This window comes from Schistocerca nitens, chromosome 7 (genome assembly GCF_023898315.1).
Source record: "Schistocerca nitens isolate TAMUIC-IGC-003100 chromosome 7, iqSchNite1.1, whole genome shotgun sequence".
NCBI lineage: Eukaryota > Metazoa > Arthropoda > Insecta > Orthoptera > Acrididae > Schistocerca > Schistocerca nitens.
Genome location: NC_064620.1, coordinates 495,518,215 through 495,590,303, shown reverse-complemented (window position 1 = coordinate 495,590,303; position 72,089 = coordinate 495,518,215). Strand labels below are relative to the sequence as shown.

Sequence of the window (72,089 nt, the reverse complement as noted above, 5' to 3'; positions counted from 1 at the left end):
GCACTCCATTATCTTTGTTTAGCTTTTGTTGATACTCATTTTATATCCTCCTTTGAAAACACTGTTCTTCCAGGTACTTTGCCAGTCTCTCACAAAATTACAGTGCATCAACAAATGTCAAAGTTTTAATTCCTTCTCCATGGATCTTAATTCCTGATTTTTCTTCAGTTTCTTTTATTACTTGCTCAATATGCAGATTGAATAATATGGGGGATAAGCTACACCCCTGATTAACACTTCCTTCTCAACCAATGCTTCCCTTTCATGACCTTCGACTCTTATAACTGCCATCTGGTTTCTGTACAAATTGTAAAGAGCCTTTCGCTCACTGTTGGTTGGTTGGTTTGTGGGATTAAAGGGACCAGACTGCTATGGTCATCGGTCCCTCGCTCACTGTATTTTAACCCTGCCACCCTCGGAATTTGATAGAAAGTATTCCAATCAACATTGTCAAAAGCTTTCTCTAAGTCCACAAACTTTTCTTCTTAGATACGTCGTACGGCCAGTATTGCCTCACGTGTTCCAACATTGCTACGGAATCCAAACTGATCATCCCCAAGGTAGGATTCTATCAGTGTTTCCATTCGTCTGTAAAGAATCAAAGTTAATATTTTGCAGCCGTGATTTATTAAACTGATAGTTCGGTAATTTTCACTCCTGCCACCACCTTCCTTCTTTGGGATTGAAATTATTATATTCTTCTTGAAGTCTGAGGGTATTTCGCCGGTCTCATACATCTCGCTCACCAGACGGAAGGGTTTTGACAGTGCTGGCTCTCCCAAGGCTATCAGTAGTACAAATGGAATGTTGTCTACTCCCGGGCTCTTGTTTTGACTTACCTCTTCCAGTGCTACATCAAATTCTTCATGCAGTATTATATGCCCATTTCATCTTCATATACGTCCTCAAGTACATCGCCCTTGCATATACCATCTACATATCCCTTCCACCTTTCTGGTTTCCTTTCTTTACTTAGATCTGCTTTCCCATCTGAACTCTTGGTTTTCATGCAGGTGGGTCTCTATTCTCCAAATGTCTCGTTAATTTTCCTGTAGGCAGTATCTGTGTTACCCTTAGTAATATATGCCTCTACAACCTTACATTTGACCGCTAGCTTGCCTTGATTAGTCATATTGCACTTTCTGGCGAGGTAATTTTTCTGTCATTTGTATTCGCTTGCACCTGCTTCATTTACTGCACTTTAATTTTCTCCTTTCATCAACGAAATTCAATATCTCTTCTGTTACTAAAGGATGTCTACTGACCTTCCTCTTTTTACTGCTTGATCCTCTACTAGCCAACCGCAGTGGCCACTTGCAGGTTAGAAACCTGCTTCGGACATGGAGGTGTGTGATGTCCTTAGAGTAGTTAGGTTTCAGTAGTTCTACGTTCTAGGGGACTGATGACCTCATATGTTAGGTCCCATAGTGCTCAGAGCCGTTTGAACAATGTTTGATCCTCTACTACCTTCACTATTTCATTTCTCAAAGCTACCCATTCATCTCCGAAAATGTTTCGTTTCCTGTACCTGTCAATCGTTCCCTAATGCTCCCTCTGAAAGTCCCCACAACCTCTGGTTATCCAGGTCTCAAATCCACAAATTCCTACCTTTTTCCAGTTTTTCGGTTTCAATGTCCAATTCATAACCATAAATTGTAGTCAGCGTCCACATCTGCCCCTGGAAATATCTTAAAATTTAAAACGTTGTTCGTATATGAATGTCTTAAATTATACGATCTATCTGAAAGACTCCAGTGTCTCCATATCCCTCCCATGTATACAAACTTCTGTCATGATTCTTAAACCAAGTGTTAGCTATGTCTGAGATACGCTCTGTGCAAAATTCTGCCAGGCGGCCTCCTCTTTCATTCCCCAGCCTAACTCCACATTCACGTACTACTTTCCATCTCTTCCTCGTTCTAATATCGAATTCCAAGAACAGCCAACTTTGTGCATCATGATTTATGATCGTAAGTTTATTTGATTAATTTGGCACTCCAACAGCTGCAATACGTTTAATGAAAGATGTAGATAGCTTTATCATCAGCAGCTGTCAGAAGTTTTTCTAAATTACCTTGTTTTCGGCGAAAAAGTGAACATAGTCCTGGCACTGCATTTATAGCATTTCTTTCTCTGCCATTATGTCTCATATATACAAACCCTTAAGTCTTGTTATTATACATATCACTAATACACATTTCCTGTCTGGAGACATAACTTAGAAGGACTCTGACAGTAATTGATGGTGAAGCTGTATCAATATGTATCTCTGAAACCTAATGGGTACTACATGCATTACTAACATAATATATGGGCTGTGTCCTTATTCATGAACGTCTCCAAAAACTGGAAATGCTGATGCATATAACTATCTTAACCAGATATTATTTATTTTCCTGTTTTGGGCTTGCTTTTGGTTGTTTTTGCTTGATTTTGTTTGTTTTTGATTGTTGTTGCTTGTTTTGGCACGTTTGTTTGGCACGTTTGTTTGGCACGTTTGTTCGGCACGTTTGTTTGGCACGTTTGTTTGGCATGTTTGTTTGGCACGTTTGTTTGGTACATTTGTTTGACACATTTGTTTGGCACATTTGTTTGGCTTGTTTCTATGGCTAGTTTGTCTAGGTCGTTTGTCTGGCTCGTTTTTGTCTGGCTCGACTTTGTCTGGCTCGATTTTGTCTGGCTCGTTTTTGTCTGGCTCGTTTAGGTCTGCCTCGTTTACGTCTGGCTCGTTTAGGTCTGGCTCGTTTAGGTCTGGCTCGTTTAGGTCTGGCTCGTTTAGCTCTGGCTCGTTTAGCTCTGGCTCCTTTAGCTCTGGCTCGATTTTGTCTGGCTCGATTTTGCCTGGCTCGATTTTGTCTGGCTCGATTTTGTCTGGCTCGATTTTCGTCCGGCTCGTTTTTCGTCTGACTCGTTTTTCGTCTGGCTCGTTTTTCGTCTGGCTCGTTTTTCTTGTCTGGCTCGTTTTTCTTGTCTGGCTCGTTTTTCTTGTCTGGCTCGTTTTTCTTGTGTGGCTCGTTTTTCTTGTCTGGCTCGTTTTTCTTGTCTGGCATGTTTTTCTTGTCTGGCTCGTTTTTTTGTCTGGCTCGTTTTTTTGTCTGGCTCGTTTTTTTGACTGGCTCGTTTTTTTGACTGGCTCGTTTTTTTGTCTGGCTCGTTTTTTTGTCTGGCTTTTTTGTCTGGCTCGTTCTTTTTGTCTGGCTCGTTTTTTTTGTCTGGCTCGTTTTTTTTGTCTGGCTCGTTTTTTGTCTGGCTCGTTTTTTGTCTGGCTCGTTTTTTTTGTCTGGCTCGTTTTTTAGTCTGGCGCGTTTTTTGTCTGGCTCGTTTTTTTGTCTGGCTCGTTTTTTTGTCTGGCTCGTTTTTTGTCTGGCTCGTTTTTTTGTCTGGCTCGTTTTTTTGTCTGGCTCGTTTTTTTTGTCTGGCTCGTTTTTTTGTCTGGCTCGTTTTTTTGTCTGGCTTTTTTGTCTGGCTCGTTTTTTTTGTCTGGCTCGTTTTTTTTGTCTGGCTCGTTTTTTTTGTCTGGCTCGTTTTTTGTCTGGCTCGTTTTTTGTCTGGCTCGTTTTTTTTGTCTGGCTCGTTTTTTAGTCTGGCGCGTTTTTTGTCTGGCTCGTTTTTTTGTCTGGCTCGTTTTTTAGTCTGGCGCGTTTTTTGTCTGGCTGGTTTTTTTGTCTGGCTCGTTTTTTGTCTGACTCGTTTTTTTGTGTGGCTCGTTTTTTGTCTGGCTCGTTTTTTTGTCTGGCTTGTTATTTTGTCTGGCTCCTTTTTTTGGTCTGGCTCGTTTTTTTGTCTGGGTAGTTTTTTTGCCTGGGTAGTTTTTTTTTGTCTGGGTAGTCTTTTTTTGTCTGGGTAGTTTTTTGGGTAGTTTTTTTGTCTGTGTAGTTTTTTTGTCTCGGTAGCTTTTTGTCTGGGTAGTTTTTTTGTCTGGGTAGTTTTTTTGTCTGGGTAGTTCTTTTGTCTGGGTAGTTTTTTTGTGTGTGGGTAGGTTTTTTTGTCTGGGTAGGTTTTTTTTTGTCTGGGTAGTTTTTTTGGCTGGCTGGTTTTTTTTGGCTGGCTGGTTTTTTTTTTTTTGGCTGGTTTTTTTTTGGTTGGCTGGTTTTTGTGGCTGGCTCGTTTTTTTGGCTCGTTTTTTTTGTTTTGCTTGTATGTCACCATTTTCGGTAGAATCCACGAATAATATGAGGACAATTCGTGCAGTGTAGTAGTAGTGTAACTGACTTTTGAGTAAATACTTCCTTAAATGTGAATACCATTAACTGAAAATGAGAATTAAGTTTAACACATTCTCCTATAGGGTTTGCAAACTACTGCTATTTTCTACAATAAAATATTCCTCAGAATGTACTTAAAATTTGGTTTATTGCCAAAAACTTTATTATAAACTTTTTAGTTTGTTCACTTGTACTTTAGTAAACTGGGCCCAACAGAACAGGCTGTGATGTGGCGTTATCTCGGAAATGTGACTGCTGAGAATTTCTCTCGATGTGTGCCAATATGAAGTTCAGGACAGCTACACCTCACTTCATGTCGCCAAATAATTCAAACATCTTGAAACTGCCGACCCGCCACCGATCTCACCCTGGTTTCTGCGTCCTTCAAGAATTTCGAGATCAATGGGATGAAGCTTGATTTCAAGCTTCGAGTGTTCACCGATTTGTGAACCTACGAAAGAAGACAAACAGTATTGTAATAATGATATAATTTGATAAACGTGTTATTTAGTACTAACAATTTAAATTGTTGGAATATAATATTAAAAATGTTTTGTTGCATGAGCTACATTGTCATTTTGTTACTTAATGCAGAAACTACGCCAGCGCCGCAGCTATTCCCACTCGCAATCGGAATTCTTAGTTGTCATCTACATTCAGAGATCGGTACTACGTAACATTAACAGTACAGATTTGTAACAGTGAGAAGTTTTTTGGTCTCTCAAAAAACAGACTGATTTGTAAGAGTGTTTCCTTACTCCTCTCATTCCCCTTAGTCAGCCTGTATAATATGTTGGATAAGGTGGCACTTCTAATGTAAGTGCTGCATCCTACAGCAAAAAATTTAACTCAATAATTTATTTTGATAAATGTAATGTCGAAATACTGTCTCCGGGCACCCGAAAATGATTTGCATCAGAATATCGAAACACAGTACTTCCATTCGAACGTCACAACATTTCCATGAAGGCCTTCCTGAGCCGAATTTGAATGTTTGTAATGTTACAATGTGGTAATGAGCGTGTTAGTGATACAAAACAAGTATTGTATAGGTTATAGGTACGTATCCAACGCTAATAAAAACAAATGTTTGACATACTTACATCATTAATGCTGCTGGCAATCAAGAACCGAACTTGCCAATACGGATCCACCGCATATTTATAGAACACTGGAAGAAGGTGCCAGTATATATCATCGGATAGTTTCTTAGATTTAAACAAGGCGATTAAAAGCTTTGTCGCCTCCAAGCGAAGCCCAATCTGTAACAATTCACGTAGCTTGTAGAAATTGATTTACTGTATGTGTTAGTTAAAAAAAGTATGTGGATAAAAAATATCGTTATGTACCTTATCTTCCAGAAACGTCCCCAAAATAGGCACAAGGTGGGAAGCATAGAATGTGACATCAGCTTCTTCAGCTATACCAGTGAACATAGACAGTGCCATTCTTCTCACCAGCAAATCCTCATCAAGACACAGGCGATGATATATTTCACCTAGGTGTTCTGGAAAAGAAACAAACATGAAAACAATTTGATTTTAATATATAATATTTGGCTACAGAGGTGTAATTTTCGATTAGATTCAAAAATTCTGTTCGTCAAATTTGGTTAATTACCTCTTACTGTGGGAGTAACACGTCCATAAATGGTGCACAGATCCCTGCATGCCAATAGCCGGGACGTACTCCTTTCTTCTGCCACTAACTTCTCTATATTCGTGACAGCGTCCTCATAGATCTGCGCTGTCACGTCACTGCCTTTACTGATCGTTGATTTGTGCTCATATACTTCTCCAAGAGTACACTCATACCAAGTGGGTGCCTGAAAAAAAAAATGGTCATTAAGAAAAACTAACACTGAAAAAGAGATAATTTATCAACATCTATTTACAAGTGTGATAACCCAGATAAATTCTATATCCCCGAAAAATTGCTGACTGCTATTGACAACACAAACCGGCTTGGCCATTAGAACACAAAAACTCAGTTCCGAGTTTTGTCACAAGTAAGCGTGTGCCCAGATTGCAGAGAATTTTTGCTAATGTTTCTTCTGCTAAGCAGTAACGTGTAATACAACCTGTCATAATGTGTCCCAAAAGGTCCGAAAGTTAATCTATTAATCTTTATTGCTGCATAATTTTACAAATTTTTAAACAGACGATTCAGATGCCGCTGATATTCCTATGGATTGTCTGTTAAAATGACGGAGCAGTGTCAGATATTTCAAATGAAGCGTAGTGAAGACCTTTATCATCGCTTATGCCCTGCTTACTACAATTTTACTGGAAGCTCATCCTGCCGTTTGGTTAGAGCTCTTAAGATGTGCACGTACTTGGGCAGTGCACACGCCTGCACTTTTAGCCTATTCAAGTATGAGAGTGTAATACGAGAGTTATTACTAGCAAATGTTTACTTCGGTATTTAATTCTTGATCCTAATATAGATATACGAGTTAGGGAGATATGACTTTGCACTGTATAGCAAACGTTAACTTGATGTAGTATATAATTAATGACTTTTACCGCAGTATGACTGTTGTTGCGAAAGCGTTGTGACATACCTCTTCAGGTAGCGAGGCACCGCACCAATGCGACATGGCGATGTTCATGCCCGGGTCGCAGATCATCTCGTCATCGTCATCCTCATAGAAGGGCTGCCTACGCCTGAGGAACACCCAGAGGCAGCATCCTCCTTTCTTGCACAGCAAACTCCGCAACATACTCCGAAACATCTGTGAAATCAGAGGTATATATCACAAGCTGGGTAATGTCGTAAAACATTGACTTGTCCAATTATGCTGCAGAATACTTTGCCTCATATCATTTCTAAGCAGGCGAGATGAGTGCCGAATCTCTGAGAAATAACTAGAGATAGCGACATTGTTTGCCTCTTAGAAATCAGTAACAGAAAATATCGTGATGCAGGTCAGTCGACTGTCATAACTGAATGATCATTCCGATTGTTATTTTGCATACCAAGAAGTGTGCAGATCATAGAGAAACCGTGTCTCTCATCCTCTAGAAATTTTCTATCTGTGTGCAAGAATTGATGCTTCCTAACAAAAAATAGTGTTGTGTCTGTCAATTTGATGTCATTGTCACCTGTAGCTGACGTAAGATTTAAGTTGCTTCAAGTGATTCTGTTATTACTGTCAACGGCATACGTACATGTTGTAAGAAAAGTGATACGTGTTTCTTTTGTTCGATACATTACGCATAGAGGGCAGGTACTTAGAACATAGTTATGACGTCTGGACACATTTTAAGTGATCAGGCTTTGGTGCAAAGTTTGCAAAACACACTTCTACTAAAATGAGCGTAATTAAACGAGCGTAACGGAAATCTAGACTCCCTAGTAACTATACCTTATGGCGAATACGTGCAATCATACCGTTTACATCTAAAATTGAGCGAAATTGGAATTATTAAACACAGGTCTGGAACATAAAATTATTGTCTGTGACTGTGTCCGGAATTTCCCAAATTGAATGATGGCTCCTAATCACCTTCCTGATGCCTTCGAAGATTGTATACTAAACAAAGATTGCCACCTGTTATAAATCGTGTCAAAAGTATATCATTTTTTATATTTATTGCATTTTTCAGCCTTGGATCACACAAATTAAATAAATACCGGTTTCGTCAAATCGTCATCAGATGATTTCTTTAATAAGACGTGAGATGGGAATAGTGAATATCGATGAACTATTCTCAAAATAAAAGTAACTCCCGTATTAAGCTACTTGAACTTCAATGCGTTGCGTAGTCAGTCGTCAAAGTACATCGGAAACGGATCGTTGCTGTGTGACGTACCGAGATGCGTATATTCGTGGATGGATGTCAACCTGAGTTTGTTATTTAGTTTACTAGTATTGGAGCAACCGCATTTGTCTGTCCGTCCAAACAGATTTTCTGATGAATATTTGTTTGTAACTAGAAACCAGTTACGACGCTATTTGTTCGACCCCAGACTGAGAAATACAATAGGTTTTTTCCACAGCGCGGTAACGGTTTTGTTTCCTTACACAATTCCCATAGAGCTGATAACATTCTTTTCTGTTTCATTTAAAATGTAGAATGAGTTTTCCAGTTTAGTTAGTTCAGAAATAAATTTATTGTAGTTTGTATCGACGAAGTGTTTATCTTTGATGTTGTTGCAAAAGATTACATTTGTTGTTGCAAAAGATTACATTTGTTGACTTGCGTCTACTGTAAAATCATGTGTGTTCTTGCTTGTTTACCGTATGTCAAAGTCTGTGTGTAGTTTTGAACAACCTTTAACACTGTTCTAGAGTTAGATTATTCTTCATTTTACTGTCTCCAATATACACTAGATGTTGAACAGTCAGCAACTTCCGTACAATTTTGTTTCTAAAACCGATTTGGTTTTACTTCACTCTTTTCTGTTAACTGAAAGATCTGAAAATCGTGGTTCACCTGCTCACTGTGGAATCATGTGATACTCATAGGTTGATGAAAACACGCTTTAGAGCTCTTGTGTTACAATTTCTACTCGGAAGGGATACAGAATATTTGTATTGTTAATATGAATGAAATAATATTTTATTTAACTTCAGAATTAAAAATGTATTATTTTTGGACATCTACATTCGTACAAAGACTTGGTGTCTTTTGTGTAAACGCATTATGTTCGTCAGTACGAGAACTAAGTTTTGACACTATTGAATCGGTGTAATATACTGAAACGCTGAAGAAATTTAAAAGAGTAATTTTCCCCTTTTGACAAATTCTTTGGGTATTATATTCCTGAAGTTTCTATAAAAACGCAACAGCGTGAGTTATATCAGTCTATTTCTATTAATTAGTTTGCTCGGAACAATGAAAAAAATTTGAACCCCTGTGTTAGAGAAGTGGTGGTACGCCAGCATGGCTCCGGAAAGGGTTTGATACTGCATGACTTACGTATCTGCCCTAAAATACAGTTTTCACTTTATCTCTACCTTATTGTAATTAATTCAGTAATTCAAAACACGATTTGAATGTTTACAGAGTTGAAGTATCTCTAATATAACAGACGGCGGAATTAAGTTTTAATGTGGGTAAAACCCTATGACGCGATGATGAGGAAAAGGAAATAACATACCTATCTAACATATGTGATAGCGGAGATTATTAAGGAAGGGATTGTAATGGTTTGAGCTATGTTTATATACTTACATCCTCTAGAGGAGCAAACCTGTGACATCGTAAAGCAGCTACAGCCTCAGAATGACGTTTTAAACATGTGTAATACGAAAATAATGTCACACTACCTCCATAACTGCCTCTGTCACAAAACATGACGACAAATTTTTATCGCAGTTAAGTACAAAACTGAAAATAAATCTTATACAGAATCGTAACTAGTATATTTTACGTCAGAGACACTCACGATGGCGTAAGGGCTGGTGTCGGGATTAGCATCGTCTAGATGACACATCTGTATACTTAACTTCCTTGGTTTCCAGCTGAAATTATGGTACCTGATATAACTTACACTAAATTGCAAATGTGTCCTGTGTCTAAATATGCAACACGAATGCTTGGCATGCCCCTTGAATCATAGCCCACAATTTACGCTAACATCACAGATAATTAAGACTGTAGTATTTTAAGTGATAGGTAATTAATTGTTAAATTTTCGCACATTCGTATGAGCGTGCATTGTTGGTTTCTACTATTAACTTAGAAGCAAACAGTATTTTATCTATGTGCGATATGGAGCTGAGCTTTCAGAACTGCTTGTCGTGCTTCACGCAAGTCGACCACGAACAGTTTCTTGTCATACCGTTTAATACCTCAGGTCTATCAGTGAAAATATCTGCAGACCGCCTGGGCAATCAATAAAAAATCGAGAGGTATCTGATGCTTTCCTCGCACCAGAAGAGTCTTCACAGACAATGCAAGAAAAACTTGGCTATGAGAAAATCGCTTTCTTCCTTATCCAGCTCTGAGCAAAAATGGCTCTGAGCACTATGGGACTTAACTGCTGAGGTCATCAGTCCCCTAGACTTAGAACTACTTAAAACTAACTAACATAAGGACAGCACACACATCCATGCCCGAGGCAGCGGATTCGATCCTGCGACCGTACCAGCAGCGCGGTTCCGAGCTGAAGCGCCTAGAACCTCTCGGCCACAAAGGCCGGCTTCGTGTGACAACTCGGCTAGAAGAGGTCCAAGCAGAATCCCATCCATCCTCTCGGAAGAGATAGCAAGCGAACTGGACCGCTGCTAATCCTTCTGAAATGCTCGACACACGGAGTCATGTGCCCAAATCGTATCACACGCTTTGGGTTTTAACGCATCCTGTCTGTGCATCTCTGTCTCTACTGACATTGTCAGATACATAGGGTTCTTATAGTTACAGATTCTCCTCCTGCGTTGCGTATTTTGCATTTTACGGCGACCACGGTTCTAATGAACTCACGTATGTCATGAATGTGTCAGTAATAGTTGACAGTTTAATGTTAACATGTTTCGTTAATGTGATTAGTTGATTAGTTTTTATGTTAGATCAATATTTTAGAGTTTTCATTGATGATTTCGGAGATACATTATGTTTATCTCCTAGCTCTGAAGAAATACAGAGTTCTCAATTCTGGGTGATGACGTTATCATTTAGCCATTACGTTCTAGTAATGAAGGTGAATCTATAAACAAAGGTGGAGTGGCTGCTTAACTACATCATATGAAGGTTTAATCGCAACAACGAGCATTGATGCCATTGTCCATTCCATTCGTTGATTCCATTAAGCTATCAGACGTAAAAGTTGCACTGGAATCCTTTATTGGGAAGCAAGTGATGAACACTACAGACAGCGAAAGAATTGAAACACTACCACCATCTGGACTGGTCTGTCACAAAGATCGATCATCTGCTAAATGACAATTTCTGCGTGAGGTCTCTACTGACCCATAATCAACACGAATCTTTGTTTTGCCGATAGTGGCTGATAATTAGAAGCCGTTCTTCTTTTCGGGAACACTAGATTCAAAGTGGTGGTTCTCCAAATTAACTCAGTGGAATCAAGAGAAATGTTAAGGAAAATACATTGCGATGCAGTAACATAGCGGAAAGAACTGCCAGAATACGAACAAGAAACAAAATCAGATTCGAAAGATGAGGCGTAGTTCAAAGAAATATTGAAATGAAGGTGTTTACCTTATTGCAAAGGAGATCATTAGAAACATAATTGTGAATAATGTATGATCACCAAAGAAAAAAAAAACATTCAATACAAAATATTTTTACACCACATTCTGAAGAGCAGATACACGTCCAGAAATGTGTCAGAAGTATTTACCATGTGTATTTTTATGTCGTGGTGGATGAACCTTGGATTGCACTGCGATGAACCTTCGATTGCACTGCGCTCATACTTAGAAATACTCCACGGTTCCATCTTCTGCAACTTGTTCAAAATGGCTCTGAGCACTATGGGACTTAACATCTGAGGTCATCACTTCCCTAGAACTTAGAACTACTTAAACCTAACTAACCTAAGGACATCACACACATCCATGCCCGAGGCAGGATTCGAACCTGCGACCGTAGCGGTCGCGCGGTTCCGGACTACAGCGCCTTGAACCGCATGGCCACCACGGCCGGCTCTGCAACTTGTCACCAGTCCTGCAGATGAACATAGCGCGTGAGGTCTGTTCACAGGCGTTATATTGGATTATTCAGTTCCCACTCATTCCACCACTAAGGATTGTTTGCAAACTGTTTTTGCAACTTTCTTCAGTTTTCCGAAGATTTTTTGTCGCCATACAGAATCCCATTGTTTTCTAACAGAGAGCTCAAATATTTAGGAGCTACATACGGACCTCTGGCAATTAGGAATTCTTCGAGTCATTGAAATACTACTACAGATGTTACATTCTTAAGCCGTTCATCGAGTCACATATACTTGAATCTCTTTAAGTAGTGGAGAACTGGATCAAAAAAATTAAGTCATCCATTTAAAATAATTTGTTTCGTTATGTGTCAGAGAAAACTATTTCCAAATAATTATTTGAATGCTGTGTGGTATCTAAGCCATCGTATTTTTCCATGAGGAATTTTGGCCTCTTCGAATGATACCTTATAGAATTTGAAGGAAATATATTGCTGTGGCACATTCTACGCGCGGGCTGTGTAATTGAGGCTTACAGGAAACATTCATTTTCTTGAATCCCTACTCACACAGGAAAAACAAAATTTTGTATCATTAATGTGAAATGCGTTACATTCAAAGTCAGAAATGTATTTTTGAAGCACATACGTACCCATAAAAATTAGGGTTGCTTATTGTAAGCAAGTTCAGTTCTTTCTCACAATACTGAATCTGAATGTTACACGAAAGTGCTTACAAAAACTAAAAAAGTAGCTAACTTTCTACAGCACCTTCGACTATTATTTTCCCATTTTGAATTCCGAATTTGCGAAAACAATGCAGCAATGTGGGTTACGCCAGTCAATTGCTTTTCATTAGTTTGATCAAAGAACTAGTGGACTGTCCGGAAACAAATCTACAAAACTGTTAGTACTGCTTGGACACAGGTTTATGGTACTGAATCAGATGCGTTAATATACCAAAATGAAGTTCTTACTTCAGCAGTTATACGATATGAATGTACACGTTAATGAATGGCGTGTGATATCAAACGTTTAAGAACTAACTTCCTAGCGTGGCAAAACTCTGACGTCGTGATAAAGCAAAGCGAAATGCCCTACGTATGAAACACACATAGAAAGTAAGAAAATGGTGGTAAATGCAGTATACATGTGCAAAATTTAGGTAATTACAGCTCACAGACGACATCCTGACGGAACGACCGCTTCCAAGAACGTCCGTATAGGTACCTGGAGTGATCAGGAAAACACAGCCGTTAAAATGGTTGAAATGGTTCAAATACCTCTGAGCAGTATGGGACTAAACAACTGAGGTCATCAGTCACGTAGAACTTAGAACAACTTAAACCCAACTAACCTATGGACATCACACACATCCATACCCGAGGCAGGATTCGAACCTGCGACCGTAGCTTTCGCGCGGTTCCAGACTGAAGCGATTACAACCGCTCGGTCACAACGGTCGGCTAACACAAGTCACCATACTTAATGACATCAGGTCATAGTAATTGAAACTGGTCTATCAACCGCCTCAGGAAAAAGTTTCAAGCATTTACAATCAGAAAGGATCAGATAAATACCTCAATAGCTGCCTTTCTACCAGAAAGCATGATGACTAATTTCTGTCTCTCTTCCGAACAAAATGTACAACGTGGCAAAAACACAATCGTTCCCATTCATTCATTTAACTAACAGACCTGTTTACTCAGTTTCTGAGACAGTAGCAAAAATCATGCAAACTGATGTTACTGTTACTAAATTGTAAATGTGTCGCGAGTCCCAACACGCAAACGGGCTACTGTGGAATGCTTCCTGTATCTTACTCCAAACTTTAGCATAACATAACAACTGTCTATGACTCCACAATATTTTAAGCGATTGGTAAGCATTTGTCCAATTTTCGTAGATCTGTTTGCGGGCATTGTAAGTTTTGCCTCATAGCTCAGAAGCAAATAGCAAATCATCTACAAGCGACATGTAGTAGGATTTCAGAACTGCGTGTTCTGTATTATGAAATACGGACTGATGTCGCTTCTCATCACACTGTTTCATAACTCAAATCTATCACTGAAAATAACTATCGGCAGTCTAGGCAGTCAAATAAACAAGAAATATTTGTTGCTTACCTCGCACTAGAAGAGTCTTCACAGGCAATGCAAGAAGAACTTGGCTACGACCAAACCGCTTTCTTCGTTAGCTAGCCTCAGACTGTTTCTAGGCAACGGCACGCGCTGTTTGCTACAAATACCTATTGTTGGCGTAGTCGCTCGTCGACTATGGTCAGCAGTGCAGAGACGGTCTTTTTATTGCAAACGTTACCTTCAATGCTTGGTTGTTGCTATTTGGGATGGTAAATTTAATAGCTACAAAACGTACGATAATAATGATAGTCTCATCGGGCTTGACAGAATAAACCATTGGTAAAAAAATCAGTAGTTTCATACATAAGGCAAGTCTTTCATTTTATTTTTTGTTTTCGAATGTCAGTTGACTAAAATTGATAGATCATTTCTGTTGCGAAATGACGCAAGAAATGCGACCCATAGAATAACTGAACTAAAATTCTTACAAAACTGGTTGTAATATTTATTGAACATCTCTGTATGACCTAACATATTACTACATGACTTCCATGACAGAATCTTAGTAGAGCTTAATCGGTGATTGTAGCCATTACAGAAGTATATTTTACGGTTATTTAGAAGCAATACATACACAAAAATACTAAAAATTTGAGCGGAAAGTAATTCAAACTTACCAGCTACGGCGTAGATTAATCAAATGATATCTACAGTTACCTCTTACGGCCTTGAAAACTCGCATATACTGAAACACATATCGTAAACCTGTTTTAGTCTGCGTAGCATAAATCTTTATTTTGCTTATATGCTTAACCACACTGCATTGAGGAGCGATGGGACATTGATAAGTATATAAAGAGATGGCTTACATATGCTATATAACGGCACTGCCTTGGAGGTGCTGTCATGTGTACTCAGGTGATTCATGCGAAAATATTTCCGACATGATTATGGCCGCGCGACGTTGATAAACGTACTTTGAACGCTGAATGATAGAGCTAAACACATGGAACATTCCGTTTTGAATATAGTTATGGAATTCCATATTACAAGAACCACGGTGTCAATGTTGTGGCGAATAGACCAAATTTGGCGTATTACGTCTTACCACGGACAAAGCAGTGGCTCACAGCCTTCACTTAACGACCGATAATAGCGGCCTATATTTGGAGCTGTCAGTAGTAATACACACGCAACACGGCGTGAAGCGAGCGCAGAAATCATTGTGGGACCCACTTCGAACGTGTCCATTAGGTCAGTTAGGCGAAATGTGGCTTTTGGGATATGACAGCAGAGACCGACGGGAATGCCTTTTCCAAAAGCACGACATGGCTTACGGCCCTCTCCTTTTCATGTGACCATTTCGATTGGACCCTAGAAGACTGGAAAACCGTGGGTTACTCAGATACGTCCGATTTAAGTTGGTAAGAGGTTATGGTAGGGATCGAGTATAGTTCAGACTCCACAAAGCGATGCACCTGAGTTGTCAACAAGGCTCTCCACAAGCTTGTTTTAACTACATAATGTTGTGGGCCGTGTTTACAGAGAACTGCCTGGGTCTTCTGGTCGAGCTGAACCGATCATTTACTGGAAATGCTTATGTTCGGCTACTTGGAGACCATTTACAGACATTCGTTGACTTAATATTTCCATGACAATGCGCCATTTCACCGGGCCACAGTTTTTTCCTGTCGGTTTAAAGAACATTCTGGAAAATTCGAATGATGTGATCTGACTTAACAGATCTACTTTTCTGACAATGTCGATGGAGAAAATGAACCACGGTTAGATGAAGCTAAGATGCATCTGCACCTTAGTGCACACATATAATCACATACTGTCTCTTTCTGTAGTGACGGAACTGGGAAGGAAGCTATGCAGTAATTGCAAATATACATACAAAACGCGAGTGAAACATAAATCCATGTTCAGCTGAGTAATATTACTGATAAGTATAACCATCAGATAAAGTGTTAAAGTAGTACATAGAAATTAGCGAAGTAATTGCTAAATTATCCAAAGTAGTTTACCAAGTATTCTATGACCCTGCACATAATTGGAGATAGCAGTATGATAGGCAATATAGAAACGTTGGTACACCATATTTGTCTGATGTGAACTGATCAGTACAGTATCTTCACATAAGTTACTAAAAATACAGATATACATAAATCAGGAAATGTTTTGCGTCACCTTGGGTACGGAACCTGCACCGAAAATTGGAATATAGATCGAAATAAACATCATTTCTGCCCTTTTTTATTGCTCATGACAATCGATCATTCCATGTTATCCCACGGTACAGCGCGACCTTCAGAGGTGGTGGTCCCGATTGCTGTACACACCGGTACCCCTAATAAGATTGACTCTTGCATTGATGCAGGTCTCTATTCGTCGTGGCATACAATCCATAAGTTCATCACGGCACTGTTGACAAAGATTGTCCCACTCCTAGGGGGCAGTTCGGCGTAGATCCCTCAGAGTGGTTGGTGCGTCACGTCGTCCTCGCTGCACTCGCTGGATAGTGTGTCTAAGGTGTTCAACCTGACCGGATTGTCGCCAAACACGTCTCTGACGATTGTCTCGTTGAGGAGAACGTGATGCCAATCCTGAGCAATCCATTAGGCATGTTGTTGGACCACGCTTCGTGTTGTCGTGGTTGCAAAGAAGGACCTCGCCATGGACGTCGAGAGTGAATTTGCACATCATGCAGCCTATTGCGCACAGTTTGAGTCGTAACACGACGTCCTGTGCCTGCACCGAATGCATCATTCAACATGGTGGCGTTGCTGTCAGGGTTTCTCAGAGCCATAATCCGGAATTGGCGGTCATCCACTGCATTGCTATCCTCTGGGCGGCGTGAGCGAGGCATGTCATCGACAGTTCCTGTCTCTCTGTATCTCCTCCATGCGCAAACAATATCGCTTTGGTTCACTCCAAGACACTTGAAGACTTCGCTTGTTGAGAGCCCTTCCTGGCACAAAGTAACAATGCTGACGCGATCGAACCGCGGTATTGACCGTCTAGACATGAATTAACTACAGGCAACACGAGCCGTGTACCTCCTTCCCGGTGGAATGACTGGAACTGATCGGCTGTCAGACCCCTTCCTTGTAATAGGCGCTGCTCATGCATAGTTGTTTATATGTTTGGGCGGGTGTAGTGACATCTCTGAACAGTCAAACGGATTGTGTCTGTGATACATAATCCACAATCAAGGTCTATCTTCAGGAGCTCTGGGAATCGGGGCGGTGCAAAACTTTTTTGACGTATGTACAAAAGACAGAAAATGTATTTTAAAATGGGGATGATGATGTAAATATGAGAGGCATTCTATCTCGCTTATCCGACTCTGTATTAGTTTAGAATTCGTTCTCGTCGTAATGCATTATATTTAACAATGCGGCAGTTGGAAACTACGAACGTTACTGTATACGAAGGCTTCATTAGGTAAATTAATACAATTTACTTATATATCGTACAGCATTAACTGCAAGTATTAAAAAATAACTTGCGATTATACATTCAAGGAATTAGACTCAAAGATAAAATGTTCAAATTCTGGATGTTGACGTTGTAATAAAACCTAAAAGAAGATCATTTGTACTTTAAAATTAAGACTGTGAATTAAAATTGATGCATTTAATCAGAATTCAGAGTTTCGTGAAGAAATCAGTAGATGGCAGAGGAAGCAGGATTAATAGTCACTGATTGGTCCTAGGTATCTTCTTAGAGCGCAGTCTCTGACAATATGCTGAACGATTTGTTCTTGGGCTCCCCAAACGGAGGCTGGAATTTCGGAGTTCACACTTGTGCCACATAGCACTGCACTATGCGTGACCAGTTCTTATTCTGTTCAGTCTTGTTCACTCACTTCTCTTCAGGTCAAATACTGGCAGACTGGCACACAGATCTCGAAACCTTGCTCTTTTATTGTTGATGCATTTCGTATCTTGCCCAGCTCTTCTTTAATGTTAATCTTTTCGTTGTTTCTTTCATTACGCCACAGTGTTGAGCGTGATATGTAACTGTTTGGATGAGGGTTATTTAAGACTGTTTAACTTGGAAGGTCTTGGGGGACGGGGTGATACAACTATCTCAGTTCTCTATTGGTTTCTTCGTGGTGTCGCAGTTGTGGTGGTGGACTGTTACTGATATTGTGCAACCAAGGAATCGGTCTGGATTTTACTGTACCTCCGATTCACATTCACATTTCTAGTTTCCTTGTACAAGAACTGTTTTGTCACACTCGTGCTGAACAGTCAGCTATTGCGTAACTAGTGACAAGAGCCAGACATGAGAAATAATTTTGGATACAATATCGATATTTCACAAATTAATATGGCAGGAAGAAAGACAGTTTCGTGATGGTCATTGTATTCAAACGGAGAAAGAAACAAGTGAACCATTTGCCACATCTCCATTTGTGGATGTAGTGCATTCTTGAAAGAAATATACAGCTTCGTAGGACACCCGCACTTGCCTGTGTAGCAAGTTTCGAAGTGAACGAAAAAAACTTACGTACTTCATGTGAAGCTGCAAGAAATTACGGGACACGCCCTTCATTTTGGAAGAGACTAGATAGTCAGCGAGCCAGATATCCTGCTGTAGCGCTTGACACACAGTGCCACGCACACAACACTTATATTTGTAGGCCAGAACATGGAGTTTAAGGAACGCTGCCTCTCATTCGTTGACTCTGTTGACAGTGCGAAACACATAGAGTTCTTAAGTTATATTCTCCTCTAGTATTAAGTATTCTCTATACTGCAGTGACCAGGATTGATAGGAATGAGGTGTGCTATAAATGAGTCAGAAACAGTTGGCAGTTATACAGGGAGAAGCGAAATTCGCGCACTCTGGCTTCGCAGCGCGACTCCGCACACGCCAGCGATAATAAACGTCTTTCCCAAAAGTTCGTCTGTCGAGTACATCTGACAGGAAAAGGACGTTAAGGAGTGACAATCTAGCAACACTGTAACCACATGTATGCTGATAAACTCTTCCATCACAAATCAGTTACGCTGTCAAGTTGGTGCATTAAATAGTGTTTTTGGTTAGCATGCACGGGGTCGAGGTTTCGATCCTAAGTTGAAGCATATGTTCTTTATTTGGTAAATGTAGTCCAGGTGGTACGGTATCTGGCATGTTAATCGTCAACAGCGATTGCAGTGGGCTCTCTAGAAAACATTTACACTTACACGCTACAATCGTAGATATGGAAGACTTGTCAGCTTTGGAAGAAGTCCTTTCCACATAATGGGAGTGAATTTATTTGCACCACTTCATCTACTAGATGCGAAACCGGTTTTCTCTGTACCCTCCTCCAATGGTGCCATAGATCAGTACCACGTATTATTTGCCTCGTTCAGGTCCATCTCATTTCGTTAGGGCCTTACGTTACCAGTAGAACTAGCAACGTGCTTTGTGAATAATCTCCGAACTCGGTTATTATTTGTATGTGCAATCACCATGGTCCCACTAATTATACCTTTCAATATTTAGTCTGGTAACTGCATGCTGTTTAGTACTTACCTCAATGCATTATTATTATTATTATTGTTCTATCCACAGGATTGTGGAAACATCACGTGTATTACCGTTAGGGAAACAGTGTAATTGGAAACCGAACACTTCACACTTACATGCAGTTCTGCAGGATTCATCCTGACACCGCTATCACAGGGGTACTGACAGGGACTAGTTGCGAGCGGTGTAACGCGTCCGTGACAGACTCCAATGTATATGAATACACATATTTAATTTTCTCATAGTAAACCTCTAAATTTGTGTGGCAGACATATGGCGTAGACAAACGATGAACATGTGGATATGCTTCTGATCCTTGGTGCATCTGATAACCGGGCTGGTGTTGCCACTCGTGAATTTGCGGCTAGATGACGCAGTCGACACCATCCAGATAAAAATGTGTTTTGCCATCTGGAGGTTTGCCTTAGGGAGCCAGGTTCTCTCCTTCCACCATCGAGTGACAGAGGTGTGCGCGGACTCGACGTTCTCCAGCTACTGAGGAAGCTATTCTGGAGGTCGTACACCAAGAACATCAGTGAAGTACACGTAGCGTAGCAAGGCAGTTGCGTGTCCTACAAAGCACGGTCGTTAACATGCTGCACTAGTATGGGCTGCACCCCTAACATTATGCTTTCACACAACACTTGCATCCTGCACATCGGCATCAGAGGATGCAAATCGCCAGCCGATGTGGCGGAGCGTATCTAGGCGCTTCAGTCTGGAACCGCGTGACCGCTACGGTTTCAGGTTCGGATCCTGCCTCGAGCATGGGTTAGGTTAGTTAGGTTTAAGTAGTTCTTAGTTCTAGGGGACTGATGACCTCAGATGTTAAGTCCCATAGTGCTCCGAGACATTTGGACCATTTGGATGCAATTCTGTGAATGGTTCCAACAACAACAGGAAGCCAACTATGACTTTGTGAACACTTTAATGTGGTTTGATGAACCAGCATTCACTCGTGAGGGTGTCTTCAATATGCACAATTCCCACCATTGGTGTGAGGTTAACCCACACGTCACGCACGTCTGTGGATATCAAGATATCAAGTTCGCTTTGGTATCAACGTCTGTTCCAGAATATTAGGCGACAGGCGGTTGGGCCCCTACATGTTTCCTAACTGGTTGGCTACACGAAGGTATCATTCATTCTTCTCGAACTATATGCCTGATGAGCTGGAAGATTTTCCAGTGCATGTTCAGCGGAGGATAAGATTCCAGGATGATCGTGCACCTCCACATTCTGGAATTACTGTGTGACAGTATTTGTACAGAACATTTCCAGGGAAGTGGCTTGGACGTGGAGGTCCAGCTGTATGGCCACCGCTTTCGTCTAACCAAAATCTCCTGGATTTCTTCCTGTGGGGACACCTGTAGCAGCACATGTACTCAACTCTGCCGACGAATGTGGAATAATTGGTAGTGCGTGTTCATGCTTCTCTTGTTACTTTGGATGCACCTTTGGTGCGAAGGGACCAGATCTGTATGATGTGGCGAGTTGCAGAATATTTGGACGTGGAGGGAGGTCGGTTTGATCACCTGTTGTTCTGAGGACAATGTACACTCCTGGAAATTGAAATAAGAACACCGTGAATTCATTGTCCCAGGAAGGGGAAACTTTATTGACACATTCCTGGGGTCAGATACATCACATGATCACACTGACAGAACCACAGGCACATAGACACAGGCAACAGAGCATGCACAATGTCGGCAATAGTACAGTGTATATCCACCTTTCGCAGCAATGCAGGCTGCTATTCTCCCATGGAGACGATCGTAGAGATGCTGGATGTAGTCCTGTGGAACGGCTTGCCATGCCATTTCCACCTGGCTCCTCAGTTGGACCAGCGTTCGTGCTGGACGTGCAGACCGCGTGAGACGACGCTTCATCCAGTCCCAAACATGCTCAATGGGGGACAGATCCGGAGATCTTACTGGCCAGGGTAGTTGACTTACTCCTTCTAGAGCACGTTGGGTGGCACGGGATACATGCGGACGTGCATTGTCCTGTTGGAACAGCAAGTTCCCTTGCCGGTCTAGGAATGGTAGAACGATGGGTTCGATGACGGTTTGGATGTACCGTGCACTATTCAGTGTCCCCTCGACGATCACCAGTGGTGTACGGCCAGTGTAGGAGATCGCTCCCCACACCATGATGCCGGGTGTTGGCCCTGTGTGCCTCGGTCGTATGCAGTCCTGATTGTGGCGCTCACCTGCACGGCGCCAAACACGCATACGACCATCATTGGCACCTAGGCAGAAGCGACTCTCATCGCTGAAGACGACACGTCTCCATTCGTCCCTCCATTCACGCCTGTCGCGACACCACTGGGGGCGGGCTGCACGATGTTGGGGCGTGAGCGGAAGACGGCCTAACGGTGTGCGGGACCGTAGCCCAGCTTCATGGAGACGGTTGCGAATGGTCCTCGCCGATACCCCAGGAGCAACAGTGTCCCTAATTTGCTGGGAAGTGGCGGTGCGGTCCCCTACGGCACTGCGTAGGATCCTACGGTCTTGGCGTGCATCCGTGCGTCGCTGCGGTCCGGTCCCAGGTCGACGGGCACGTGCACCTTCCGCCGACCACTGGCGACAACATCGATGTACTGTGGAGACCTCACGCCCCACGTGTTGAGCAATTCGGCGGTACGTCCACCCGGCCTCCCGCATGCCCACTATACGCCTTCGCTCAAAGTCCGTCAACTGCACATACGGTTCACGTCCACGCTGTCGCGGCATGCTACCAGTGTTAAAGACTGCGATGGAGCTCCGTATGCCACGGCAAACTGGCTGACACTGACGGCGGCGGTGCACAAATGCTGCGCAGCTAGCGCCATTCGACGGCCAACACCGCGGTTCCTGGTGTGTCCGCTGTGCCGTGCGTGTGATCATTGCGTTGTACAGCCCTCTCGCAGTGTCCGGAGCAAGTATGGTCGGTCTGACACACCGGTGTCAATGTGTTCTTTTTTCCATTTCCAGGAGTGTAGTTGGTGAAATTTTCCAGGTTCTCAGCTAGTATTTCCTCAAAACCATGTAGTATAATGCCTGAACTACTGTTCCCCGATCATCAGCATAAATGAAAGATCTTGACCGGAGACTAATAGGCTGTGCATTTGAATAAGAAGACTGACTTGCGAAGCCCATTTTTGTAGGCGCCATCTGCTCTTGTGACCCTGGAACTCAAGAAAATCTCTTCTGTTAAATAGAAGTGAACCGATTTGAGTACAGCAGTGAGTTGAGGGCTTCTTCTTCTTTTTTCTTTTTTTTGCAGTGAGATTGGTATCATATCCTACCGTCAAATCTATAAGCGCCACCCCTGTGGCTAGTGCAACAGAGAAATTGGCCGATAACACTTAGGATCTTATGGGTCCTTACCAGGCTTAAGAATTACAATAACTTTTGCCGGTCTCCATATTTTAGGGATACGTCCAGTTGCCCAACAGCAGTTCATAAACTCCAACAGCTACAATTTAGAGCGAACACCAAGATGTATCAGCTGTCCATTTTTCATATCATCTATACCAGGGGCCTTCCCAATCTTTAAACTTTTCGCTGCGGTCGCAGATTCGAATCCTGCCTCGGGCATGGGTGTCTGTGATGCCTTTAGGTTAGTTAGGTTTAAGTAGTTCTAAGTTCTAGGGGACTGATGACCAAAGATGTTAAGTCCCATAGTGCTCAGAGCCATTTGAACCATTTTTTTTTTTTTTACTTTTGATTGCTTCGTTCAGTTCTGATAATGTAAATGTGTGATCGAGTGTTGCATTTATTTGTTCCTGGGAGGCATTTAGTTTTCTCGCATACCCTTTCCTCAGTCTGTTTTCCACTTTACCGGTTTTCAGCAACTGGCAGGCTATTTGGTTTGCTGTAATCCCAAAACAGCCTGGTGTACCTGCAGATACACTATCTACCTTTTTGAGCAGTCTCCACACTTTCCGACTACTGTGGGTCATGTTAATGATTTCTACAGTGTGTTGCCACTTATGTCTTCTATTTTCAATCATTGTTGTTATGGCTTGTTCGCCCGCCTACATTGTTTCTGGAGAGATCACAATACATTTCGTATTCCTCTTTTGTCTCTTCGCTGTAGCCTGGAATGTACGATTTTCTACATCCTCTCGGTGTAATCTGTCGCGCACGGTATTTTAAAGCTGTAGCACACTCCATGTAGGTTTCTGACAGAGGTTGAAGGAATGAAAGTGTAGTAACTCTGTTCACGTTACGTCGCACTTCACTTAGCGTAGACCGGGACTGTGTCCTAGGCATGCCCGATGTTAACTGACTGGGCATGGCCCGTGTTGGCGGAGTTGTTGTTGTTGTTCTTGTTGTTACGCCGGCAGAGGTCGCGTCTGAAATCTCGCGTGCCCTCTGGTGGACGGGACTCTACTTGCGGCAACTACCGTCCGTGACGCGCCGTGCCAATGTGTGCCTCCCGCGATCTTTCTGGTGGCTACTACACTCCTCCTCCTTCGGGGGGTGAAGCCACTGTGATCCACTGCGTCGGAAGGTGGAGCGTCAGGCAGGAGCGATGACCTCCACATCCATTGGATGGCCGGAGTCGAGGGGATCTGCCAACCCTCGAGCCGGAACCTTCGAATACGGCTGCAAGTGACCCACACGAAGAGGCCCCCGTCGTCCCACAACCGGAGCCCGGGGCAGAACGGGCGACAAGCTGTCGAACTCCGGATCCTGCTCCACCTCGGGAGGGGCAAGACCCAGTGGCGGGGACGAAGGGGAAGGGACGACCACAGATGAACTAGCCTCCTGAGAAACCGGGCCTGCTAGGGGGGCCGGCTCTCGCTGCGGCATCTCGAATGATGGCGATGCCGGTGCTGGAGCTACTGGAGGTTGCCAAGGCTGAGAACCATCGCAGTGCGGCAGAGTCACAGCGGGGAGAGGAGGTAACGTCCCCTGTGAAACCAATACAGGTGCCGGCAATGGGGAAGCCGGTGTCCGAGAGGTCGGAGGGTGGGTGCCCGAACGTGGACGTAGCTGATTTTGGTGACGACGTACCACCCGGTCCCCCGCCTGCAAGGTATAGAGCCGGCGGCCATTTCGGCGCAGGACCACCGCCGGTATCCAACGTGGATTGCGACCAAACCCACGGGCCCAGACCGACATACCCAGTGGAAAGCCAGGTACTCCGTTTTGTGAAGACTGGCGAGGACCAGGCCGGAGGAGGTGCAGCAGAGTCCTAGGTTGACGCCGATGGAGTAGCTCTGCGGGGCTGCGTTCTCCCATTGGTGTGGTCCGGTACGCCGTCAAGAAAAACGTCAATGCTTCCTCTGCAGGAAATTCGTGCACATCCTTTTTCATCTGCGTCGTAAATGTGCGCACCATGCGCTCGGCTTCCCCATTCGATTGTGGATGGAAGGGGGGAGAGCAAACGTGCCGAATACCGAAGCGCCTACAAAAATCCTGGAAGGTCTGCGAAATAAACTGCGGTCCATTGTCCGAGACCAGGGTGACTGGCAGACCTTCCACAGAAAATATTTTTGCTAGTGCCTGGACTGCAACTTCTGAAGTGGTTGAGGAGCAGCGAACCACATATGGGAATCGGGAATAAGCATCAATGACAATGAGCCAGAAGCCATTGAGAAACGGGCCCAAAAAATCGATGTGAACACGTTCCCATGCTTGGGTTGCCGGCGGCCATGAAGAGAACGCTGCCCTGGGAGATGCTTGTTGGCTCGTACACTGGGAACAGGCGGCCACCAAGTGCTCAATTTCTCTGTCAATACCGGGCCAGTGCACATGTCTGCGAGCCAAGGTTTTAGTACGGGAAACACCCCAGTGTCCCGCATGTAATAACGTGAGGACCTCCCTTCGTAAACTTGCGGGAACAACCACGCGAAGAGCTGTATCATCGGTAGCCAGAAGGAGAACTCCTTCCAAGACCGAGAGGCGGTCTCGTAGAAGAAAATAATTACGAAGAGGGTCCGAGGCCCGGCCCGGAGGGCGGGATGACCACCCCTGCTGAATGAGGCGAACTACTTGCCGGAGAACCGGGTCAGCCGCCGTTTCCCTGGCGACTCGAGAACTAGTGACCGAGAAGCCATCAACCGCTTGGCGGGACGCCACATCCAAATGAAAACACATAATCTCCTCTCGATCGAACGTAGGATCCGGGCCCACCGGAAGACGGGAAAGAGCGTCGGCGTTGGCATGCTGTCCTGTAGGGCGAAAATGAATGTCATAATGGTACTTAGAGAGGAACAAGGCCCAGCGCTGTAGTCTGTGGGCCGCCCTATCCGGAATCTGAGAGGCGGGGCCAAATAACGATATTAACGGCTTATGGTCAGTGATTAACTGAAACTTCGTGCCATACAAGAAAGGGTGAAACTTGGTAACAGGGTAGACAATGGCCAAAGCCTCTTTTTCCACCTGGGAGTAATGGGCCTGCGCGGGACTAAGCGTTTTCGACGCAAACGCCAGTGGTTGCTCGGAGCCATCTGCGTTGCGATGGGCCAGGACCGCCCCCACTCCATACTGCGAAGCATCTGTAGCCAGGACCAACGGCTTATGGGGATCAAAAGTAGCCAAACAAGGGGCTGACGTGAGGAGGCCCTTCAACGAGGTGAACGCTCGCTCGCATGCAGGCGACCAATCAAAAGGAACACCCTTGTGCAGAAGACAGTGCAGGGGGTGGGCTATAGTGGAAGCCCTGGGAATGAACCGGTGGTAATAGGCTATCTTGCCTAAAAAAGCTTGTAACTCTTTCAGCGAAGTGGGCCGAGGAAGGTTGACGATACCTTGGACCAAACTTCCTAGTGGCTGGATGCCGTGCCGAGATATGGTGTAGCCCACATACTCAATGGACGGTTGGAAGAAGGTTGACTTATGCAGGTTGCAACGCAAGCCCACAGACCTGAATTTGAGAAAGAGGGTGCGAAGGTTGTGCAAGTGTTCCTTCGTGCTGCGGCCTGTGACAATTATGTCATCCAGGTAATTAATACAATGAGGGATTGTCGACGTGACATGCTCAAGATAACGCTGGAATATCGCCGGGGCACTGGATATTCCAAAGGCCAACCTCTGGTATTGGTAAAAGCCAAACGGGGTGTTGACGACCGCCAGCCGTTTGGAGTCCTCATCAAGTGGTATCTGATGATAAGCCGCCGACAGATCGATTTTCGAAAAATATTGGCCTCCCGCCACGGCGGAGAACAATTCATCAGCACGAGGCAAAGGAGAGGTGTCCACCACCAACTGGGAATTAATGGTGGCCTTGAAATCGCCACAAAGACGTAATTTTCCCGAGGGCTTCTTGACAATAACGAGGGGCGAAGCCCACTCACTGGAAGAAATGGGAAGAACGACCCCTAGGGCTGTCAGCCGGTCTAGCTCTTCCTTCACCTGAGGGCGGAGAGCCAAGGGGGTCTGCCTCGCGCGTAGAAAACGCGGGCGAGCCGACGCCTTCAACGTTAAGTGAGCTTCAAAATCTGAAACATGCCCCAGGCGCTCCTCAAAAATTTCTGGAAAGTCTGAGATCAAAGATTCCAATGAGTGATAGGGAACGTCTTCGGAGACCAACTGTATGGTGTCAGCGATACAAAAACCGAAAGCTTGAAAGGCATCCAGGCAAAAAAGGTTAGCGGAGCTCGCATCACTGACAACAATAAAAGTAATAGGCCGAGTGACTGATTTCTAAGTCACGTCGGCAGTGAATTGACCCAGTAGGGGAATGAACTGTTTACCATAACCGCGTAGACGCCGGTAACCTGGCGCCAACGGGGGCGATCCAAGGTCGGAATAAGTTTGTGCATTCAACAACGAAACTGCCGCGCCCTATCTACTTGCCGTTGTAACCGGCGCGACCGAACCGACACCTCGATAAAGAGTTTGCGTGCCGATGCGTCGGGAGCCTGGCCCGATGAAACTTCCTGAATGTCAACGTCCATGTCCTCTGTACTTGCTTCCTTCGATTCTTTTGAGGCTGAGCGGCAAACTTTAGCAATGTGACCTCTTGTTTTACATTTGCGACAAACGGCCCAACGCTGGGGGCACTCTGACCGATCATGATGTATATAACACGACGCACAGGACGGCAACAGGGGCCGGCGGCCGGAATTCTGTTTACGCGCCGTGCGGGAGCGGCCGTAACGGCCGGATTGTACCGCTCGCACGTCGTCCACCCCGGACGCAGTGGACGCGGCCGCGCCGCCCTGAACGTCCGCGACGTCGCACCACGCTTCCAGCTGTTGACCTGCTGCGTGAGAGACTTCATACGATTGAGCAATGGACAGGACTTCCTCGAGGGAGGGGTCTTCTAACTGCAGGGCCCGTTGCTGGACCTCTCTATAAGGGGCCGAACGAACAATGACGTCGCGTACCATAACGTGGGCATACGACTCTCGCGACTGCTCCGTGACAAAATGACACTTGCGACTAAGACCGTGCAGGGTAGCGGCCCACGCCCGGGAAGACTGATGGGGCTGTTTCTTGCATTGATAGAACTCGACCCTAGCCGCCACAACATGCGTGCGGCGGCGATAATACGAAGACAGCAATGAACACAATGCGTCAAAAGACAAGAACGAGGGTTTCTGCAACGGCGCTAGCTGCCGCAAAACTTGATACAGCGAGGGAGTTATCCAAGACTAGAAGAGAGCACGACATACCTCCGCATCGGCAACATGAAACGCCTGGAAATGCTGCCCAAGGCGATGTTCATATGCGTCCCAATCCTCCGCCGTCTCGTCATACGGGGGAAAGGGAGGAGGGAACTGCGCCGGAGCAGACGGCGTGGACAGCAACGCCGGAAGCACTTGTTTCATGGTGGCCATGAGCTGCGTCTGCTGCGCAACCAAAACCCGCACCAAATCCTCCATGCCGTGGAGAAGCTGCGAAACCCGAACAACGACGCAACACGCGAAGGAACGACCCTACTCGTCGCCAATTGTGTAGTAACTATGTTCACGTTACGTCGCACTTCACTTAGCGTAGGTTGGTTGTTTGGGGGAAGAGACCAAACAGCGAGGTTATCGGTCTCATAGGGTTAGGGAAGGAAGTCGGCCGTGCCCTTTCAAAGGAACCATCCCGGCATTTGCCTGGAGCGATTTAGGGAAATCACGGAAAACCTAAATCAGGATGGCCGGACGCGGGATTGAACCGTCGTCCTTCTGAATGCAAGTCCAGTGTGCTAACCACTGCGCCACCTCGCTCGGTGCAAAAAATGGCTCTGAGCACTATGGGACTTAACATCTGTGGTCATCAGTCCCCTAGAACTTAGAACTACTTAAACCTAACTAACCTAAGGACATCACACACATCCATCCCGAGGCAGGATTCGAACCTGCGACCATAGCAGTCGCGCGGTTCCGGACTGGGCGCCTAGAACCGCTAGACCACCGCGGCCGGCTCACTTAGCGTAGACCGGGACTGTGTCCTAGGCATGCCCGATGTGAACTGACTGGGCACGGCCCGTGCTGCCGGAGTTGTTGTTGTTGTTACGCCGGCAGAGGTCGCGTCCGAATTGTCGCGTGCCCTCTGGTGGACGGGACTCTACTTGGGGCAACTACCGTCAGCGACGCGCCGTGCCAATGTGCGCCTCCCGCGATCTTTCTGGTGGCTACTACAGAAAGTTTGTTGTCCACTCCTTTTCAGGAAGCTTCCCAGTTAGCTATTTGGAAATTAAACCTATTTAGAATGGGAAACACTGTTGGTTGCATCACTGGATTGATTTTGCAGAGTATTGGCCGGTGCTGGGACTTTGGCATGGGATTCAATACGAACTTTGGCTTACGTTAGTAAGAGTATTGCTAGTGAAACGTATATCTGGATTATAGCCTCTTTTCCATCTGCCGTTGTTGAATGATGGAGGCAGTTTTGGATCGTGGATTAAATGGAGCTTCTTGTTTTTAGCCCACTGTTCCAATGGTTCCCATCTTCTTTAGTTTGTGTACGTCCCCAGGCCACATTGCGGCTGTTGAACTCTCATTATTACGTCTGATATACCCTTCCTCTTCGCCAGGGATGTAACTGATCCGATATGGTATGTTGGGCGGCTTATATACAGAGTGGATGTTTGTTATCCAGACTTACATAGACTATGTCTACGCTATTCTGGTAATTAGTTCTGCCTTGTGTGATTTTGAGATAGTTCTTGACGAAAATTGCACTTCCGTAGTGGTTAGGAATCTCTTTGATTAGCTGCCTTGTGGAGTCTGGTCCTCTGTGCATTCCCTGGAGGCACAGAACATCGCACCTATAATCCTTGCACTTATTTGAAATAAGATCTTGTTTTGCATATGACAGTTCTTCTGTGTTCAATGAGATAATTGTCAGTGTTGGCTCTCAAAGGAGCCTTTTGTGATCTCTCATTTTCCGCACTCTCATGAGGTTTGTAGTCACTGGGTAGAAAGATTAGCCAGCAAGATGCCATTGCCCAGGGGACGCCCAAATGGAAATTTCTCACACTTCTTGGAGGCTCTTTCTCTGTCCCCCAGCAGACTACTACTTTAATATTCCAGACAGAATATTAAAGTAGTATTTGACAAAGTGTGAATTCAATAGAATAGTTTTGGACAATGGCTTACCAAGCATTTCAAGACACCGCTGAAAACAACAGCTAGCGAAATGTTGGTATTTGGGACTTGCCTGTGTGTCAAACTATCGATTATATCGTATTACATTGTAGGTTCATGTATGCAACTTTTATTTAAGTTACTAGCCATTCCAGAAAGGACCAAAGCAGAGAGATACTTTGAAATGAGGATAGTACTTGCATCTCAAATACTTGTCAACTCACATACTTGGCCCTATATTGCGTTAAAACTTTTGTCTTGCTTCATCATAATTTGTTCCTTCCATTTGTTTTCGTTCCTTTCTCCCCCTGAACCATCAGTTTTCATAAAATGCAAGAGAGTTGTTGTGATACTTATGTTTCACTTTATATTGGTTCAGCATTTGTTTAAGTCTACTTAGCTTTCCCTGAGCGCGACGAGAAAATTCTCACGACCACGGTATTTCAAAGTAAAAATTAGTCGATCTGCGATAATTTACATTCAGTGGTAATGTTTCAGAGGATCAAAAACCGTTGTTAGAGTAGCATTTGAACTTGATTATGACATGTATGACATTCATTGCTGTGTACCATATACATCGATGTCTTTAGAGAATAGTGTCAATATAGCGGCGGTGTGGAATATCTTCTGCGGAGGTTGGCTGGCACGCGAGGTGGGGACAATTGGCGGACGACGGTTGGAGTGGGACCAGATGTGCGCTGTGAATGTAAACACATGAGGCGCTGCATGACCGCGGGTATAATGCGGTGGCAATGGATGTTTACCCTTTTGGCCGAGCAGTGCCGCTAGCGGCAGCCGAGGCTGGGAACTGCGTTCTTGTGACTCTTAAGTTTGAATTAAGGATCCTTGAGCAGACGCGCTGTGGACTCGTTCACGATTGCGATTTCTGCTTACTGACGGAGCTGTGTTTAGGCAGTGTCTAATAACTCAGCGTTCACCAGGTAACATTTTTGTGTACACTGAATATAGAAGGAGCGTATGCTTTAGTGGCATTTTACGAATTATTAATTTGTTTTGCTGTTGTAATATGTTCATAATTGTAGCGAGCAGATATATTGTCTTCGTATGTGTGTAGCGATGATACTGTGTGGGACAGAACACTTGTTGTAGTACTGTTCAGATTCTTTCTTGTGTGTAACTCGTGTCGTAAGTTTCAGACATAAACGGCATCAAGTTTCTGAACCATCAGATCCTTGGGTGGCACAAACGAATGGTTTTTCTCATTGTACACTGGGGGCTATTTATCTGTCGTGGCTACCACTATCTCAAAAGGTGAATGTTCGTTTGCTATTTAATATCAATTAATTGTATATGTTAAGGCTAGTTCTTAGTAAGTTTTAGGGAAAGCCACTAGCCGATTTGTGAGAGTGATATGTGTTACCATGCGGGGCTGTGTTTTCATATCTAGTCGCCACACAATCATGATTATTGAATGTGTTCACTGTACATGTCATTACTTGTTTGCGTTGAGGCACAGTTTCTTTCACAAGACTTATTAACTTTGTGTTGCGCCTCATTCATTTCAAAGGGTGGAACGCACAAATTTATTTATCTTGTGTTGCGCTCACCTACTGAAAACTGTCTATGTCAGAAGCAGTAATCCATTACTATATGCCTGTAACCAATACTGTTGTTACTTACAGTATTGGGACACTTATTGATTTCATGTAGCTCTCCATTCTACTCTATTCTATGCAGACATCACCTCCAAATAGCCACTGTTACATGCATCCTTCTTATCTGCTTAGTGTATTCATATCTTGGTCACTCTCTAACATTTGGCCCTCCACGTATCCCTCCAATATCAAATTGGAGATCCCTTGGTGCCTCAGAATGTATCCTATCAACCGATCGCTTCTTTAAGTCAAGTTGTGCCACATATTCCTCTTATACCAAATTCTATATAGTACTTCCTCATTAGTTACGTGATCTACCCATCTAATCTTCAGCATTCTGCTGTAGCACCACATTTCAAAAGCTTCTATTCTCTTCTTGTCTAATCTGTTTATCGTCCATGTTTCACTTCCATACGTAGCCACACTCCATACAAATACTTTCAGATAGGAATTCCTAAGATTTAAATCTATACACGATATTCTCTTCTTTAGAAACGCATTCCTTGCGTTAGCCAGTCTACATTATGTATCCTATCTACTTCGACCATCATCAGTTATTTTGCGTCCCAAATAGCGAAACTTATGTATTATTTTAAGTGTCTCATTTCCTAATCTAATGCCCTCAGCGTCAGCTGACGTAACTCGACTGCACTCCATTATCTTTGTTTAGCTTTTGTTGATACTCATTTTATATCCTCCTTTGAAAACACTTAATTCCTTCTCCATGGATCTTAATTCCTGATTTTCCTTCAGTTTCCTTTATTACATGCTCAATATGCAAATTGAATAATATGGGCGATAAGCTACACCTCTGTTTCACCTTTCCTTCTCAACCAATGCTTCCCTTTCATGCCCTTCGACTCTTATAACTGCCATCTGGTTTCTGTACAAATTGTAAATAGTCTTTCGCTCACTGTTGGTTGGTTGGTTTGTGGGCTTAGAGGGACCAGACTGCTATGGTCATCGGTCCCTCGCTCTCTGTATTTTAACCCTGCCACCCACGGAATTTTAAAGAAGGTATTCCATTCAACATTTTCAAAAGCTTTCTTTAAGTCCACAAATGCTAGAATCGTAGGGTTTCATTTCCTTAACTTTTCTTCTTAGATATGTCGTACGGCCATTATTGCCTCACGTGTTCCAACATTGCTTCGGAATCCAAACTGATCATCCCCAAGGTTGGCTTCTATCAGTTTTTCCATTCGCCTGTAAAGAATCCAAGTTAATATTTTGCAGCTGTGATTTATGAAACTGATAGTTCGGTAATTTCCACTCCTGCCACCACCTTCCTTCTTTGGGATTGCAATTATTATATTCTTCATGAAGTCTGAGTGTAATTGCGCCGGTCTCATACATCTCGCTCACCAGACGGAAGGGTTTTGTCAGTGCTGGCTCTCCCAAGGCTATCAGTAGTACAAATGGAATGTTGTCTACTCCCGGGCTCTTGTTATGACTTACCTCTTCCAGTGCTACATCAAATTCTTCATGCAGTATTATATGCCCATTTCATCTTCATATACGTCCTCAAGTACATCGCCCTTGCATATACCATCTACATATCCCTTCCACCTTTCTGGTTTCCTTTCTTTACTTAGATCTGCTTTCCCATCTGAACTCTTGGTTTTCATGCAGGTGGGTCTCTATTCTCCAAACGTCTCGTTAATTTTCCTGTAGGCAGTATCTGTGTTATCCTTAGTAATATATGCCTCTACAACCTTACATTTGACCGCTAGCTTGCCTTGCTTAGTCATTTTGCACTTTCTGGCGAGGTAATTTTTCTGTCATTTGTATTCGTTTGCAACTGCTTCATTTACTGCATTTTAATTTTCTCCTTTCATCAACGAAATTCAATATCTCTTCTGTTACTAAAGGATGTCTACTGACCTTCCTCTTTTTACTGCTTGATCCTCTACTAGCCAACCGCAGTGGCCAGTTGCAGGTTAGAAACCTGCTTCGGACATGGAAGTGTGTGATGTCATTAGAGTAGTTAGGTTTCAGTAGTTCTACGTTCTAGGGGACTGATGACATCATATGTTAAGTCCCATAGTGCTCAGAGCCGTTTGAACAATGTTTGATCGTCTACTACCTTCACTATTCCATTTCTCAAAGCTACCCATTCATCTCCGAATATGTTTCTTTTCCTGTACTTGTCAATCGTTCCCTAATGCTCCCTCTGAAAGTCCCCACAACCTCTGGTTATCCAGGTCTCAAATCCACAAATTCCTACCTTTTCCCAGTTTTTCGGTTTCAATACCCAAATCATAACCATAAATTGTAGTCAGCGTCCACATCTGCCGCTGGAAATATCTTAAAATTTAAAACCTTGTTCGTATATGAATGTATTACATTATACGATCTATCTGAAAGACTCCAGTGTCTCCATATCCCTCCCATGTATACAAACTTCTGTCATGATTCTTAAACCAAGTGTTAGCTATGTCTGAGATACGCTCTGTGCAAAATTCTGCCAGGCGGCCTCCTCTTTCATTCCCCAGCCTCACTCCACATTCACGTACTACTTTTCCATCTCTTCCTTGTTCTAATATCGAATTCCGAGAACAGCCAACTTTGTGCATCATGATTTATCATCGTAAGTTTATTTGATTAATTTGGCACTCCACAGCTGCAATACGTTTAATGAAAGATGTAGATAGCTTTATCATCAGCAGCTGTCAGAATTTTTTCTAAATTACCTTGTTTTCGCCCAGAAAGTGAACATTGTCCTGGCACTGCATTTATAGCATTTCTTTCTCTGCCATTATGTCTCATATATACAAACCCTTAAGTCTTGTTATTATACATATCACTAATACACATTTACTGTCTGGAGACATAACTTAGAAGGACTCTGACAGTAATTGATGGTGAAGCTGTAGCAATATGTATCTCTGAAACCTAATGAGTACTACATGCATTACTAACATAATATTCTGGAATGTGTCCTTATTCATTAACGTCTCCAAAAACTGGAAATGCTGATGCATATAACTATCTTAACCAGATATTATTTATTTTCCTGTTTTGGGCTTGTTTTTGGTTGTTTTTGCTTGTTGTTACTTGTTTTGGCACTGGCGAACCGCCACTTACCATCCGGCGGCAGCTCCTGCTGGTGCGCCAGGCTTGTAAGTTTCTTGCGGCTCCCAGCTCGCCTGCTCACCGCCTTGTTGCCTATCCACCTCTGGACCGCCTTTTTTCCCACCGTCCCCGGGATACGTTGCCATTTGGGATCCGTGTGCAACGTGTTCTAGAGTCACTCGGTGTGGAGTCTGTACAACCCCAAATCCAGGGTTTTAACCGCCTGCCACCCTGGTTACTGAAGAGGCCCAGAGTGATTTTAGATTTATTGCAGTACAAGAGAGATTGCACTCCTGCCACCGTTTTTAATGCAGCATTTTCTGCTGTTTGATCTGAGCACCACGACTATGTAGCGGTTTTTACGGATGGGTCGAAACAAGGGGATTCCGTTGGTTGCTCAGTTGTTTTTCCGGATCGTGTCCTCAAGGTCCGACTGCCTCAGACTTTTACTGTCTTTGATGCAGAATTGTCTGCGATCTTGCGGGCGCTGGAGCAGATGCGACATTCTTCCTCTCCGAAATTTCTTGTCTGTTCCGATTCACTCAGTGCCCTTCAATCATTGCACCATTTGTATCCGGCAGATAAAGTAGTCCAGACCATCCAGTATGCCCTCCTCCGACTACAGTGACTGGGGAAGGTTGTAGCTTTCTGCTGGGTTCCGGGGCATGTCGGCATTGCTGGGAATGAATGGGCAGATCTCGCAGCCAAGGAGGCGTGTCTTGATCCACACGTATCTCAGTGTGCTATCCCCTTACACGCACTCACCTCGCTGTTGAGCTCCCGAGTCATGTGTCGGTGGGAGGACGAGTGGCTGGAAGTGACTGACAATAAGCTCCGTCTAGTCAAGCCCACAACGCATGTGTGGTGTACTTCCTTTCAGCCCCATCGACGGGACGAGGTTCTCCTCACTCAGCTTCGAATAGGCCACAGCCCTATGACGCATGGCTTCCTGCTCCGGCGAGAAGACCCTCCAATGTGTGGTGCTTGTGGCGTCCAGGTCACTGTGCGCCACGTTTTGTTGGATTGCATTTTATTTTCTGACCAGCGGGCCGCGGCTGACTTGCCAGCGGACCTGCCAACTCTTTTAGGCAACACTAGGACGAATGTGGTTAAAGTTTTAAAGTTCTGTGCCCTGTCAAATGTTTTTACAAAGATTTTAGGGAGGGGATTTTAACTTGTTTCCTGTGTGACAAGCTCGCCCATATTTTACGTAAGTGGCCAGCCAATGACGATTTCCTGTGTCATTCTTGTTGCTATGTTATCCCTTACCTAAGGTTTTACTTTCTTATGTAGTATTTTCCCTCTTTTCCTGCTTTCTTTTAGTGTGTTTTTCAGTTTTATTAGGTCTCTCCACATTCGTTCCCTTTACTGTGTGTCAGGGCGCTGATGACATCGATGTTGAGCGCCCATAAACCCCAACACACACACACACACACACACACACACACGTTTTGGCACGTTTGTTTGGCACGTTTGTTTGGCACATTTGTTTGGCACATTTGTTTGGCACATTTGTTTGGCACGTTTGTTTGGCACGTTTGTTTGGCACGTTTGTTTGGCACGTTTGTTTGGCACGTTTGTTTGGCACGTTTGTTTGGCACGTTTGTTTGGCACGTTTGTTTGGCACGTTTGTTTGGCACGTTTGTTTGGCACGTTTGTTTGGCACGTTTGTTTGGCACGTTTGTTTGGCACGTTTATTTGGCACGTTTGTTTGGCACGTTTCTTTGGCACGTTTGTTTGGCACGTTTGTTTGGCACGTTTGTTTGGTATGTTTGTTTGACACATTTGTTTGGCACGTTTGTTTGGCTTGTTTCTCTGGCTAGTTTGTCTGGGTCGTTTGTCTGTCTCAATTTTGTCTGTCTCGATTTTGTCTGGCTCGATTTTGTCTGGCTCGATTTTGTCTGGCTCGATTTTGTCTGGCTCGATTTTGTCTGGCTCGATTTTGTCTGGCTCGATTTTGTCTGGCTCGATTTTGTCTGGCTCGTTTTTGTCTGGGTCGTTTTTGTCTGGCTCGTTTTTGTCTGGCTCGTTTTTGTCTGGCTCGTTTTTGTCTGCCTCGTTTTTGTCTGGCTCGTTTTTGTCTGGCTCGTTTTTGTCTGGCTCGTTTAGGTCTGGCTCGTTTAGGTCTGGCTCGTTTAGGTCTGGCTCGTTTAGGTCTGGCTCGTTTAGGTCTGGTTCGTTTAGGTATGGTTCGTTTAGGTATGGTTCGTTTAGGTATGGTTCGTTTAGGTCTGGTTCGTTTAGGTCTGGTTCGTTTAGGTCTGGTTCGTTTAGGTCTGGCTCGTTTAGGTCTGGCTCGTTTAGGTCTGGCTCGTTTAGGTCTGGCTCGTTTAGGTCTGGCTCGTTTAGGTCTGGCTCGTTTAGCTCTGGGTCGTTTAGCTCTGGCTCGTTTAGGTCTGGCTCGTTTAGGTCTGGCTCGTTTAGGTCTGGCTCGTTTAGCTCTCGCTGGTTTAGGTCTGGCTCGTTTAGGTCTGGCTCGTTTAGGTCTGGCTCGTTTAGGTCTGGCTCGTTTAGGTCTGGCTCGTTTAGGTCAGTCTCGTTTAGCTCTGGCTCGATTTTGTCTGGCTCGATTTTGTCTGGCTCGAGTTTGTCTGGCTCGATTTTGTCTGGCTCGATTTTGTCTGGCTCGAGTTTGTCTGGCTCGAGTTTGTCTGGCTCGAGTTTGTCTGGCTCGAGTTTGTCTGGCTCGAGTTTGTCTGGCTCGAGTTTGTCTGGCTCGAGTTTGTCTGGCTCGAGTTTGTCTGGCTCGAGTTTGTCTGGCTCGAGTTTGTCTGGCTCGAGTTTGTCTGGCTCGAGTTTGTCTGGCTCGAGTTTGTCTGGCTCGAGTTTGTCTGGCTCGATTTTGTCTGGCTAGTTTTTGTCTGGCTAGTTTTTGTCTGGCTCGATTTTGTCTGGCTCGATTTTGTCTGGCTCGATTTTGTCTGGCTCGTTTTTTTTTGTCTGGCTCGTTTTTTTTGTCTGGCTCGTTTCTTTTGTCTGGCTCGTTTTTTTTGTCTGGCTCGTTTTTTTTGTCTGGCTCGTTTTTTTTGTCTGGCTCGTTTTTCTGTCTGGCTCGTTTTTCTGTCTGGCTCGTTTTTCTGTCTGGCTCGTTTTTCTGTCTGGCTCGTTTTTCTGTCTGGCTCGTTTTTCTGTCTGGCTCGTTTTTCTGTCTGGCTCGTTTTTCTGTCTGGCTCGTTTTTCTGTCTGGCTCGTTTTTCTGTCTGGCTCGTTTTTTTGGCTGGCTCGTTTTTTTGGCTGGCTCGTTTTTTTGGCTGGCTCGTGTTTTTGGCTGGATCGTTTTTTTGGCTGGATCGTTATTTGGCTGGATCGTTATTTGGCTGGATCGTTTTTTTGGCTGGATCGTTTTTTTGGCTGGATCGTTTTTTGGCTGGATCGTTTTTTTTGGTTGGCTCGTTTTTTTTGCTCATTTTTTTGTTTTGCTTGTATGTCACCATTTTTGGTAGAATCCAAGAAAAATATGATGACAATTCATGCAGTATAGTAGTAGTGTAACTGACTTTTGAGTAAATACTTCCTTAAATGTGAATACCATTAACTGAATATGAGAATTAAGTTTAACATATTCTCCTATATGGTTTGCAAACTACTGCTATTTTCTACAATAAAACATTCCTCAGAATTTACTTAAAATTTGGTTTATTGCCAAAAACTTCGTAATAAACTTTTTAGTTTGTTCACTTGTACTTTAGTAAACTGGGCCCAACATAACAGGCTGTGATGTGGCGTTATCTCGGAAATGTGGCTGCTGAGAATTTCTCTCGATGTGTGCCAATATGAAGTTCAGGACAGCTACACCTCACTTCATGTCGCCAAATAATTCAAACATCTTGAAACTGCCGACCCGCCACCGATCTCGCCCTGGTTTCTGCGTCCTTCAAGAATTTCGAGATCAATGGGATGAAGCTTGATTTCAAGCTTGGAGTGTTCACCGATTTGTGAACCTACGAAAGAAGACAAACAGTATTGTAATAATGATATAATTTGATAAACGTGTTATTTAGTACTAACAATTTAAATTGTAGGAATATAATAATAAAAATGTTTTGTTGCATGAGCTACATTGTCATTTTGTTACTTAATGCAGAAACTACGCCAGCGCCGTAGCTATTCCCACTCGTAATCGGAATTCTTATTTGTCATCGACATTGAGAGATCGGTACTACGTAACATTAACAGTACAGATTTGTAACAGTGAGAAGTTTTTTGGTCTCTCAAAAAAACAGACTGATTTGTAAGAGTGTTTCCTTACTCCTCTCATGCCCCTTAGTCAGCCTGTATAATATGTTGGACAAGGTGGCACTTCTAGTGTATGTGTTGCATCCTACAGCAAAAAATTTAAGTCAATAATTTATTTTGTTAATTGTAACGTCGAAATGCTGTCTCCGGGCACCCGAAAATGATTTGCATCAGAATATCGAAATACAGTACTTCCATTCGAACGTCACAACATTTCCATGAAGGCCTTCCTGAGCGGAATTTGAATTTTTGTAATGTTACAATGTGGTAATGAGTGTGTTAGTGATACAAAACAAGTATTGTATAGGTTATAGGTACGTATCCAACGCTAATAAAATCAAATGTTTGACATACTTACATCATTAATGCTGCTGGCAATCAAGAACCGAACTTGCCAATACGGATCCACCGCATATTTATAGAACACTGGAAGAAGGTGCCAGTATATATCATCGGATAGTTTCTTAGATTTAAACAAGGCGATTAAAAGCTTTGTCGCCTCCAAGCGAAGCCCAATCTGTAACAATTCACGTAGGTTGTAGAAATTGATTTACTGTATGTGTTAGTTGAAGAAAGTATGTGGATAAAAAATATCGTTATGTACCTTATCTTCCAGAAACGTCTCCAAAATAGGCACAAGGTGGGAAGCATAGAATGTGACATCAGCTTCTTCAGCTATACCAGTGAACATAGACAGTGCCATTCTTCTCACTAGCAAATCCTCATCAAGACACAGGCGATGATATATTTCACCTAGGTGTTCTGGAAAAGAAACAAACATGAAAACAATTTGATTTTAGTATGTAATAGTTGGCTACAGAGGTGTAATTTTCGATTAGATTCAAAAATTCTGTTCGTCAAATTTGGTTAATTACCTCTTACTGTGGGAGTAACACGTCCATAAATGGTGCACAGATCCCTGCATGCCAATAGCCGGGACGTACTCCTTTCTTCTGCCACTAACTTTTCTATATTCGCGACAGCGTCCTCATAGATGTGCGCTGTCACGTCACTGCCGTTACTGATCGTTGATTTGTGCTCATATACTTCTCCAAGAGTACACTCATACCAAGTGGGCGCCTGCAAAAAAATGGTCATTAAGAAAAACGAACACTGAAAAACAGATAATATATCAACATCTATTTTCAAGTGTGATAACCCAGATAAATTCTAGATCCTCGAAAAATTGCTCACTGTCATTGACAACACAAACCGGCTTGCCCATTAGAACACAAAAACTCAGTTCCGAGTTTTGTCACAAGTAAGCGTGTGCCCAGATTGCAGAGAAATTTTGCTAATTTTTGTTCTGCTAAGCAGTAACGTGTAATACAATCTGTCATAATGTGTCCAAAAAGGTCCGAAAGATACTCTATTAATCTTTATTGCTGCATAATTTTACAAATTTTTAAACAGACGATTCAGATGCCTCTGATATTCCTATGGACTGTCTGTTACAATGACGGAGCGGTGTCAGGTAGTTCAAATGAAGCGTAGTGAAGACCTTTATCATCGCTTATGCCCTGCTTACTACAATTTTACTGGAAGCTCATCCTGCCGTTTGTTTAGAGCTCTAAGATGTGCGCGTACGTCGGGAGTGCACACGCCTGCACTTTTAGCCTATTCAAGTATGAGAAAGTAATACGAGAGTTACTACTAGCAAATATTTACTTCCGTATTTAATTCTTGATCCTAGTATAGATATACGAGTTAGGGAGATATGACTTTTCACTGTATAGCAAACGTTAACTTGATGTAGTATACAATTAATCACTTTTACCGCAGTATGACTGTTGTTGCGCAAGCGTTGTAACATACCTCTTCAGGTAGCGAGGCACCGCACCAATGCGACATCGCGATGTTCATGCCCGGGTCGCAGATCATCTCGTCATCGTCATCCTCATAGAAGGGCTGCCTACGCCTGAGGAACACCCAGAGGCAGCATCCTCCTTTCTTGCACAGCAAACTCCGGAACAAGCTCCGAAACATCTGTGAAATCAGAGGTATATATCACAAGCTGGGTAATGGCGTAAAATATTGATTTGTGCTATTATGCTGCAGAATACTTTGCCTCATATCAGTACTAAGCAGGCGAGATGAGTGCCGAATCTCTGAGAAATAACTAGAGAGAGCGGCATTGTTTGCCTCTTAGAAATCAGTAACAGAAAATATCGTGATGCAAGTCAGTCGACTGTCATAACTGAATGATCATTCCCATTGTTAATTTGTATACCAAGAAGTGTGCAGATCATAAAGAAACCGTGCGTCTCCTCCTCTAGAAATTTTCTACCTGTGTGCAAGAATAGATACTTCCTAATAAAAAATTAGGGTTGTGTCTATTAATTTGATGTCATTGTCACCTGTAGCGGACGTAAGATTGAAGGTGCTTCAAGTGATTCTGTTTTTACTGTCAACGGCATACGTACATGTTGTAAGAAAAATTATACGTGTTTCTTTTGTTCGATGGCATTACGCATGGAGGGCAGGTACTTAGAACGTTTTAGTCATCAGAGTTTGGTGCAAACATTGCAAGACACCTTTCAACTAAGGTGAGCGTAATTAAACGAGCGTAACGGAAATCCTGACTCGCTGGTAACGATACCTCATGGCGAATACGTACAATCATACCGTTTACATCTAAAATTGACCAAAACTAGAATTATTAAACACAGGTCTGAAACATAAAATTATTTTGTATGACTGTGTCTGGAATTTTTTCACAAATTGAATAATGCTTCCTAATCACTTTCCTGACGGCTGCGAAGATTGCCACCTGTTATAAATCGTGTCAAAAGTATATCATTTTTTATATTTATTGCATTTTTCAGCCTTGGATCACATAAATAAATACCGGTTTCGTCAAATCGTCATCAGATGATTTCTTTAATAAGACGTGAGATGGGAATAGTGAATATCGATGAACTATTCTCAAAATAAAAGTAACTCCCATATAAAGCTATTTGAACGTGAATGAGTTGCGTAGTCAGTCGTCAAAGTACATCGGAAACGGATCGTTGTTATGTGACGTACCGAGATGCGTTTATTCGTGGATGGATGATAACCTGAGTTTGTAATTTAGTTTACTAGTACTTGAGCAACCTCATTTGTCTTTCCGTCCAAACAGATTTTCTGATGAATATTTGTTTGTAACTAGAAACCAGTTATGACGCTGTTTGTTCGACCCCAGACTGAGAAATACAATAGGTTTTGTCCACAGTGCGGTAACGGTTTGATTCCCTTACACAATTCCCATAGAGCTGATAACATTCTTTTCTGTTTCATTTAAAATGCAGAATGAGTTTTCCAGTATAATTAGTTCAGAAATAAATTTATTGTAGTTTGTATCGACGAAGTGCTTATCTTTGATATTGTTGCAAAGGATTACATTTGTTGACTTTCGTCTACTGTAAAATCATGTGTGTTCTTGCTTGTTTACCGTATGTCAACGTCTGTGTGTAGTTTTGAACAACCTTTAACACTGTTCCAGAGTTCGATTATTCTTCATTTTACTGTCTCCAATATACACTAGATGTTGAACAGTCAGCAACTTCCGTACAATTTTGTTTCTAAAACCGATTTGGTTTTACTTCACTCTTTTCTGTTAACTGAAAGATCTGAAAATCGCGGTCCACCTGCTCACTTTGGAATCGTGTGATACTCATAGGTTGATGAAAACAGGCTTTAGAGCTCTTGTGTTAAAATTTCTACTCGGGCGGGATACAGAATATTTGTATTGTTAATATGAATGAAATAATATTTCATTTAACTTCAGAATTAAAAATGTATTATTTTTGGACATCTATATTCATACAAAGACTTGGTGTCTTTCGTGTAAACGCATTATGTTCGTCAGTACGAGAACTAAGTTTTGACAATATTGAATCGGTGTAATATACTGAAACGCTGAAGAAATTTAAATAAGTAATTTTCCCCTTTTTACAAATTCTTTGGGTATTATATTCCTGAAGTTGCTATAAAAACGCAACAGCGTGAGTTATATCAGTCTCTTCCTATTAATTAGTTTTCTCGGAACAATGAAAAAAATTTGAACCCCTGTTTTCGAGAAGTGGTGGTACGGCAGCATGGCTCCGGACAGGGTTTGATACTGCATGACTTAGGTTTCTGCCCTGAAACACAGTTTTCACTTTATCTCCAACTTATTGTAATTAATTCAGTAATTCAAAACACGATTTGAATGTTTACAGAGATGAAGTATCTCTAATATAACAGATGGCGGAATTAAGTTTTAATGTGTTAACACCCTATGACGTGATGATGAGGAAAAGGAAATAACATACCTGTCTAACATATGTGATAGGGGAGATTATTAAGGAAGGGATTGTAATGGTTTGAGCTATGTTTATATACTTACATCCTCTAGAGGAGCAAACCTGTGACATCGTAAAGCAGCTACAGGCTCAGAATGACGTTTTAAGCATGTGTAATACGAAAATAATGTCACACTACCTCCATAACCGCCTCTGTCACAAAACATGACGACAAATTTTTATCGCAGTTAAGTACAAAACTGAAAATAATTCTTATACAGAATCGCAACTAATATATTTTACGTCAGAGACACTCACGATGGCGTAAGGGCTGGTGTCGGGATTAGCATCGTCTAGTGGACACATCTGTATACTTAAGTTCCTTGGTTTGCAGTTGAAATTATGGTACCTGATATATCTTACACTAAATTCCAAATGTGTCCTGAGTCTAAACATGCAACACGAGTGCTTGGCTTTCCCCTTGAATCATAGCCGAGAATTTGCTCTAACATCACAGATAATTGAGACTGTAGTATTTTAAGTGATAGGTAATTAATTGTTAAATTTTCGCACATTCGTATGAGCGTGCATTGTTGGTTTCTACTAATAACTTAGTAGCAAATAGTATTTTATCTATGTGCGATATGGAGCTGAGCTTTCAGAACTGCTTGTCGTGCTTCACCCAAGTCGACCTCGAACAGTTTCTTGTCACACCGTTTAATACCTCAGGTCTATCAGTGAAAATATCTGCTGACCGCCTGGGCAATCAATTAAAAATCGAGAGGTATCTGATGCTTACCTCGCACCAGAAGAGTCTTCACAGGCAATGCAAGAAAAACTTGGCTATGAGAAAATCACTTTCTTCCTTATCCAGCTCTGAGCAAAAATGTCTCTGAGCACTGTGGGACTTAGCATCTGAGGTCATCAGTCCCCTAGAACTTAGAACTACTTAAACCTAACTAACCTAAGGACATCACACACTTGCATGCCCGGGGCAGGATTCGAATCTGTCACCGTGGCATTCACATGGTTCCGGACTACGGCACCTAGAACCTCATGGCCACCGCGGCCGGCTCTGCAACTTGTCACCAGTTCTGCAGATGAACATTGCGCATGAGATCTGTTCACAGGCGTTATATTGGATTATTCAGTTCCCACTCATTCCACCACTAAGGATTGTTTCCAAACTGTATTTGCAACTTTCTTCAGTTTTCCGAAGATTTTTTGTTGCCATACAGAAACCCATTGTTTTTTAACGGAGAGCTCAAATATTTAGGAGCTACATACGGACCTGTGGCAGTCAGGAATTCTTCGATTCATTGAAATACTACCATAGATGTTAAATTTTTAAGCCGTTCATCGAGTCACATATACTTGAATCTCTTCAAGTAGTGGAGAACTGGATCAAAAAAATTAAGTCATCCATTTAAAATAATATGTGTTTCGTTATGTGTCAGAGAAAACTATTTCCAAATTATTATTTGAATGCTGTGTGGTATCTAAGCCATCGTATCCATAAAAAAATTAGGGTTGCTCATTGTAAGCAAGTTCAGTTCTTTCTCACAATACTGAATCTGAATGTTACACGAAAGTGCTTACAAAAACTAAAAAAGTAGTTAACTTTCTACAGCACCTTAGACTATTATTTTCCCATTTTGAATTCCGAATTTCCGAAAACATTGCGGTAATGTGGGTTACGCCAGTCAATTACTTTTCATTAGTTTGATCAAAGAACTAGTGGACTGTCCGGAAACAAATCTACAAAACTGTTAGTACGGCTTGGACACAGGTTTATGGTACTGAATTAGATGCGTTAATATACCAAAATGAAGTTCTTACTTCAGCAATTATACGATATGAATGTACACGTTGATGAATGGCGTCCGATATCAAACGTTGAAGAACTAACTTCCTAGCGTGGCAAAGGTCTGACGTCGTGAGGCAGGATTCGAACCGGCGACCGTAGCTGTCGCGCGGTTCCTGACTGAAGCGATTACAGCCGCTCGATCACAACGGCCGGCTAACACAAGTCACCATACTTAATGACATCAGGTCATAGTAATTGAAACTGGTCTATCAACCGCCTCAGGAAAAAGTTTCAAGCATTTACAATCAGAAAGGAACAGACAAATACCTCAAAAGCTGCCTTTCTACCAGAAAGCATGATGACTAATTTCTGTCTCTCTTCCGAACAAAATGTACAATGTGGCAAAAATACAATCGTTGAAATTCATTCATTTAACTAACAGACCTGTTTACTCAGTTTCTGAGCCAGTAGCAAAAATCATGCAAACTGATGTTACTGTTACTAAATTGTAAATGTGTCGCGAGTCCCAACACGCAAACGGGCTACTGTGGAGTGCTCCCTATATCTTACTCCAAACTTTAGCATAACATAACAACTATCTACGACTCCACAATATTTTAAGCGATAGGTATGTATTTGTCAAATTTTCGTAGATCTGTGTGCGGGCATTGTAAGTTTTTCCTCGTAGCTCATAAGCAAATAGCAAATTATGTACAAGCGACATGTAGTAGGATTTCAGAACTGCGTGTTCTGTATTATGAAACACGGGCTGATGTCGCTTCTCATCACACTGTTTCATAAATCAAGACTATCAGTGAAAATAACTATCGACAGCCTAGGCAGTCAAATAAACAAGAAATATTTGTTGCTTACCTCGCACTAGAAGAGTCTTCACAGGCAAGGCAAGAAGAACTTGGCTACGAGCAAACCGCTCTCTTCGTTAGCTAGCCTCAGACTGTTTCTAGGCAACGGCACACGCTGTTTGCTACAAATACCTATTGTTGGTGTAGTCGCTCGTCGACTATGGTCAGCAGTGCAGAGACGGTCTTTTTAATGCAAAAGTTACAATCAGTGCTCAGTTTTTGCTATTTGGGATGGTAAATTTAATAGCTACAAAACGTTAAATAATGAAAGAGAATTTCCAAGAATTTCACATTGCCAAAGTAGTATTGGCGTGTTTATAATTATTATCATCATCGATGCATCGAGTACGATAATAATGATAGTCGCATCGGGCTTGACAGAATAAACCATTGGTAAAAAAGTCAGTAGTTTTATATATAAGGCAAGTCTTTAACTTTATCTTTTGTTTTCGAATGTCAGTTGACTAAGATTGATAGTTCATTTCTGCGAAATGAAGCAAGAAATGCGACCCATAAAATAACTGAACTAAATTTCTTACAAAACTGGTTGTAATATTTATTGAACATCTCTGTATGACCTAACATATTACTACATGACTTCCATAACAGAATCTTAGTGGAGCTTAATCGGTGATTTTAGCCATTACAGAAGTATATTTTACGGTTATTTAGAAGCAATACATACACAAAAATACTAAAAATTTTAGCGGAATGTAATTCAATCTTACCAGCTATGGCGTAGATTCATCAAATGATATCTACAGTTACCTCTTACGTCCTTGAAAACTCGCATATACTGAGACATATATCGTAAACCTGTTTTAGACTGCGTAGCATAAATCTTTATTTTGCTTATATGCTTAGCCACACTACATTGAGAAGTGATGGGACATTGATAAGTGCATAAATATATGGCTTACCCAAAGTATGTAATGGCGGTGCTGTCATTTGTATTCAGGTGATTCATGTGTCAAAGCTTCCGACATGGTTAATAAACATACTTTGAACGCGGAATGATAAAGCTAAACACATGGAACATTCTGTTTTGAAAATAGTTACGGAATTCCATATTACAAGAACAACGGTGTCAAGGTTGTGGCGAATAGACCAAATTTGACATATTACGTCTTACCACGGACAAAGCAGTGGATGACAGCCTTCACTTAACGACCGATAATAGCGGCCTATATTTGGAGCTGTCAGTAGTAATACACACGCACACGGCGTGGAGCCAGCGCAGAATTCAATGTGGGACCCACGTCGAACGTGTCCGTTAGGTCAGTTAGGCGAAGTGTGGCTCTTGGGATATGGCAGCTGAGACCCAAGGGAGTGCCTTTTGCAAAAGCACGACATCGCTTACGGCCCTCTCCTTTTCATGTGACCATTTCGGTTGCACCCTAGACGACTGTAAAACCGTGGGTTACTCAGATACGTCCGATTTCAGTTGGTAAGAGGTTATGGTAGGGATCGAGTATAGTTCAGACTCCACAAAGCGATGCACCTAATTTGTCAACAAGGCTCTCCACAAGCTTGTTTTAGCTACATAATGTTGTGGGCTGAGTTTACAGAGAATTGACTGGGTCCTCTGGTCGAGCTGAACCGATCATTTACTGGAAATGCTTATGTTCGGCTACTTGGAGACCATTTACAGACATTCGTTGACTTAATATTTTCATGACAATGCGCCATTTCACCGAGCCACAGTTTTTTCCTATTGGTTTAAAGAACATTCTGGAAAATTCGAACGATGTGATCTGACTTAACAGATCTACTTTATTGACAATGTCGATGGAGATAATGAACCACGGTTAGATGAAGCTAAGATCCATCTGCACCTTAGTGCACACATATAATCGCATACTGTCTCTTTCTGTAGTGACGGAACTGGGAAGGAAGCTATGCAGTAATTGTAAATATACATACAAAAGGCGAGTGAAACATAAATCCATGTTCAGCTGAGTAATATTACCGATAAGTATAGCCATCAGACAAAGTGTTATGTAGTACACAGAAATTAGCGAAGTAATTGCTAAATTATCCAAAGTAGTTTACCAAGTATTCTATGACCCTGCACATAATTGGAGATGCCAGTATGATAGGCAGTATCGAAACGTTTGTACACCATATTTGTCTGATGTGAACTGATCAGTACAGTATGTTCACATAAGTTACTAAAAATTCAGATATACATAAATCAGAAAAAGTTTTGCGTCACCTTGGGTACGGAACCTGCACCAAAAATTGGAATATAGATCGAAATAAACATCATTTCTGCCCTTTTTTATTGCTCATGAAAATCGATCATTGTATGTTATACCACCGTACAGCGCGACCTTCAGAGGTGGTGGTCCCGATTGCTGTACACACCAGTACCCCTGATACCCAGTATCATTGACTCTCTCATTGATGCAGGTCTGTATTCGTCGTGGCATACTATCCATAAGTTCATCACGGCACTGTTGGGAAAGGTTGTCCCACTCCTAGGGGGCAGTTCGGCGTAGATCCCTCAGGGTGGTCGGTGCGTCACGTCGTCCTTAAACAGCCATTTTCAATCTATTCCAGGCATGTTCGATAGGGCTTATGTCTGGAGAACATGCTGGCCACTCTAGTCGAGCGATGTCGTTATCTCGACGGAAGTCATTCACAAGACGTACACGATGGGTGGCGCAAATTTTCGTCCATGAAGACAAATGCCTCGCCAATATGCTGCCGGTAAGTCTGCACTATCAATCGGAGGATGGCATTCACGTATCGTACAGCCGTTACAGCACCTCCCATGACCACCAGCGGCGTACGTCGGCCGCACATAATGATACCCCAAAACATCAGGGAACTTCCACCTTGCTGCACTCGCTGGATGGTGTGTCTAAGGTGTTCAACCTTACCGGATTGTCTCCAAACACGTCTCCAACGATTGTCTCGTTGAGGAGAACGTGATGCCAATCCTGAGCAATCCATTAGTCATGTTGTTGGACCACGCTTCATGTTGTCGTGGTTGCAAAGAAGGACCTCGCCATGGACGTCGAGACTGAATTTGCACATCGTCTGTCGAGTACATCTGACAGGAAAAGGACGTTGAGGAGTGACAATCTAGCAACACTATAACCACATGTATGCTGACAAACTCTTCCATCACATATCAGTTACGCTGTGAAGTTGGTGCATTAAATAGTGTTTTTGGTTAGCATGCAAGAGGGCGAGGTTTCGATCCTAAGTTGAAGCATATGTGTTTATTTGGTAAATGTAGTCCCGGTAGTACGGTATCTGGCATGTTAATCGTCAACAGCGATTGCAGTGTGCTCTCTAGGAAACATTTACACTTACACACTACAATCGTAGATATGGAAGACTTGTCAGCTTTGGCAGAAGTCTTTTCCACATAATGGGCGTGAATTTATTCGCACCACTTCATCTACTAGATGCGAAACCGGTTTTCTCTGTACTCTCCTCCAGCGGTGCCATAGATCAGTTCCACCTATTACTTGCCTCGTTCAGATCCATCACATTTCGTTAGGGCTATACGTTACCAGTAGGACTAGCAACGTGCTTTGTGAATAATCTCCGAACTCGGTTACTATTTGTATGTGCAATCACCATGGGCCCACTAATTATACCTTTCAGTATTTTGTCTGGTAACCACATGCTGTTTAGTACGTATCTCAATTCATTATTATTATTATTATTATTATTATTGTTCTATCCGCAGGATTGTGGAAACATCACGTCTATCACGTCTATTACCGTTAGGGAAACAGTGTAATTGGAAACCGAACACTTCACACTTACATACAGTTCTGCATGATTCATCCCGACACCGCTATCACAGGAGTACTGTGCATTAGGTGGAGTAGAGCACAGGACTGACAGCGTATTTATACTGTGTGCGCTGTCCACCTGACAGGGACTAGTTGCGAGTGGTGTAACACGTTCGTGACAGACTCCAGTGTATATGAAAAAACATTTTTTAATTGTATCATTGTAAACCTCTAAATCTCTGTGGCAGACATATGGCATAGACAAACGATGAACATGTGGATATGCTTCTGATCCTTGGTGAATCTAATAAACGGGCTGGTGTTGCCATTCCTGAATTTGCGGCCGCAGTCGACACCATCCAGATAAAAATGGGTTTTGCCATCTGGAGGTGTGCCTTCGGGAGCCAGGTCCTCTCCTTCCACCATCGGGTGACAGACGTGTGCGCGGACTCGACGTTCTCCAGCTACTGAGGAAGCTATACTGGAGGTCATACACCAAGAACCTCAGTGAAGTACACGTAGCGTAGCAAGGCAGTTGCGTGTCTTACAAAACACGGTCGTTAACATGCTGCACTAGTATGGGCTGCACCCCTAACATTGTGCTTTCACACAACACTTGCATCCTGCACATCGGCATCAGAGGATGCAAATCGCCAGCCGATGTGGCGGAGCGTATCTAGGCGCTTCAGTCTGGAACCGCGTGACCGCTACGATTGAAAGTTCGAATCCTGCCTCGAGCATGGGTTAGGTTAGTTAGGTTTAAGTAGTTCTTAGTTCTAGGGGACTGATGACCTCAGATGTTAAGTCCCATAGTGCTCCGAGACATTTGGGCCATTTGGATACAATTCTGTGAATGGTTCCAACAACAACAGGAAGCCAACTATGACTTTGTGAACACTGTAATGTGATTTGATGAACCAGCATTCACTCGTGAGGGTGTCTTCAATATGCACAATTCCCACCATTGGTGTGAGGTTAACCCACACGTCACGCACGTCTGTGGATATCAAGATATCAAGTTCGCTTTGGTATCAACGTCTGTTCCAAAATATTGGGCGACAGGCGGTTGGGCCCCTACATGTTTCCTAACTGGTTGGCTGCACGAAGGTATCATTCATTCTTCTCAAACTATATGCCTGATGAGCTGGAAGATTTTCCAGTGCATGTTCAGCGGAGGATAAGGTTCCAGGATGATCGTGCACTTCCACATTCTGGAATTAATGTGTGACAGTATTTGGACAGAACATTTCCAGGGAAGTGGCTTGGACGTGGAGGTCCAGCTGTATGGCCACCGCTTTCGTCTAACCTAAATCTCCTGGATTTCTACCTGTGGGGACACCTGTAGCAGCACATGTACTCTACTCTGCCGACGAATATGGAATAATTGGTAGTGCGTGTTCATGCTTCTCTTGTTACTTTGGATGCACCTTTGGTGCGAAGGGCCCAGATCTGTATGATGTGGCGAGTTGCAGAATATTTGGACGCGGAGGGAGGTCGGTTTGAGCACCTGTTGTTCTGAGGACAATGTATTTTGTTGTGAGGGTCATGTGTTCAGAAATATGGACATTATTATTGTCACTGGTTGCTAATTGTCGAGCGCTCATATTACAACTAGTACAAATGACAAGTAGATTTTGTGTTATTGTACTGTATTGTTACCTTTAGAATTTAGAAACTGATATTGTTTCTGTAGTCATTCTGTCCAATGAAAGATCATTTGCTCCAACTGTCTGTTTCTTATTTGTCTAACAATGTATTTGTTATGTTCAGCGTTACAAAATGTCGTAAATTTAGGATACTCACCACCTAAGAAATAGTGTATATTATGGAGTAAAGTGGCAGAATGAAATTATCGAATAATATATATATATATATATATATATATATATATATATACGCCCCAACCGAGGAAAGAACCCGACCTATTGCGTGCTAACCAAGAACGTTACACACTGCACCAACTGCACAGTACAACAGATTTGTGCTGCCAGAAGTAGTCACCATACATGTGGTTACAGTGTTGCCACATTCCCCCTCTTTAACATCTTTATCTGCCCGATGTACTCGCCACACGAAATTTTGGGACAGACATTTTTTATCGCTGGCATGTGAGGAGTCGTGCTGCGAATCCCGAGTGCGCTAGTTACCCTTCACCCTGTATATTACGATGTTTTACGAATACGTTTAGTAGCTTCAATTTTTATTTTCCAACAGTATCTTTCAGGGTTCGTCGATAATTCCGGGAGACACATCTTCTGTTTCCGTTACGCTGGAAAGAAACGAAGAATTCTTAATTCTGAGACAAAGCAATGTCAAATGAAGCTTTATATTCCAGTAACGAAAATGATTCTACATAAAAATAGTGCGGACACCTCTTAACAACTTCGCGCACTGCAGACAGGGAAAACATTCGAAGGGTTACAGTCTGGACTAAATGTACGAGCTGGGTCTGAGAAGCACAGGATATAGTCGCAGAAACTGAAGGCGGTAAGAGTTACAAACAAAGTATCTTTGGTTCAACTGGCTCTGAGCACTATGGGACTTTACATCTGTGGTCATCAGTCCCCTAGAACTTAGAATTACGTAAACCTAACTAACCTAAGGACATCACATATATCCATGCCCGAGGCAGGAATCGAACCTGCGACCGTAGCAGTCGCGCGGTTCCGCTAGACCACCGCGGCCGGCCAAAGTAACTTTACTGGCCTTTATAATTACTACCATCAGCTGCAATACACGCTGTTGGATACTGTCCCCAAACGCTTCTTGTTGAATCTTTGGGAGCCGCAAGCCCAGGCATTGATGGATAACCGCCAGTGTTGCATATAATCGTTAACAATAGCGCATATATTGTATTTGCTTATTTTCAGCTCCTTTGCTCTCATTCTCAAACGCAGCCACAGATAATCCGAAAGCACCCGTGCATTCGTACCACTGCAAAATGGAGCAACACATTCACTTGAAGTAGTGTGTAAAACTAGAAAATGGTTCAAATGGCTCTGAGCACTATGCGACTTAACTGCTGAGGTCATCAGTCGCCTAGGACTTAGAACTAATTAAACTTAACTAACCTAAGGACATCACACACATCCATGCCCGAAGCAGGATTCGAACCTGGCTCCAGACTGTAGCGTCTAGAACCGCACGGCCACTCCGGCCGGACTTTTAAAACTAGAGAAAGAGTCAACAGAGACATGGAATGTTGGTACAAATGTACGATGTTGGAGCAGTGAGAGAAAAGTTTGTGTCTGAGTAGTCTAAACGCATCAGAGACTGAAAGGACCGTGTCGACGATGAGCCGCGTGCGAATTGACAAGAAGTATCCCAAATGACATCGAACGAGTGCGATGGATGCTTACTGAGTTTCGGCCGCTATCCTTGAGAATGAGAGTTGAAGATTTGAAAAGAGAATGTAAGCAATGTATTCACGAGTTTTCACAAACTTGTGACCATGGTGCTTATAGCGATTCTGCAAGGACAGTTTCCAACAGCATTAAAAACGACGTCAGATAGGCGTTGTAACTAGTGGTGATAATTTTGAAGGCCAGGAAGGGCATTAGACCTGTAACTGTTGTTCCTTTTATTTTTCTAAGACCTTCAGTGAACTTTCCAGACTTCGTATGAACCACCATGGAAAATAAAAAATTATCAGTCAAGCTGCAGCTACGTACCTGTATCGTAGTGGTCACTTAGTGGACATGTATCAGGTGTAAGGAATGTACTTACTGCTGCGATATGACATCAATATTTTGCATGAAACAGTTAATTTGTTTTCTACTTCATTACCCAGTACAGAATTTGTAATTATCATATTTATGAGAAATGAAACACTTTAATCTCGTTCATACTCTATTTCTGTGAAACAAAACGAAATTGTCGACTTCAGTTTTATGTGGCCCTGGTTTACTTTTCGGTGTGCTACTTACAAACATGCTGAAGCCGAATCCAAGATGGTGCTCCTAATGTATACTGGCCCATCATGCATGGTTGTGTACTAAGTTTAAAATCATGAAACATAAAAAAAAGGAAATCTCACATATGTAAGTCAGAATCGTGTTATTTCAGATTGAGATTCACTTATATTCAGTTCAAAAATTTGTTACTGAGAGCACTCGAATTTAAAAACCTTGCTACCACAGCTGCGCAAAGTTTAAAGTTTGACTGCTCTCATGTTGAAATCTAAACTGTTCTTCTGTGTTGTCACCATTAAAACAATCGCCATCCTGTCTTTGGAACTGAATCGTTTTAAGTCCACTTGCGCTAACCTTAACACTAGCAATATCAGTTAGATTCAATAATTCTGTTAGCAAGCCAGGTCACTCGATGATAGGCACCGCTATTGACATTGCGTAGGCAACAAAAGTAAATATGTCCAGGGAGGGCTTCTAGGGGTGGACTCCGCAGATGGGCGCTGCTCGTTCACAGCTGGTGACGGATGAAAACTCGTGTTGTCCCTCCGCAGCAGACGGCAGGTGGCTTCGTCTAGGAGGCTGGGGACTTAACTGGAGTTCGAATGCATCGGAACAGTGGCGACTTCTGTGTCGACATCCCATTCACCACATAAACTGTAAGCGGTGATGGTGGGTCTGCGGAGGGAGTACCCCATGCAAACTGCTGTCCCCACAATAAAGAATAACTAAGATGCTATAATCCACATGTTTTACTTATTTATTTATTCGAAAAATGATTTTGGAGGATACAATAAGTCAACGTCGGTCTTGCTTCTTTGTGTTTTATTTTCTTTGGTCTCAGAGATCGATATCCCTTAGAGAGTGTCGTTTCTTTTCTCCCTGAATCCACTTCCTTTCCTTTTCTGACCTCGTTCTTTCCTAAAATCAAGATTTTATGTTGCTTCTCTTAAAAGTATTCTGTTATTTATTAGGTCATTTATAATCCGTGTGTTTTCCACGTGTTTCTCAATTTCGGTGAACCATGTGTGTTTGAATTAGTAGTTTTTTAGTAAATTGGAAATCTGTAGTCTTCTATTCCACATTGTATCAGATGTCTTCTCCATTTTCATATGGAGCTGTCTACATGTCTGTGTTAAGAAGACGACACCTCTATAATAGTTGGGATCAGTTTTCTTTCCATCTTTATGTGGTGTCTGTATTAATGCCGTTGTCGATTCTCATGGTAAGCTGTTTATCCAAATTTCATTAATGATTTCTGTTAGACATAGAATAATGTTGTCACTAGAGGTTTCCTGTAAATCAACAGCTATACTGTTTTCACCTGACGTTTTGTTATTTTTGCCTTGCTTTTATGATTTCTCTGATTTTCTCTAATGTTGGTAGCTACGAGTCTGGTTGTATTTGGATTACGTTATCAAAATAAATGTCTCCTTTCCGTGGATGGCAGTTGTTTATTTCTTTGAAGTAACCTGCGGTCCTCAGTGTCAGTATATACAATTTTCGGTGTTCTTGTTTCTATGAACTGTAAATTTGGTGATGTGTATTTCATTAAATTGCTTTTCATTGTTTTATAAAAGTTCGTTTTGTTGTTCAGTTTAAAGTGTGACTCAGTCGACGCTAGCTTATCTTTTATATGTTGTACTGTGATCGTTCTGAGACCTTATAACGCATGTTTAGCTGCTTCTATGAAATTTTTCCTCTTCCTGTGACTTTCGTTACCGTTCCAGACATTCAGAGCTTGTTGTCTCCCCGTAGTTAGCTCATCATCATAAAGTTTCCATTTCTTTTTAAAAGGGATAATTTCTTCTGCAGGCTCAGTAATGTCTTTTCTGAGTTGTTCCCAAAATTTAGGTACTCTTTTTCCCAACTTCATTTAGTAATAATCCTCATAATCTACTAACAGTGTGGAAAGAATTCATGTTACTTCTGAGTAGTTTGCAGAGACACTGGAGATAGGTTTATAGAGTGACAATATTTACTGAACTGCATTGCATCTAACCTGTGTATTATTTTAGTTTGGGGAATTACTTACAATCAAGGTGAATGAGGTCACTACGCATAGAATCTAAGCATGCCCTAAAAGTCTGAGGAAGAGCTTTCGCATACCCTTGTCACCGCCTTTTACTGCGCCATAATTGTTCACCCAATGCCCATTCCCTTGTTTCAGTCATATATTCCTTCTTACAGCAATACAGTGTAGCTCCATCCTTTCATGAGCTAGTTTTAAATTATTTCAGTGCATTTCCAATCAGTACAAATCCGTACAGCGTCTCTCTCATCCTCGTGCAGGCCGATTAACGACCACAAATGCCGGATAGGGTGTTAGGTTTAAAGGCAATCACAAGACTAACAGGTGTCGCCTTGTGCTCTTCGTTTACCACCCTATTAAAGGCATACTCCCTCCACGAAAATGGAGTATCCAGTATAGCAAGGTCGCTATGATGGGACGCAATCAAAGCTACTCCGAAGTTGTAATTGACACATTCCGCAAAGGAATGGTTCAGGTAATGTGGTGCAGTGGTACTGTGCGCAACCACCACTTACAAACAGGAAGTGCCAAGGGCAGCAGACGTAAACACCGATGCATTACGGGAAATGTACATTAAACCTGTTTTCTTTGACACCTACGTTATGTAACAGTGTGCAATATATTTCCAAGATGACTTTGTTAATGGAGTTATGATCACTTGCAATATTGTGGAACTTGAAAATCACCAGAGCTCAAAATCATGACCGTACACTACCGTAAACGATCTCGACTGTCAAATGGCGGAAATTTTATTCAAAAGTTATAGCAAGTATTTTAAGCTGTGTTCATAAACGGGGAGCGCTGTTTATGTACAAGAAGAATTTTTTGTGGTATTGAGGTTTAATATCATACATGTCACAGCAGTATTTTGCATTCACCTACGATTGAATATTCATAAATTTTTCTTCTTGCATTTATTCTGTTATAAAGTCTCATAAATTGATTGATCCTACCCACGCAGTCGGTAACGGCAGGGCTGCTCTAGCCCTCAGTGGTTAGTTCACTGGACTCGCATTCGTGAGGACGACGGTTCAAACCCGTCACTAGACATCGTCATTTAGATTTCCCGTGATTTCTCTAAACCGTTTCAGGCAAATGCCGGGATGACTCTTTCGAAACAGCACGGTCGATTTCCTTTCCCATCCTCCCCTAAATCGAGATTTTGCTCCGTCTCTTATGAGCTTCTTCTCGACGGGACGTTAAACGCTAACCTCCTCTCCCTTTTCCTCCCACCCACTGCTCTGGCGATCGTGGTATGGCCAGAGATCGTGGTTGGTGTTGTTTCAGCCTCATCAGCGCTGCTCAGAACCTAGCCATGGTGGACCGACATGGAAGGAGTTAATCAGCAGCACCGAGTGGTAGTGAAATCATTTGGATTGTAGCGCCGCCACCACAGTTTCAGTCAGGATTATGATTTCTGCGCTGCTGTTCAAAGTTAGTGCCCCTTTGTGTGTCACAAGGGCATAGGCAAGTCTGGGTCTTACTTGTATTGGATTTCAGCTGATTTTTATTGTAATAGTTGGTGAGATTTTCCAGGTTCTCAGCTAGTATTTCCTCAATACCCTTGTAGTTTAATGCCTGAACTGCTGTTGCCCGATCATCAGCATAAATGAAAGATCTTGACCGGAGACTAATAGGCTGCGCATTTGTATAAGAAGGCTGACTTGCGAAGCCCATTTTTGTAGACGCCATCTGCTCTTGTGACCCTGGAACTCAACAAAATATCTTCTGTTAAATACAAGTGAACCGATTTGAGTACAGCAGTGAGTTGAGGGCTTCTTCTTCTTTTTTCTTTTTTCAGCAAAGAGTTTTCTGAGGTTGATGGTATCATATGCTACCGACAAATCTATAAACACCACCCCTGTGGCTAGTGCAACAGAGAAATTGGCCGATAGCACTTAGGATCTTATGGGTCCTTACCAGGCTTAAGAATTACAATTACTTTTGCCTGCCTCCATATTTTAGCGATACGTCCAGTTGCCCAACAGCAGTTCATAAACTCCAACAGCTACAATTTAGAGCGAACACCAAGATGTATCAGCTGTTCATTTCTCGTATCATCTATACCTGGGGCCTTCCCAGTCTTTAAACTTTTCGCTGCGGTCGTAGGTTCGAATCCTGCCTCGGGCATGGATGTCTGTGATGTCTTTAGGTTAGTTAGGTTTAAGTAGTTCTAAGTTCTAGGGGACTGATGACCAAAGATGTTAAGTCCCATAGTGCTCAGAGCCATTTGAACCATTTTTTTTAAACTTTTGATTGCTTCGTTTAGTTCTGATAATGTAAATGTGTGATCGAGTGTTGCATTTATTTGTTCCTGGGAGGCATTTAGTTTTCTCGCAAACCCTTTCCTCAGTCTGTTTTCCACTTTACCGTTTTTCAGCAACTGGCAGGCTATTTGGTTTGCTGTAATGCCAAAACAGCCTGGTGTACCTGCAGATACACTATCTACCTTTTTGAGCAGTCTCCACACTTTCCGACTACTGTGGGTCATGTTAATGATTTCTACAGTGTGTTGCCACTTATGTCTTCTATTTTCAATCATTGTTGTTATAACTTCTTCGTCCGCCTCCATTGTTTCTGGAGACATCTCAGTACATTTCGTATTTCTCTTTTGTCTCTTCGCTGTAGCCTGAAATGTACGATTTTCTACATCCTCTCGGTGTACTCTGTCGCGCACAGTATTTTAAAGCCATAGCACACTCACTGTAGGTTTCTGGTAGAGGTTGAAGAAATGAAAGTTTGTTGTCCACTCCTTTTCAGGAAGCTTCCCAGTTAGCTATTTGGAAATTAAACCTATTTAGAATGGGAAACACTTTTGGTTGTATCACTGGATTGATTTTGCAGAGTATTGGCCGGTGCTGGGACTTCGGCATGCGATTCAATACCAACTTTTGGCTTACGTTAGTAAGAGTATTGCTAGTGAAACGTATATCTGGATTATAGCCTCTTTTCCATCTGCCGTTGTTGAATGATGGAGGCAGTTTTGGATCGTGGATTAAATGGAGCTTCTTGTTTTTAGCCCACTGTTCCAATGGTTCCCATCTTCTTTAGTTTGTGTACGTCCCCAGGCCACATTGCGGCTGTTGAAGTCTCTCATTATTACGTCGGATATATCCTTGCTCTTCGCCAGGGATGTAACTGATCTGATATGGTATGTTGGGCGGCTTATATACAGAATGGATGTTTGTTACCCAGACTTACATAGACTATGTCTACGCTATTCTGGTCATTAGTTCTGACTTGTGTGATTTTGAGAAAGTTCTTGACGAAAATTGCACTTCCGTAGTGGTTAGTGGGAATCACTTTGATTAGCTGCCTTGTGGAGTCTGGTCCTCTGTGTGTTCCCTGGAGGCACAGAACATCGCACCTATAATCCTTCTACTTATTTGAAATAAGATTTTGTTTTGCATATGACAGTCCTTCTGTGTTCAATGAGAAAATTGCCAGTGTTGGCTCTCAAAGGAGCCTTTTGCGATCTCTCGTTTTCCGCACTCTCAAGAGGTTTGTAGTCACTGGGTAGAAAGATTAGCCAGCCAGATGCCATTGCCCAGGGGACGCCCAAATGGAAATTTCTCACACTTCTTGGAGGATCTTTCTCTGTCCCCCAGCAGACTACTACTTTAATATTCCAGACAGAATATTAAAGTAGTATTTAAAAAAGCATGAATTCAATACAATAGTTTTGGACAATGGTTTACCAAGCATTTCAAGACACAGCTGAAAACAACAGCTAGCGAAATGTTAGTATTTGGTGCTTGCCTGTGTGTCAAACTATCGATTATATCGTATTAGATTGTAGGTTAATGTATGCAACTTTTATTTAAGTTACTAGCCATTCCAAAAAAGACCAAAGCAGAGAGATACTTTGAAATGAGGATAGTACTTACATCTCAAATAATTTCCAACTCACATACTTGGCCCTATATTGCGTTCAAAACTTTTGTCTTGCTTCATCATAATTTGTTCCTTCCATTTGTTTTCGTTCCTTTCTCCCCCTGAACCTTCAGTTTTCATAAAATGCAAGAGAGGTGTTGTGAAACTTATGTTTCACTTTATCTTGGTTCAGCATTTGTTAAAGTCTACTTAGCTATCCCTGAGCGCGATGAGAAAATTCTCACGACCACGGTATTTCAAAGTAAAAATTAGTCGATCTGCGATAATTTACATTCAGTGGTAATGTTTCAGAGGATCAAAAACCGTTGTTAGAGTAGCATTAGAACTTGATTATGGCATTTATGCCATTCATTGCTGTGTACCATATACATCGATGTCTTTAGAGAATAGTGTCAATATAGCGGCGGTGTGGAATATCTTCTGCGGAGGGTGGCTGGCACGCGAGGTGGGGACAATTGGCAGACGACGGTTGGAGTGGGACCAGATGTGCGCTCTGAATGTAAACACCTGAGGCGCTGCATGACCGCAGGTATAATGCGGTGGCAATGGATGTTTACGCTTTTGGCTGTGCAGTGCCGCTAGCGGCAGCCGAGACTGGGAACTGCGTTCTTGTGACTCTTAAGTTTGAATTAAGGATCCTTGAGCAGACGCGCTGTGGACTCGTTCACGATTGCGATTTCTGCTTACTGGCGGAGCTGTGTTTTAGTCAGTGTCTAATAACTCAGCGTTCACCAGGTAACATTTTTGTGTACACTGAATATAGAAGGAGCGTATGCTTTAGTGGCATTTTACGAATTATTAATTTGTTTTGCTGTTGTAACATGTTCATAATTGTAGCGAGCAGATATATTGTCTTTGTATGTGTGTAGCGATGATACTGTGTGGGACAGAACACTTGTTGTAGTACTGTTCAGCTTCTTTCTTGTGTGTAACTCGTGTCGTAAGTTTCAGACATAAACGGCATCAAGTTTCTGAATCATCAGATCCTTGGGTGGCACAAACGAATGGTTTTTCTCATTGTACACTCGGGGCTTTTTATCTGTCGTGGCTACCACTATCTCAAAAGGTGAATGTTCGTTTGCTATTTAATATCAATTAATTGTATATGTTAAGGCTAGTTCTTAGTAAGTTTTAGGGAAAGCCACTAGCCGATTTGTGAGAGTGATATGTGTTACCATGCGGGGCTTTGTTTTCATACGTAGGCGCCACACAATCATGATTATTGAATGTGTTCACTGTCCATGTCATTACTTGTTTGTGTTGAGGCACAGTTTCTTTCACAAGACTTATTAACTTTTTGTTGCGTTTCATTCATTTCAAAGGGTGGAACGCCACAAATTTGTTTATCTTGTGTTGCGCTCACCTACTGAAAACTGTCTATGTCAGAAGCAGTAATCCATTACTATATGCCTGTAACCAATACTGTTGTTACTTATAGTATTGGGACACTTACTTTTGTCAAGCTGAAAACTGGCTGTTGGTCGCTGCTGTTAATAAGGTGGTGTTGTTGTAGCGGTCTTCAGTACTCAGATTGATTTCATGTAGCTCTCCATTCTACTCTATTCTATGCAGACATCACCTCCTAATAGCTACTGTTACATGCATCCTTCTTATCTGCTTAGTGTATTCATATCTTGGTGACCGAACGAGGTGGCGCAGTGGTTAGACACTGGACTCGCATTCGGGAGGACGACGGTTCAATCCCGCGTCCGGCCATCCTGATTTAGGTTTTCCGTGATTTCCCTAAATCACTCCAGGCAAATGCCGGGATGGTTCCTCTGAAAGGGCACGGCCGACTTCCTTCCCCATCCTTCCCTAATCCGATGAGACCGATGACCACGCCGTCTGGTCTCCTTCCCCAAAAATAACCAATAACCAATAACCATATCTTGGTCACTCTCTAACATTTGGCCCTCCACGCATCCCTCCAATATCAAATTGGAGATCCCTTGGTGCCTCAGAATGTATCCTATCAACCGATCGCTTCTTTAAGTCAAGTTGTGCCACATATTCCTCTTATACCAAATTTTATTCAGTACTTCCTCATTAGTTACGTGATCTACCCATCTAATCTTCAGCATTCTGCTGTAGCACCACATTTCAAAAGCTTCTATTCTCTTCTTGTCTAATCTGTTTATCGTCCATGTTCCACTTCCATACGTGGCCACACTCCATACAAATACTTTCAGATAGGACTTCCTAACATTTAAATCTATACGCGATATTCTCTTCTTTAGAAACTCATTCCGTGCGTTAGCCAGTCTACATTATGTATCCTATCTACTTCGACCATCATCAGTTATTTTGCTTCCCAAATACCGAAACTTATGTATTATTTTAAGTGTCTCATTTCCTAATCTAATGCCCTCAGCTTCAGCTGACGTAACTCGACTGCACTCCATTATCTTTGTTTAGCTTTTGTTGATACTCATTTTATATCCTCCTTTGAAAACACTTAATTCCTTCTCCATGGATCTTAATTCCCGATTTTCCTTCAGTTTCCTTTATTACATGCTCAATATGCAAATTGAATAATATGGGCGATAAGCTACACCTCTGTTTCACCTTTCCTTCTCAACCAATGCTTCCCTTTCATGCCCTTCGACTCTTATAACTGCCATCTGGTTTCTGTACAAATTGTAAATAGTCTTTCGCTCACTGTTGGTTGGTTGGTTTGTGGGCTTAGAGGGACCAGACTGCTATGGTCATCGGTCCCTCGCTCTCTGTATTTTAACCCTGCCACCCACGGAATTTTAAAGAAGGTATTCCATTCAACATTTTCAAAAGCTTTCTTTAAGTCCACAAATTCTAGAATCGTAGGTTTGAATTTCCTTAACTTTTCTTCTTAGATACGTCGTACGGCCAGTATTGCCTCATGTGTTCCAACATTGCTTCGGAATCCAAACTGATCATCCCCAAGGTTTGCTTCTATCAGTTTTTCCATTCGTCTGTAAAGAATCCAAGTTAATATTTTGCAGCTGTGATTTATGAAACTGATAGTTCGGTAATTTCCACTCCTGCCACCACTTTCCTTCTTTGGGATTGGAATTATTATATTCTTCATGAAGTCTGAGTGTAATTGCGCCGGTCTCATACATCTCGCTCACCAGGCGGAAGGGTTTTGTCAGTGCTGGATCTCCCAAGGCTATCAGTAGTACAAATTAAATGTTGTCTACTCCCGGGCTCTTGTTTTGACTTACCTCTTCCAGTGCTACATCAAATTCTTCATGCAGTATTATATGCCCATTTCATCTTCATATACATCCGCAAGTACATCGCCCTTGCATATACCATCTACATATCCCTTCCACCTTTCTGGTTTCCTTTCTTTACTTAGATCTGCTTTCCCATCTGAACTCTTGGTTTTCATGTAGGTGGGTCTCTATTCTCCAAACGTCTCGTTAATTTTCCTGTAGGCAGTATCTGTGTTGTCCTTAGTAATATATGCCTCTACAACCTTACATTTGACCGCTAGCTTGCCTTGCTTAGTCATTTTGCACTTTCTGGCGAGGTAATTTTTCTGTCATTTGTATTCGTTTGCACCTGCTTCATTTACTGCATTTTAATTTTCTCCTTTCATCAACGAAATTCAATATCTCTTCTGTTACTAAAGGATGTCTACTGACCTTCCTCTTTTTACTGCTTGATTCTCTACTAGCCAACCGCAGTGGCCAGTTGCAGGTTAGAAACCTGCTTCGGACATGGAGGTGTGTGATGTCCTTAGAGTAGTTAGGTTTCAGTAGTTCTACGTTCTAGGGGACTGATGACATTATATGTTAAGTCCCGTAGTGCTCAGAGTCGTTTGAACAATGTTTGATCATCTACTACCTTCACTATTCCATTTCTCAAAGCTAATCATTCATCTCCAAATATGTTTCTTTTCCTGTACTTGTCAATCTTTCCCTAATGCTCCCTCTGAAAGTCCCCACAACCTCTGGTTATCCAGGTCTCAAATCCACAAATTCCTACAATTTTCCAGTTTTTCGGTTACAATATCCAATTCATAACCATAAATTGTAGTCAGCGTCCACTTCTGCCCCTGGAAATATCTTAATTTAAAACCTTGTTCGTATATGAATGTCTTAAATTATACGATCTATCTGAAAGACTCCAGTGTCTCCATATCCCTCCCATGTATACAAACTTCTGTCATGATGCTTAAACCAAGTGTTAGCTATGTCTGAGATACGCTCTGTGCAAAATTCTGCCAGACGGCCTCCTCCTTCATTCCCCACCCTCACTCCACATTCATATACTACTTTTCCATCTCTTCCTTGTTCTAATATCGAATTCCAAGAACAGCCAACTTTGTGCATCATGATTTATGAACGTAAGTTGATTTTGTCTTGCTCGTTTAGGTCTGGCTCGTTTAGGTCTGGCTCGTTTAGGTCTGGCTCGTTTAGGTCTGGCTCGATTTCGCCTGGCTCGAGTTTGCCTGGCTCGATTTTGTCTGGCACGATTTTGTCTGGCACGATTTTGTCTGGCAAGAGTTTGTCTGGCTCGTTTCTGTCTGTCTCGTTTCTGTCTGGCTCGTTTCTGTCTGGCTCGTTTTTGTCTGGATCGATTTTGTCTGGCTCGATTTTGTCTGGCCCGATTTTGTCTGGCCCGATTTTGTCTGGCCCGATTTTGTCTGGCCCGATTTTGTCTGGCCCGATTTTGTCCGGCCCAATTTTGTGTGGCCCGATTTTGTCTGGCTCGTTTTTGTCTGGCTCGTTTTGTCTGGCTCGTTTAGGTCTGGTTCGTTTAGGTCTGGCTCGTTTAGGTCTGGCTCGTTTAGGTCTGGCTCGTTTTTGTCCGGCTCGATTTTGTCCGGCTCGATTTTGTCCGGCTCGATTTTGTCTGGCTCGATTTTGTCTGGCTCGATTTTGTCTGGCTCGATTTTGTCTGGCTCGATTTTGTCTGGCTCGATTTTGTCTGGCTCGATTTTGTCTGGCTCGCTTTTGTCTGGCTCGATTTTGTCTGGCTCGATTTTGCCTGGCTCGATTTTGCCTTGCTCGATATTGCGAGGCTCGTTTTTCGTCTGGCTCGTTTTTCGTCTGGCTCTGTTTTTTTGTCTGGCTCTGTTTTTTTAGTCTGGCTCGTTTTTTTGTCTCGCTCATTCTTTGTCTGGCTCTTTTTTCGTCTGGCTCGTTTTTCTGTCTGGCCGTTTTTTTTGTCTGCCTCGTTTTTTTTTGTCTGGCTCGTTTTTTGTCTGGCTCGTTTTTTTGTGTGGCACGTTTGTTTGTCCGGCTCGTTTTTTTGTCTGGCTCGTTTTTTTTGTCTGGCTCGTTTTTTTGTCTCGCTCGTTTTTTTTTGTGTGGCTCGTTTTTCTTTGTCTGGCTCGGATTTTTTTTTCTGGCTCGGTTTTTTTTGTCTGGCTCGGTTTTTTTGTCTGGCTCGGTTTTTTTGTCTGGCTCGTTTTTTTTGTCTGTCTCGGTTTTTTTGTCTGGCTCGGTTTTTTTTGGCTGGGTAATTTTTTTTGGCTGGGTAGTTTTATTTCTGGGTAGCTTTTTTTGTCTGGGTAGCTTTTTTTGTCTGGGTAGCTTTTTTGTCTGGGAAGTTTTTTTGGGCTGGCTGGTTTTTTTGGACTGGGTGGTTTTTTGGGATGGCCCTGTTTTTTTGGCTGGCTCGCTTTTTTTTCGTTTTGGCAGGCTCGTTTTTTTTGCTGGCTCGCTTTTTTTTCTTTTTGGCTGGCTCGTTTTTTTTGGCTGGCTCGTTTTTTTTGGCTGGCTCGTTTTTTCGGCTGGCTCGTTTTTTTTGGCTGGCTCGTTTTTTTTGGCTGGCTCGTTTGATTAGTCTGGCTCAATTTTTTGTCTGGCTCGGTTTTTTTGTCTGGATCGGTTTTTTTGTCAGGCTCGGTTTTTTTGTCTGGCTTGGTTTTTTTGTCTGGCTCTGTTTTTTTGTCTGGCTCGGTTTTTTTGTCTCGCTAATTTTTTTTGTCTTGGTAGTTTTTTTGTCTGGGTAATTTTTTTTGGGTGGGTAGTTTTTTTTCTGGGTAGCTTTTTTTGTCTGGGAAGTTTTTTTTGGCTGAGTAGTTTTTTTTTGTCTGGCTGGTTCTTTTGGGCTGGCTGTTTTTTTTGGCTGGCTAGTTTTTTTGGGCTGGCCCAGTTTTTTTTGGCTGGTCCGCTTTTTTTTCTTTTTGGCTGGCTCGTTTTTTTGGCTGGCTCGTTTTTTTGGCTGGCTCGTTTTTACGCCTGGCTCGTTTTTATGCCTGGCTCGTTATTTTTGCTGGCTCGTTTTTTTGCTGGCTCGTTTTTTTTGGCTGGCTGGTTTTTTTTGGCTGGCTGGGTTTTGTGGCTGGCTCGTTTTTTTTGGCTCGTTATCTTTGGCTCGTTTTATTGGCTCGTTTTTTTTTTTGTTTTGCTTTTATGTCACCATTTTTGGTAGAATCCAAGAAAAATATGAGGATAATTCATGCAGTATAGTAGTAGTGTAACTGACTTTTGAGTGAATACTTCCTTAAATGTGAATACCATTAACTGAATATGAGAATTATGTTTAACACATTCTCCTATATGGTTTGCAATCTACTGCTATTTTCTACAATAAAACATTCCTCAGAATTTACTTAAAATTTGGTTTATTGCCAAAAACTTCATAATAAACTTTTTAGATTGTTCACTTGTACTTTAGTAAACTGGGCCCAACATAACAGGCTGTGATGTGGCGTTATCTCGGAAATGTGGCTGCTGAGAATTTCTCTCGATGTGTGCCAATATGAAGTTCAGGACAGCTACACCTCACTTCATGTCGCCAAATAATTCAAACATCTTGAAACTGCCGACCCGCCACCGATCTCACCCTGGTTTCTGCGTCCTTCAAGAATTTCGAGATCAATGGGATGAAGCTTGATTTCAAGCTTGGAGTGTTCACCGATTTGTGAACCTACGAAAGAAGACAAACAGTATTGTAATAATGATATAATTTGATAAACGTGTTATTTAGTACTAACAATTTAAATTGTAGGAATATAATATTAAAAATGTTTTGTTGCATGAGCTACATTGTCATTTTGTTACTTAATGCAGAAACTATGTCAGCGCCGCAGCTATTCCCACTCGCAATCGGAATTCTTGTTTGTCATCGACATTGAGAGATCGGTACTACGTAACATTAACAGTACAGATTTGTAACAGTGAGAAGTTTTTTGGTCTCTCAAAAAACAGACTGATTTGTAAGAGTGTTTCCTTACTCCTCTCATGCCCCTTAGTCAGCCTGTATAATATGTTGGATAAGGTGGCACTTCTAGTGTAAGTGCTGCATCCTACAGCAAAAAATTTAAGTCAATAATTTATTTTGTTAAATGTAATGTCGAAATACTGTCTCCGGGCACCCGAAAATGATTCGCATCAGAATATCGAAATACAGTACTTCCATTCGAACGTCACAACATTTCCATGAAGGCCTTCCTGAGCTGAATTTGAATGTTTGTAATGTTACAATGTGGTAATGAGTGTGTTAGTGATACAAAACAAGTATTGTATAGGTTATAGGTACGTATCCAACGCTAATAAAAACAAATGTTTGACATACTTACATCATTAATGCTGCTGGCAATCAAGAACCGAACTTGCCAATACGGATCCACCGCATATTTATAGAACACTGGAAGAAGGTGCCAGTATATATCATCGGATAGTTTCTTAGATTTAAACAAGGCGATTAAAAGCTTTGACGCCTCCAAGCGAAGCCCAATCTGTAACAATTCACGTAGGTTGTAAAAATTAATTTACTGTATGTGTTAGTTGAAGAAAGTATGTGGATAAAAAATATCGTTATGTACCTTATCTTCCAGAAACGTCTCCAAAATAGGCACAAGGTGGGAAGCATAGAATGTGACATCAGCTTCTTCAGCTATACCAGTGAACATAGACAGTGCCATTCTTCTCACTAGCAAATCCTCATCAAGACACAGGCGATGATATATTTCACCTAGGTGTTCTGGAAAAGAAACAAACATGAAAACAAATTGATTTTAATATATAATAGTTGGCTACAGAGGTGTAATTTTCGATTAGATTCAAAAATTCTGTTCGTCAAATTTGGTTAATTACCTCTTACTGTGGGAGTAACACGTCCATAAATGGTGCACAGATCCCTGCATGCCAATAGCCGGGACATTCTCCTTTCTTCTGCCACTAACTTTTCTATATTCGCGACAGCGTCCTCATAGATCTGCGCTGTCACGTCACTGCCGTTACTGATCGTTGATTTGTGCTCATATACTTCTCCAAGAGTACACTCATACCAAGTGGGTGCCTGAAAAAAAAAATGGTCATTAAGAAAAACGAACACTGAAAAACAGATAATTTATCAACATCTATTTACAAGTGTGATAACCCAGATAAATTCTAGATCCTCGAAAAATTGCTCACTGTCATTGACAACACAAACCGGCTTGGCCATTAGAACACAAAAACTCAGTTCCGAGTTTTGTCACAAGTAAGCGTGTGCCCAGATTGCAGAGAATTTTTGCTAATTTTTGTTCTGCTAAGCAGTAACGTGTAATACAATCTGTCATAATGTGTCCAAAATGGTCCGAAAGTTACTCTATTAATCTTTATTGCTGCATAATATTACAAATTTTTAAACAGACGATTCAGATGCCCCTGATATTCCTATGGATTGTCCGTTAAAATGACGGAGCGGTGTCAGATAGTTCAAATGAAGCGCAGTGAAGACCTTTATCATCGCTTATGACCTGCTTACTACAATTTTACTGGAAGCTCATCCTGCCGTTTGGTTAGAGCTCTTAAGATGTGCGCGTACGTGGGGGGTGCACACGCCTGCACTTTTAGCCTATTCAAGTATGAGAGTGTAATACGAGAGTTATTACTAGCAAATGTTTACTTCGGTATTTAATTCTTGATCCTAATATAGATATACGAGTTAGGGAGATATGACTTTGCACTGTATAGCAAACGTTTACTTGATGTAGTATATAATTAATGACTTTTACCGGAGTATGACTGTTGTTGCGAAAGCGTTGTGACATACCTCTTCAGGTAGCGAGGCACCGCACCAATGCGACATGGCGATGTTCATGCCCGGGTCGCAGATCATCTCGTCATCGTCATCCTCATAGAAGGGCTGCCTACGCCTGAGGAACACCCAGAGGCAGCATCCTCCTTTCTTGCACAGCAAACTCCGCAACATACTCCGAAACATCTGTGAAATCAGAGGTATATATCACAAGCTGGGTAATGGCGTAAAACATTGACTTGTCCAATTATGCTGCAGAATACTTTGCCTCATATAATTTCTAAGAAGGCGAGATGAGTGCCGAATCTCTGAGAAATAACTAGAGAGAGCGACATTGTTTGCCTCTTAGAAATTAGTAACAGAAAATATCGTGATGCAGGTCAGTCGACTGTTATAACTGAATGATCATTCCGATTGTTAATTTGCATACCAAGAAGTGTGCAGATCATAGAGAAACCGTGTCTCTCCTCCTCTAGAAATTTTCTATCTGTGTGCAAGAATTGATGCTTCCTAACAAAAAAATAGTGTTGTATCTGTCAATTTGATGTCATTGTCACCTGTAGCTGACGTAAGATTTAAGTTGCTGCAAGTGATTCTGTTATTACTGTCAACGGCATACGTACATGTTGTAAGAAAAGTGATAAGTGTTTCTTTTGTTCGATGGCATTACGCATAGAGGGCAGGTACTTAGAACATTGTTATGACGTCTGGACACATTTTAAGTGATCAGACTTTGGTGCAAAGTTTGCAAGACACCCTTCTACTAAAATGAGCGTAATTAAACGAGCGTAACGGAAATCTAGACTCCCTAGTAACTACACCTTATGGCGAATACGTGCAATCATACCGTTTACATCTAAAATTGAGCGAAACTGGAATTATTAAACACAGGTCTGTAACATAAAATTATTGTCTTTGACTGTGTCCGGAATTTCCCAAATTGAATGATGGCTCCTAATCACCTTCCTGATGCCTTCGCAGATTGTATACTAAACAAAGATTGCCACCTGTTATAAATCGTGTCAAAAGTATATCATTTTTTATATTTATTGCATTTTTCAGCCTTGGATCACACCAATAAATACCGGTTTAGTCAAATCATCAGATGATTTCTTTAATAAGACGTGAGATGGGAATAGTGAATATCGATGAGCTATTCTCAAAATAAAAGTAACTCTCGTATAAAGCTACTTGAACTTGAATGCGTTGCGTAGTCAGTCGTCAAAGTACATCGGAAACGAATCGTTGCTGTGTGACGTACCGAGATGCGTATATTCGTGGAAGGATGTCAACCTGAGTTTGTTATTTAGTTTACTAGTACTTGAGCAACTTCATTTGTCTTTCCGTCCAAACAGATTTTCTGATGAATATTTGTTTGTAACTAGAAACCAGTTATGACGCTGTTTGTTCGACCCCACACTGAGAAATACAATAGGTTTTTTCCACAGTGCGGTAGCGGTTTGTTTCCTTACACAATTCCCATAGAGCTGATAACATTCTTTTCTGTTTCATTTAAAATGTAGAATGAGTATTCCAGTTTAGTTAGTTCAGAAATAAATTTATTGTAGTTTGTATCGACGAAGTGTTTATCTTTGATATTGTTGCAAAAGATTACATTTGTTGACTTTCGTCTACTGTAAAATCATGTGTGTTCTTGCTTGTTTACCGTATGTCAAAGTCTGTGTGTAGTTTTGAACAACCTTTAACACTGTTCTAGTGTTAGATTATTCTTCACTTTACTGTCTCCAATATACACTAGATGTTGAACAGTCGGCAACTTCCGTACAATTTTGTTTCTAAAACCGATTTGGTTTTACTTCACTCTTATCTGTTAACTGAACGATGTGAAAATCATGGTGCACCTGCTCACTGTGAAATCGTGTGATACTCATAGGTTGATGAAAACAGGCTTTAGAGCTCTTGTGTTAAAATTTCTACTCGGGAGGGATACAGAATATTTGTATTGTTAATATGAATGAAATAATATTTCATTTAACTTCAGAATTAAAAATGTATTATTTTTGGACATCTATATTCATACAAAGACTTGGTGTCTTTTGTGTAAACGCATTATGTTCGTCAGTACGAGAACTAAGTTTTGACAATATTGAATCGGTGTAATATACTGAAACGCTGAAGAAATTTAAATAAGTAATTTTCCCCTTTTTACAAATTCTTTGGGTATTATATTCCTGAAGTTGCTATAAAAACGCAACAGCGTGAGTTATATCAGTCTATTCCTATTAATTAGTTTTCTCGGAACAATGAAAAAAATTTGAACCCCTGTTTTCGAGAAGTGGTGGTACGGCAGCATGGCTCCGGACAGGGTTTGATACTGCATGACTTAGGTTTCTGCCCTGAAACACAGTTTTCACTTTATCTCCAACTTATTGTAATTAATTCAGTAATTCAAAACACGATTTGAATGTTTACAGAGATGAAGTATCTCTAATATAACAGATGGCGGAATTAAGTTTTAATGTGGTAACACCCTATGACGTGATGATGAGGAAAAGGAAATAACATACCTGTCTAACATATGTGATAGGGGAGATTATTAAGGAAGGGATTGTAATGGTTTGAGCTATGTTTATATACTTACATCCTCTAGAGGAGCAAACCTGTGACATCGTAAAGCAGCTACAGCCTCAGAATGACGTTTTAAGCATGTGTAATACGAAAATAATGTCACACTACCTCCATAACCGCCTCTGTCACAAAACATGACGACAAATTTTTATCGCAGTTAAGTACAAAACTGAAAATAATTCTTATACAGAATCGCAACTAATATATTTTACGTCAGAGACACTCACGATGGCGTAAGGGCTGGTGTAGGGATTAGCATCGTCTAGTGGACACATCTGTATACTTAACTTCCTTAGTTTGCAGTTGAAATTATGGTACCTGATATATCTTACACTAAATTCCAAATGTGTCCTGAGTCTAAACATGCAACACGAGTGCTTGGCTTTCCCCTTGAATCATAGCCGAGAATTTGCTCTAACATCACAGATAATTGAGACTGTAGTATTTTAAGTGATAGGTAATTAATTGTTAAATTTTCGCACATTCGTATGAGCGTGCATTGTTGGTTTCTACTAATAACTTAGTAGCAAATAGTATTTTATCTATGTGCGATATGGAGCTGAGCTTTCAGAACTGCTTGTCGTGCTTCACCCAAGTCGACCTCGAACAGTTTCTTGTCACACCGTTTAATACCTCAGGTCTATCAGTGAAAATATCTGCTGACCGCCTGGGCAATCAATTAAAAATCGAGAGGTATCTGATGCTTACCTCGCACCAGAAGAGTCTTCACAGGCAATGCAAGAAAAACTTGGCTATGAGAAAATCACTTTCTTCCTTATCCAGCTCTGAGCAAAAATGTCTCTGAGCACTATGGGACTTAGCATCTGAGGTCATCAGTCCCCTAGAACTTAGAACTACTTAAACCTAACTAACCTAAGGACATCACACACTTCCATGCCCGGGGCAGGATTCGAATCTGTCACCGTAGCATTCACATGGTTCCGGACTACGGCACCTAGAACCTCATGGCCATCGCGGCCGGCTCTGCAACTTGTCACCAGTTCTGCAGATGAACATTGCGCATGAGATCTGTTCACAGGCGTTATATTGGATTATTCAGTTCCCACTCATTCCACCACTAAGGATTGTTTCCAAACTGTATTTGCAACTTTCTTCAGTTTTCCGAAGATTTTTTGTT

General features: G+C 42.2%; 1 protein-coding gene across 1 annotated transcript; it reads right to left on the bottom strand.

The window, feature by feature from the left end:
* Positions 1-37,181: 37,181 nt before the first annotated feature.
* On the bottom strand, positions 37,182-57,184 carry LOC126195704 (probable elastin-binding protein EbpS). Its single transcript, XM_049934333.1, has 3 exons — positions 56,992-57,184; positions 39,482-39,639; positions 37,182-37,562 (listed from the first exon to the last, which is right to left on the bottom strand). The coding sequence occupies exons 1-3, from the start codon at positions 57,182-57,184 to the stop codon at positions 37,182-37,184; spliced, it is 732 nt and encodes a 243-aa protein (XP_049790290.1).
* Positions 57,185-72,089: the final 14,905 nt, after the last annotated feature.

Bases quoted from the DNA above. Each gene is read 5' to 3' on its own strand.
- LOC126195704 (XM_049934333.1), bottom strand. From the start codon at position 57,184: ATGGGCTTCGCAAGTCAGCCTTCTTATACAAATGCGCAGCCTATTAGT. The intron at 39,640-56,991 runs GTAAGACCCAGA...TTTCTTTTCCAG, and splicing joins TCAGCTGAAATCCAATACAA to AACACCTAGGTGAAATATAT. The intron at 37,563-39,481 runs GTACATAACGAT...AAAACGAGCCAG, and splicing joins AGACGTTTCTGGAAGATAAG to ACAAAATCGAGCCAGACAAA.